This window comes from Capricornis sumatraensis, chromosome 5 (genome assembly GCF_032405125.1).
Source record: "Capricornis sumatraensis isolate serow.1 chromosome 5, serow.2, whole genome shotgun sequence".
Classification (NCBI taxonomy): Eukaryota; Metazoa; Chordata; class Mammalia; order Artiodactyla; family Bovidae; genus Capricornis; species Capricornis sumatraensis.
Genome location: NC_091073.1, coordinates 33,450,258 through 33,522,346, shown reverse-complemented (window position 1 = coordinate 33,522,346; position 72,089 = coordinate 33,450,258).

Below are 72,089 nucleotides of genomic sequence, written 5' to 3'. Positions count from 1 at the left end.
TGTTTTCATGATGGTATATATGTGAGAGTGAGGATAAAGAGGCCAAGATGGGTCCACCTGAGTGTGCTTTGTTTCTTTGTTTTTTTATAAATGGAGGGATAGTTGGGATGGTAGGTTCAATTTTCTATCTCTGAAGATTAAAGGCCTGTGGACACCAGGGAACAGAAAGGCTTCTTGCCACAAGGGAGGACAACCTGGCATCTGCAACAGGGCCAGCCCAGTCCATATGAACAGACGTTACCTCCTCTGGGATTGTTGCCATTTAGTTTTCCCAAACAGCCAGATTTTAGCTACAATGAGCAGAACCCAGAAAATTACAACTCACCTGGAGAAAGTGAAAGTCACTCAGCCATGTCCAACTCTTCACGACTCCATAGACTATACAGTCCATGGAATTCTCCAGGCCAGAATACTGGAGTGGGTAACCATTCCCTTCTCCAGGAGATCTTCCCAAGCCAGGGATCTAAGCCAGGTCTCCCGCATTGCAGGCGGATTTTTTTTACCAGCTGAGCCACCAGGAAAGCCCAAGAATACTGAGACAGGTAGCCTATCCCTTCTCCAGCAGATCTTCTGGACCCAGGAATTGAACTGGGGTCTCTTGCATCATAGATGGAATTTTTACCAGCTGAGCAATCGGGGAAGCCCTACAACTCACCTACAGGGGCCCATAAAATAGAGAAAAGAAAAAAACAAAACAGATCAACCCTCCTCCAGTAAGGTTCCTGATATGGCATACCTTCTGGACATTTCAATATAGAAATCATAAAAAGCGTTTAAGAAAATTCAAGTGCAATCCAAAGAAACTTTGTAGAACTTTGATAACAGAATCAAGTTTAGAGGTTCACCATGTCAACAAACAGAGAAGATATTGACTACCTAATTAGTAGGTTAGAAAAAAAAAAACACTGAAGGAGATATCGCAGAGCAAAATGCAGGGATAAAAATTGTAAGGGAAGAATTAAGTGACAAAAATGAAACTGTAAAAAAAATAGGAATTCCAGAGGAAGAAAAACAGGGGAGATTATGCCAGCACATTAATTAAATGAAGCAGAGAAAAACTTCCCTGAGTTAAAGGAAGCTCAATTAAAAGGACCTTCCAGGTTCTAGTCATGATTTTTAAGAAAAACTCATACCTAACCAAGGTAAAATCCCCAAATTTGGGGCATAAAGAGAATATATTAACACTTCAATATAGAAAGAATAAGTAAGTTACAAAGACAGGCAGATGAGGATGGGATTGGGCTTTTTATCTCCTGTGCGAGGCCACAATACAGCGATGTCAACAGCAGAAAACAATCAAAGTACAAGAGCATCAGCAAGATTGCAACCCTGGCTGCACTTTAGAATCAGCTGGAAAGCTTTAGAAAGAAGCTGGAGGGTCTTGACCCCAGGCTCTATCCCAGATGAATTAAATCAGAATATCTTAGTGTGGAGCAAGGAATTGGTATTTTTTTAGCTCCCCAGATGTTTCTAATAAATACCTAGCATTGCCATCTAATCTATAGACTACTGGGGGGGAAAAGGAATGAAATCTAAAAACCCTATGCCCAGTCAGTTCTATTTCCTTTTTACAGAACTATTTACAGATATACATGTTTTTAGAGAATTTATCACTATTTACCTAATCTCAGGTAAAGACAAACTGTCTACCCAAAGAATAGATAAATGAGTATAGTCAAGATGGAGAAAGACAAAAGAGGACAGAAAGAGTGGTAAGCAAGGAGTCATGCAAAACCTGGTTACATCTGAATGGGTGCTGTTAGACAGAGTCACTGAAAGTCTGCTGGTTTACATACAACAGGAGACCTTTATAAAGGTTCTTGAAATAGAAGAGACAAATTGTGTGGAGAGATTCTAATGACGATGATGCTCAGTCGCTCAATCTTGTCCAACTCTTTGCGGCCCCACTGACTGTAGCCCACTAGTCTCCCCTGTCCATGAAATTTCCCAAACAAGAATACTGGAGTGGGTTGCTATTTCCTTCTCCAGGGGATCTTCCCAACCTAGGGATCAAACCCATATCTATTCCATCTCCTGCATTGGGTGGGTTCTTTACCACTAGCACCACCTGGGATAATAATCATTTGGAATTGAAAAATCTCAGGTTTCTTCAGTAAAATTTAAAAGTTGGGTTAGAATCATGATGAGGAAAGAGAAGTAAAAGAATTCCAAAAGTTTCCCCTATGGATCAAAGCAAAAAACAGGGTGGGAAGGGGAGGAAGGGCAGGAAAAGGAAAAGAATATTCTAAAGTTTTCCTCTTTTATGGGTGAAATATCACATGGGAATAGAGATTTTTTTATGAAGGAAACAGTTGTTATATTGGTTTCATATATACTGGTAGGATATCTTAAAATAAATATCCACAATGCAAAGGTAATCATGAATGGCATGGAAAAATAATATATGACCTGTAACATTGGAAATGAATAGCAATTCATTCAGAAGAGCAAAACCTAAGTAAAAGGGTACCAGCAGTCCCATAATTCCCCTTCCTGCCTCCTCCTGTAGATGATGCCTCTAAGCGTGCACTCTCTTATGTAGTGGGACACATCCCCTGTCTCTTCAGTGATGTATCTCCAGAAATTTCCCTTAAGCTCCCATACTATCACTGTTTCACTGTCTGCTGGATCGTTGACATCAGTATCCAAACATGCTATCATTTTTTTCTTTTATTTAAAAAGCTTCGTTTCACTTCTCCTGTGAGTTGCCCTCCTGTTTATATACTCTGAAATTCTTTCTCTTCTAAACTGTCTTTAACAATCAAATTTTCTGCACCCCACCAGAGCACCAGGATTTTTGGTCAAATTTCTATATCTAAAGCCAACATTCAATTCTCAGTCCACATTTTACGCGGTCTTTCAGCCGCAATTAATACAGGTAATCCCCCTCTTCACTGATAATATTTCCTCACTTGTCTTCTAGAATGCGATATAGTTTCCCTCCTCTCTTACTTTCCTCCTCTTTCCCTACTCTTTAACAGTCTCATTTGCTGGTTTCTTATCTTTTCCTCAACAACTTTATCCTGAATTGCCCCAGGTTCAATTCTTCCTCCTCTTCTCCAGCTGCCTGCACAGTCTTGCTAATCTCATCCCGCTCGTCAGTACTGATTCCCACATTTCTACCTCTGGCCAACTCTAGACTTGATGTCCAATTGCCCACTTAATATCTCCATTTGGATATGTAATGCACATCACGAGTCAGTATGTACAAAACTAGTGATATTCTTGACTGAGCGACTGAATTGAACCGACTGAGGGATATTCTTGTCTCTGTGTGTGAAAGTGAAAGTGAAGTCGCTCAGTCGTGTCTGACTCTTTGCGACCCCATGGACTTTAGTCCATAGACCATAACCATTGGATTTAATGTCAATTCATTCTTTCAGTTGCTCTTTACAAATAACCCATTTGACCTTATTTCTTTTTTTCTCTTCCCCTTGTTCAGTTTTCTTAATGACATTGCCTCCTTATAGATCCTCAAATTTGTCACTCATGTTTTCTTAGGGTCTTCTGCCTGGCCAGTTCCTCTACCGGGACCCCTCTTCCCTCAGATATCTACAAGGCTATCTCCATTCTTTAGTTTTGAGACTTTGCTCAAATACCTTCTTGTAATTGAAACTATGCCAAAGCTTTTGAGTGTGTGGATCACAATAAACTGGAAAATTCTAAAAGAGATGGGAATACCAGACCACCTGACCTGCCTCTTGAGAAACCTATATGCAGGTCAGGAAGCAACAGTTAGAACTGGACATGGAACAGCAGACTAGTTCCCAATTAGAAAAGGAGTACATCAAGGCTGTATATTGTCACCCTGCTTATTTAACTTCTATGCAGAGTACATCATGAAAAACGCTGGGCTGGAAGAAGCACAAGCTGGAATCAAGATTGCTGGGAGAAACATCAATAATCTCAGATATGCAGATGACACCAATATTATGGCAGAAAGTAAAGAGGAACTAAAAAGCCTCTTGACGAAAGTGAAAGAGGAGAGTGAAAAAGTTGGCTTAAAGCTCAACATTCAGAAGACAAAGATCATGGCATCTGGTCCCATCACTTCATGGGAAATAGATGGGGAAACAGTGAAAACACTGTCAGACTTTTTTTTTTTGGGCTCCAAAATCACTGCAGATGGTGATTGCAGCCATGAAATTAAAAGACACTTACTCCTTGGAAGGAAAGTTATGACCAACCTAGATAGCATATTGAAAAGCAGAGATATTACTTTGCCAACAAAGGTCCATCTAGTCAAGACTATGGTTTCTCCAGTAGTCATGTACGTATGTGAGAGTTGGACTGTGAAGAAAGCTGAGTGCCGAAGAAGACTCTTGAGAGTCCCTTGGACTGCAAGGAGATCCAACCAGCCCATTCTAAAGGAGATCAGTCCTGGGTGTTCTTTGGAAGGACTGATGCTGAAGCTGAAACTGTAATACTTTGGCCACTTCATGCGAAGAGTTGACTCACTGGAAAAGACCCTGATGCTGGGAGGCATTGGGGGCAGGAGGAGAAGGGGACAACAAAGGATGAGATAGATGGCTCGATGGCATCACTGACTCGATGGACATGAGTTTGAGTGAACTCTGGGAGTTGGTGATGGACACTGAGGCCTGGTGTGTTGTGACTCATGGGTTGCAAAGAGTCAGACAAGACTGAGTGACTGAACTGAACTGAAATGACCCTGGAGACCCTATTTAAAAATGATTTCTACCCTCATATCACAACCTTCCGAATCTACCTTACCCTAAACTATTTTCACTGTACTTATCACCATGTAAAATACCACTTTTGTTGTTGTTCAGTTGCTAAGACATGCCCAATTCTTCAGGACCTCATGGGCTGTAGCACACCAGGCTTCCCTGTCCTCCACTATCTCCTGGAATTTGCTCAAACTCGTATCCATTGAGTCAGTGATGCCATCTAACCATCTCATCATCTGTCGCCCCTTCTCTTCCTTCCCTCAGTCTTTCCCAGCATCAGGGTCTTTTCCAATGAGTTGGCTCTTCTCATTAGGTGGCCAAAGTATCAGAACTTCAGCTTCAGCATCAGTCCTTCCGATGAATATTTAGGGTTGTCTTCCTTTTGGATTGAGTGGATTGATCTCCTTGTAGTCCAAGGGACTCTCAAGAGTTCTCCAACACCACAGATCAAAAGCATCAATTCTTTGGTGCTCAGCCTTATTTATGGTCCAACTCTCACATCTATACACGACTACTGGAAAAACCATAGCTTTGACTATATGGGCCTTTGTATATAAAATATTATGTAACTTATAATTATTTTGTTGTTACTATGTTCCCCCTTCTATTAGAATTTGCATGTCTTTAGGTCATGGATCTTTATTTGGTTTCACTAATCTATTTATCTTAATAGCTTAGAGCAATGCCTGGTACTAATAAAAGTCAATGAATATTCATTAAATAAGTTAAATATATTTGTATCTAAGTATCATGAAGAAATATGATTCATAGGATATAACCAGAACTCATTTTTATTTTAATCTAAATATTTTCTTAAAATTAATTCAGGAAGTCCATCCTCTGTCCCTGTGTGAAAACTCATACCTGTCTATAAGATCACTTTAAGGCAGACATTTTTAGGAAAGTCTTGATAATGACTATCTAATCCATATTGGGATGTGTTCTTTTGTGATCTATTTAGTCATTTTCTAAGATAAATTCTGCTGGTTCTTTTGGTACCAGGATGCCATTATTTAATGAATGCACCTGAAATCCAGAAAGAGAAACCCATGGACCATCCCACTGACTAGCTCAGACCTAAGGCTTTGTTGGATCAATGTGCACATGCTCAGTTGCTTCAGTCATGCCTGACTCTTCGTGACCCATGGACTGGAGCCCGCCAGGCTCCTCTGTCCATGGAATTTTCCAGGCAAGAGTACTGGAGTGGGTTGCCATGCCCTCCTCCAGGGGAGCTTCCCAACCTGGGGATTGAACCTGTGTCTCTTATGTCTCCTGCACTGGCAGGCGGGGTTCTTTACCCAATGAGCCACCTAGGAAGCCCCAGGCAACCCCTCCAAATTAGCTTGTTGCTCAGAAAGAAAAAATGAAGATGAAAGAACATATTTAATGATTCTGTGACATAATAACCATTGTGCTATGCTTAGTTGCTCAGTCGTGTTCAACTCTTTGTGACACCATGGACTGTAGGCCACCAGGTTCCTTAATCCATGCAGATTCGTCAGGCAAGAATACTGGATTGGGTTGCCATGCCCTCCTCCAGGGAATTGTCCCAACCCAGGAATTGAACCAGGGTCTTCTGCATTGCAGGTGGATTCTTTACCAGCTGAGCTACCCAGGAAGCCAAGAATTAACCATTATTTCTCTCTAAATTCACACCTTGTATTTGTGTCAGGAACAATTCAACAATAAATATTTAATTCTAGAAATGAAAGACTCTTTTGTGGAAAGCAAAACCTGCTTTGTAAGACTGAATGGTCATTGGCCTGTCTGCTGAGATATGAGGTGTCAGCCAGGCAGACAGGGCAGAGGGGTGAATATTCTGTGCCTTTTCCCCATCTTCACCACCCCTCCAGCTCTTCAGAGACCCAGCTTTGCAATTTAACTTCAAAAGATACTCTGAAGTGGAGCTAGGTGGCTGGGGTGAGGGCTTAGGCTGGCCACTGACCTGTTCTCCAGGAGCCGGTACTCCTGGGCAATAGCCGAAGAGAGAGCCAATCCTGGGCTCATGGCAGCTCAAAGGGAGTTCAGTTTGTTATAAACACTTCCCTCAGCAGGAGTGAACTGTAGGACAGAGCCTGCATTTTTGTCTGGCTGCTGCTTGCTTGCTAGCTTCCTTTATTTCCCACTAGCTTGCTGTTCTGCCTGATTTGTCCAGGGTTGCAACACCAAAGGAGATGGTAAAGAGGAGGAGAGAAGAAAGTTCTTACTTGACAGACGCTGTCAAATCACAGCTGTATGCTTTCTCAGCTTATCGATGTGTGAATATGGTTCTTTCTAGGGCACTTTCATGGATTCTTCAGGGGTTCCTCTATGGGTTCCTCAGACCACAACTTATTTTTCAAGGGAGAGGCAGTCTTTCTAGCCTCAAGTTTTATATTGGTTTTCTAGATTCCAGGAAAACTGCCTTTTTAAGCTGTACTCTTGGACAGAAGCTGAAATAGCTCCAAGTCTACTGTCTCCTTGGTAGGTCTCACATGTACCCCCTGCCCTATTTAACACTGGAGGGAATTCCATGTCTTCTCAGAAGCAGGCATATTTGCTGCCCCAGGCTACTTTTAGTTTCCTTTGAGGTGAATCACACACCAGTTCCTGCATTGCCTAACTTCAGAGAACATGTTGTGCTCCCCAAAGGACACTGTTTTAGCCTCTCTTGAAAGACCCAAGGTTATGAAATGGTCTTCTGTTATCTCATCCCATTCTTCTGGGGAAAGAAATTTCTTCAGAAACCTACCAATTTTCACACACCTCATTTTTTAAAAAATAATGTCTTTGAGATGAATGTTTAGGATCATATTACTAGTTCTTATCATTTTGAAATTTCCTCAGATCTGTCCTGAATTTTGAAAGTTTATATCCATTGTATTGTGGTATCCCCCAGGAAATGTTAACATCTTTTAATATATAGCATATTGAAAAGCAGAGACATTACTTTGCCAACAAAGTCCATTTAGTCAAGACTATGGTTTTTCCAGTGGTCATGTATGGATGTGAGAGTTGGACTGTGAAGAAAGCTGAGTGCCAAAGAATTGATGCTTTTGAATTGTGGTGTTGGAGAAGACTCTTGGGAGTCCCTTGGCGTGCAAGGAGATCCAACTAGTCCATCCTAAAGGAGATCAGTCCTGGGTGTTCTTTGGAAGGACTGACGCTGAAGCTGAAACTTGAATACTTTGGCCACCTCATGCGAAGAGCTGACTCATTGGAAAAGACCCTGATGCTGGGAGAGACTGGGGGCAGGAGGAGAAGGGGACATCAGAGGATGAGATGGCTGGATGGCATCACCGACTTGATGGACATGAGTTTGAGTGAACTCTGGGAGTTGGTGATGGACAGGGAGGCCTGGTGTGCTGTGATTCATGGGGTTGCCAAGAGTTGGACATGACTGAGCAACTGAACTGAACTGAACTGAAAAAAAAAAAAAAATATATATATATATATATACACAGAGAGAGACATATATATATATGTATAATTTACTTTTTATATACATGTATTTATAAACAGTTGATGAAATCTGATATATACTTGCTAGGTAGTTTACATGGGTTATTATGAATCAGGTGAGGGTAGGGGAATGATGTAGGGAGAGGAATGAGAAAAGTCAGAGATGGAAGGACATTCAAGAAAATGTTGAATGAATAACATATTTTCCTAAATTCTCCCAGCATCTTATATTACTGTGTTTTAAAAATACTTTTGCATGTATTAGTATGTGTGTATTTTTATGATCAGGTCACCCAAGGCGGCCATTCTCTTGCTCTCTGTACATCCCCCGTCCGGCTCAGTGCCTACTTCACCTACACCCTAATCACCTGACTGACTTTCCCACATACTTGCCTCAGCCCCAGCTAATGATTGTTCTAACCTTTAGATCAGAACATCTCCACCTGATAGCATATTAAAGAGGCGGTGAGGGGTGGGCCCCTCCGCTAGTTTCCCTGGTAACCAAGGAGCCAACCAGATACCAATTCCCCCTATAACTGGTAACCTCCCCCTCCTCCTCTGGGGAGTGAAATCTGCCGCCATTTCCTTGCTTTCCTCTGCGCACATTCGGATGTCACTCCAGAACCTTGCTTCAGACAAGTAAGTTTCCCCCTGCATTACAGCACTGATGTCTCTGTTCCTCACTCCAGTCTCTTTCTTCAGTCTCGTGGCTAGGCGAGCATGGGGCTTACTGGATTGCGGGGTGCAGCCCGGCAGTACTCATGTATTTTTGAGAGAAAGATGTCTTAAGTGAAAATTAGGTTCAGAGTGCGAATTGTGATTCTGTCTAGTTAAAAGAAAAATAAATCTCCAAATGTATAATACACAGTAGTGTTTTGGTAAGAAAATGTGGAGGAAGTCATAGAAGTTGGACAGATACTAACATTGATTTCAGGAAAATGGAATAGGAAATATATCAGAGGGAGATTAACCTTAAAGGAAATCAGTGCAGTACTGCTGAAAGTTCTGGGAGAGTAGTAATGGGAATCACCTCTTACCTATCTTCTCCTTACATGTAGCTAGAAAGGTCATCTGCTAAGTAGGAAGACAAAAAAGGGTGGATCTCTGGATGTGAGAAAGTGGGGTAACCTGAAAGAACAACAGTGAGGTACAAAATTGATTATGAAAGAGGAGAAGACTAAGGTCAAAGCGAACAGAATGAACCTTAAAAAGTTCTCAACTTACTAATGTCTTTTGTTCATTAGTATCCAATAACTTTGGACTAAGAATTTTGAACATAATGAAAAGCAAAACATTGTAGATTACCTCAAAATGGGGGATTTATGGGGGCAGGTACAGGAGGTATAAGGTCATAAAGTATTGAAAGTTTGGCTGATTTAGTTGGTCATCAGGATGCAGGCTGAGTAAGGAAACATGAAGAGCATTAAAGATAATCTAGGAAAATAGGCAAGGAGCATGCATGCATGCTCAGTTGCGTCTGACTCTGCAACCCCATGAGCAGTAGCCCACCAGGCTCCTCTGTCCCTGCAATTTTCCAGCTGAAGAATACTGGAGTAGTGGCCATTTCCTACTCCAGGGGATCTTCCTGGCCCAGGAATGGAACTGGTGTCTCCTGTGTCTCCTGCATTGACAGATTATATCTGCTTTCAATTGAGAATTTAGAAATAGCCAGAGTAAAACCATGCTAAATCTTTGGTCACGTGTCCAGTTTTGCAACTTCGTTATTATGAAATAAGCCCCTTATTTTGAGGCTTTGTTATGTGGGAATCCATACTGGTCAATCAAGGCATTCTGGAAGCTTCCCATATTGATGTTGTTACAGCCGCTAGAAGCCAGGAAGGAAAAATTACATCCAGAACAGGTGTCAGCTCCAATATGGACAGATTGCTGCCCCTTCTGGGGCTAGCATGTTTTGGTAATACTTTATTCCTAGTGTCAACATAAGAATTTGTCACGGACTTCAGGATTCCCTTTATTATTTTAATACACAGTAACTAATCAAAGGAACTTCCATGCCTCATCAATTCCAGGGACGGTCTCACGTTAGAGACCGACTAGTGTGGCACTGAATGTGATCATCATAGAGAAACTTGACAGTTGCCAAATTTTATTCCATAAAAGCTAGTTCATGTTTACTTTTGTGACTACATTACCATGACCTCACCAGAGACATTAAGTGGGGAAAACATAATTGCTTAATTAACTGCAGCTGCTAAAGTTGAGTCACCTGCAATTTCTATGTAAGATAAAAATATACCCCTTTACTACATGATAAAAGCTTATGGAAATTCATTCAATGTTTATTCAATAAAATTTTAGTCAGTGTTCATTGTATGCCAGTAGATACAAGCTTATATGTGGGGACACAACAGGGAATGAGATACGAGCCCTGCTCTCTGGGAGTAGATAATCCCCTTATGAAGGAAGGGAGTTCATATATATGTCTAGGTAATGGTTTGCAGCACGGATGGTTTTGTTTCTTTAGTGGATATAGGGTATGCATAATTTAGGGTGCAGGTGAAGACTACCATTGGGCTTAATGAATAACTCCTTAGGCCGATGGTCTTCCAGACTTTGATTTTTGTATTCAAAATAGCATATGTCTCTCAAAGAGTCTTCAAAAGATAATATGTCATTTCATGTCAGCAGTAAAAGAGGTATAGAAATCGAAAAGAGGATGTGAAAAGTCTGTTGGATGTCAGACTGCCTGGTCTGATCTGATTTTCTTTTTTTTCTTTGTCTTTTTGCTGTACTTTCTGGGAAGATTTCCTGTTTTATCTTCCAACTATTTACCTTCTACTGAACTTTTCATGTTTACAATTTTTTTTAATTCCTAGGAATCAAGTGTTATCTTGCCATATCTCTGTATAAATGAATGATACCAGTATTTTCTTATCCCAGCATTCTGTTTTTTCCAGTTTTTGTCCCCTTTTTGATTGTTTACGTCACCATACTTGACTTTAAAGACATCTTTTCTCTTAAAGGTCAGTCAGGACTTGGCATTGTGAACATGAGTAGGAGACACAAAATTGGAATTCCTGTGTTCCTTGAGTTAATCTCTAAGTTTATGAGTTGATTGTTTCTGAGGAACCTCTGGGACCAACATCTTGGGACAGTGTGATAGTTCAGGGGATAGTTCTGTCTCCAGTGTTTGGAATGGTAGTGTTCACTTAATCCTGCTGTTTCAGAAATATATTCTCCAAGATCCATCTGGGCCTCCCAGTACAGAGACTCTTTTCTCCTTGGGTGAGAGACTAAACCTCTAGGCTTCTGCTGGAGATGGTGATCAATTCCCCTGAGTATGGTATGAGAGAGGGATCCGAGTTCTCAGTGTTTACCATAGTCCCTTAAGTCATTACACACTTTCACACTTAGTGCTGCTATCATTGTGCTGCTTGAAATACAAATTGTGTTGGCTCTTCATTTTTCACTACTGCCAAATTGAATTTTGGCCTTTTTGGATGTACTGAGCCATTTGTTCCTGTGAATTAGGGGGAAGTGTTTCCTCCATAAGGACACAGGTCTCTCTGGCAGAACATAGAATGAAGAGCTGGGTTTTTATATCCTACTGGCCCTCATCTCTTGAGAAATTGGCATGCAGGCCAGGAAGCAACAGTTAGAACTGGACATGGAACAACAGACTTGTTCCCAATTAGAAAAGGAGTACGTCAAGGCTGTATATTGTCACCCTGCTTATTTAACTTCTATGCAGAGTACATCATGAGAAACTCTGGGCTGGAGAAGCACAAGCTGGAGTCAAGATTGCCGGGAGAAATATCAATAACCTCAGATATGCAGATGACAGCACCCTTATTGCAGAAAGCAAAAAGAACTAAAGAGCCTCTTGATGAAAGTGAAAGAGGAGAGTGAAACTGTTGGCTTAAGGTTGACATTCAGAAAACTAAGATCATGGCATCTGGCCCCATCGCTTCATGGCAAATACATGGGGAAACGGTGTCAGACTTTATTTTGGGGGGCTCCAAAATCAGCACAGATGGTGTTTGCAGCCATGAAATTAAAAGACGCTTACTCTTTGGAAGGAAAGCTATGACCAACCTAAACAGCATATTAAAAAGCAGAGACATAACTCTGCCAACAAAGGTCTGTCTAGTCAAGGCTATGGTTTTTCCGGTAGTCATGTATGGATGTGAGAGTTGGACTATAAAGAAAGCTGAGCACCAAAGAATTGATGCTTTTGAACGCGGTATTGGAGAAGACTCTTGAGACCCTTGGACTGCAAGGAGATCCAACCAGTCCATCCTAAAGGAGATGAGTCCTTAGTGTTCAATGGAGGGACTGATGTTGAAGCTGAAACTCCAATCCTTTGCCACCTGAAGTGAAGAACTGACTCATTTGAAAATACTCTGATGCTGGGAAAGATTGAATGCAGGAGGAGAAGGGGACAACAGAGTATGAGATTGGTTGGACGGCATCACTGACTTGATGGACATGAGTTTGAGTAAACTCCAGGAGTTGGTGATAGACAGGGAGGCCTGAGCACGCTGCAGTCCATGGGGTCGCAAAGAGTCGGACACGACTGAGCGACTGAACTGAACTGGCCCTCATTTCGGTGAACTCGGATGGTTAAGAATCTGCTTGCAATGCAGGAGACCCAGGTTCAATCCCTGGGTCAGGAAGATCCCCTGGAGAAGGGAATGGCAACCCACTCCAGTACTCTTGCCTGGAAAATCCTATGGACAGAAGAGGCTGGCAGGCTACAGTCCATAGGATGTCAAAGAGTCAGACAGGACTGAGCAACTAACACTTTCTGGCCCTCATTTCAGCCTCTGTCATACACAGTGGCCATTGTCAGCACAGGCCCATTTGCTGTTCTTACCTCATCCTTGTGACTTTTCATTTTTAACACTTTGCTTTGCAAAAACTTAAATGAGTGTGTGTTTTCTGGAGGAAGATAAATTACATATATCTATTTGATCTATCATCATAACCCAGAAACAGCATTTAGAAAATTTAAGTCAGATAAATATTCTTGCGTCATTGTCTCAATAGATCTGTTCAGAGATGTGTATTCCACCTCTGTGGCTAAATAGAATTGTCTGGTCAGAACTCTTGAGACAGATCATGTAGCTACTGTGATCAGAATATTTCTGCATAAGCAACCCTGAAGGACATACTATTTGCAAAGCAAATTCAAAACCACATACTTTGCTTGAATTGGATAATATTAAAGCTTAGATGTCAGCTAGGATAAGCTTGATATTTAAAACTAATTAAAAAGTTGTGCAAATTGCACATAAATATATTACTCAGCATATCCTGCATGGCTCCGTAATTGGAGAGCTTTTTTCATCTCGCTCAGTGACCTCCCATTCAAGGGTGAAAACAGATTTCTTTCTTTTAAATGATGGAAGCCAGAAGCTATTTACTCTTAAGCTAAGAGTTCCCACACTCCAGCTCTTCTAATGGGCTGGAAATTAGTAGTTACAAGGGACTCTGAACTTTCTTTTTCTTTGCCACAGATGTAGGTAGGAATGCATAACATGAATCATATTTATCAGAATTGAGGAATGTATTTTTAGACAAAAGACTTGTATAAGACACAATTCTCTCAAATTCTCTCTCATCTGTCTCTCCCTCCCTGCTTCTCTTTCTATTTTTTCTTTTTTTTTCAGGTTAGAGAATGCTTCAGTGACCACTTTCTCTGCCCACAACCGATAATGGACCCTGTTCTTACCAGAGAAATATCTTCAGCCAAATAAATTTTGCTAAATATTATTTAGATTAAAAAAAATTTTCTCCTTAAAGCCTTTTGCAGTTTCTTATCACCTGTCCATTAAGGTTGGTATTCAGTAGCTTCACTTTCCAGTGCCTTCACTGGAAAATTCTGAAAGAGATGGGAATACCAGACCACCTGACCTGCCTCATGAGAATTCCTATATGCAGATCAGGAAGCAACAGTTAGAACTGGACATGGAACAACAGACTGATTCCAAACAGGGAAAGGAGTACGTCAAGGCTGTATATTGTCACCCTGCTTATTTAACTTCTATGCAGAGTACATCATGAGAAACTCTGGGCTGAATGAAGCACAAGCTGGAATCAAGATTGCTGGGAGAAATATCAATAACCTCAGATATGCAGATGACACCATGCTTATGGCAGAAAGTGAAGAAGAACTAAAACTCTTGATGAAAGTGAAAGAGGAGAGTGAAAAAGTTGGCTTAAAGCTCAACATTCAGAAAACTAAGATCATGGCATCTGGTCCCATCACTTCATGGGAAATAGATGGGGAAACAGTGTCAGACTTTATTTTGGGGGGCTCCAAAATTGCTGCAGATGGTGATTGCAGCCATGAAATTAAAAGATGTTTACTCCTTGGAAGGAAAGTTATGGCCAACCTAGATAGCATATTGAAAAGCAGAGACATTACTTTGCCAACAAAGGTCCGTCTAGTCAAGGCTATGGTTTTTCCAGTAGTCATGTATGGTGTGAGAGTTGGACTGTGAAGAAAGCTGAGCCCTGAAGAACTGATGCTTTTGAACTGTGGTGTTGGAGAAGACTCTTGAGAGTCCCTTGGACTGCAAGGAGATCCAACCAGTCCATTCTGAAGATCAGCCCTGGGATTTCTTTGGAAGGAATGATGCTAAAGCTGAAACTCCAGTACTTTGGGCACCTCATGCAAAGAGTTGACTCATTGGAAAAGACTTTGATGCTGGGAGGGATTCAGGGCAGGAGGAGAAGGGGACGACCGAGGATGAGATGGCTGGATGGCATCACTGACTCGGTGGACATGAGTTTGCGGGAACTCCGGGAGATGGTGATGAACAGGGAGGCCTGGCGTGCTGCAATTCATGTGGTCACAAAGAGCTGGACATGACTGAGTGACTGAACTGAACTAAACTATAGCTTTACCACTTAGCACATATTTCTACCAAGTTGGATGACTTGGTATTTCTCTAAAAATGTACACTTCCTTGATTTCATAGATTAACACTTACTAACCTCTCCATCTGGATTTTCTTTCTTCTCCTTCCCCATAGGCACCTGTTAAATTTTATCCATTGATTAAGTCCTAGATCAAAAGTCATTTCTTCCACTAAACTGGTCTTTTGACTTTGCAAACTTTTTACAACATTAAATCTGATTTTATGTGAAATATTTTTATATAGTTTTTCTTAGTTTCAGTCACTTTAGGCAAATTCTTGTTTTAAAAAAATTCTCTCCAAACAAATAGTAGCTACTGAGTAATTCTTTCCTACATGAGTGACATACCGAGTCTTTGAGATTTTGTTTTGGCAGTTAAATTTGTACTAGATTCTGTCTGGACACAGAGAAGACATTTGTTTTATAAGAGACATTTTGTTTCTTTTGTAACTTGGTGGTTTAAGTGGACTCATACTTCTTCATGATGAGTATGATATATATTATTGTGAATTGATTGGATTTCCTTTGTGCCCCAGTGTCAGGCAAATTTTTGTAAATATTCCACAAGTTTTTGAATCAATGTGTACTATTTCTCTTTGCTGGAAATAAGAGTTAATATAAGAAATAATTTTTTGGAGAATTATATGCCAGGCATTGTTTGGGGCACTGGGAAGTATAATGTCATACACTCATGGATTTTGTTGTAGTTTAGGGATTGGCAAACCAACCAATAAACATATGATACTATGTTGCATCATGTTAAATGCTAAAAGCAATTATAAAGAAGTGTTATGAAAAGTGGTTAAGTCTTTTCTAAAGAGATTATTGAGTATAAATACAAATACAATGAGAGAGCAGGCTATGCTGTGATGTGGGTGAATATCATTCCAGGCAGAGAGAACGACCATAATGATTGCCCTGCAGATGAGATTAAGCTTGGACTGCATGGCTAAAGTGATTAATAAACAGGGAAATTAGGAGGAGGAGTCAGAGATAAAGGTGCAAGGTCATGTAGCACCTTGTATGCTGCGGAACAGAATCTGAACTATACTTTGAATGAGATGGAAGGCTATCAAATAGTTTGAGCAGGTATGCAGTATGATTAATTCGTAGGGGTGAGGCACTGGGAAATCAGTTGGAAGGGGATTTCAATCCTTAGATGAGTTCCTGGGTTAGGTGTAGGGCCCTGAATGTGGTCAGAAGTTTTCAGATTCAGGAGACATTTAGAAATTACAGATAAGCAGACCTATTCTGATGATTGAAATATGGATATGTTGTAAATAGAGGACTGAAGCGTGACTCAGGGGTTTGGGGCATAAACATCTTAGGAAATTATGCTACTATTTAATGAGCTAGAGAAAACTGGGGAAAGAGCCAGTTGCTGATGAAAATCCTGCTGTCAAATCTTTCTTTCTAATGACTGGTTTTAATTTTTTTAAATTTGTCTTTGATACACTAAGCTTAACAGTGATGGGCATACATATAGATAGCTTTTTATTTACCCTGTTCAAATTATCCTGTCTATTCTATGAAAACTTTTTTTTTCTCCCAATTCTGGAACATTCTTTTGAAAGACAACTATTCTTGCTATTTTCTCTTCTTAAAATTTCTGCTGCATATATAGATTTTTCTCTTTCTATTCTCCATGCTCTTAAACAACTTGAATCTTTAAATCAATTGTTTTATTTTCAACTACTTTATTTTTCAATTTATAAATTTAACAGTACTTAAGCTGCAGTACTAATACCTTGGCCTTATGAAGTGTCTAAAACGAGTTTCAAAACACATATAAAATCTGACTAGAAACTCTCAAGTCATTGCTAGAGGAAAAAAAAAAGAAAAGGATGAACCTAGAAATAGAATTTAAGCATCTTAACTAAAACATGCTTCATTTTTTTACTTCTAATAAATAGTAGCACCTTTTGAAAATACTTTTCATTTCTATGAATTGCTTCAGAAGTATCAAATTCATAAAATATTTTATAGGTATTCTAGTCCTGAAACCCAAGTAGATACTGTTTTTCTTATACATGTCCTTCTTTTCATATTTCAAAGCAAGAGTTTTATAGGGCTAATCTTGGGTGACAGTTTTAGCTACATATATTTTAATTGGTTTAATATTTGACTTAATATCCTGAGATACTATAGTAATCAAATAATACCTTCCAATATCATAATTGCTGTTTACCTTGCAAAATCATAAACAGTGCATTTTCTAGGCACTGACACAGATTGTCTCAACACACCAGTGATTTATTGGAAAATCCTCACTTTTCAGTCGAAGTTCTACAGTTAGATAATTTTCCAAAGCTACCAAGCTGATCAGCAAAGACTGGAATAACCTGATCTATCTGACTCCAAAACCTACGTTACTGCTGCTATAGTACATCTTACAAAAGACGCTTGGTGAGAAGACTTTTATTCCAGTAGGGCTTAGTCTCTGAATTCAGATTATTCTGGTTCTGTAAGTTTTTTCAACCTGAATATAATATAGATGAAATCCCAATTAATATTTCATACAAATGCACAGGGAAGAGTGGGTGCTTACTGCCTTCTACCTGTGTGTTGCCAGGGTAACCTAACTCTACGCTGCCTTTTGTCTTGTGCTGCCTTCATGGAGGAGAAAGTTTCTCTGTCCCTGGAAGCCATTACTGGAGTGTACACTATGTATTGTATAAAATAACAGTAAAGCCACTCTTTAAAAAAATTGCATTTTACTTTGTTTTTTGTTATGTAAATTTGAGGTGTTCAGCATTATGGTTTGATATCTGTATATACTTCAGAGTGATTATCACCATAAGTCTACCATCTGTAACCATATGGATGACCTCTTTCTCCCATTTTGCCCACCTCCCTGAATACCTTCCCCTGTGATAACCACTAGTCTAGTGTCTGTATTTTGAGGTTTTTTAAGGTTCCATATATGAGAAAAATGGTACAGAATTTCTTTCTCAGTCTGACTTATTTCACTTAGCATAATACTGTAAAGGGAATTTACCCTAAAGGGTAAAGCCACCCCTTTAAGGAGCAACACTTGACAGTACTTGATCAATGTTATTCATTTTTCCAATACATTTGTTTCATTGAGTTAATATTTGCCATTCAACATCTCAGAGCTATACACAGAGACTCTGAAAGCTGTACATTCAAGCAAGTTTGGCAAAACAAAAAAATTTTTTCAGCGTTTCTAACTTACCCTGCTCTTAAATTTTGTTTTGTACCTTTTCCTTTCACCCTCGTAAAGGTGTTCAGCTCAGTCACATCCAACTCTTTCCAACACCATGAACTCTGTCCATCACCAACTCCAGGAGCCTACTCAAACTCATGTCCATCGTGTCATATTAGATTAAAATAATTGGATCAGAAATTTCTGTGTGTACCTCTCTCTAATTGTATATTTAATTTGCAATGTCTGAAACCAAAATATTCCTTACAGTTTTATTCGTTTATAACCCTTTAAACAACATTTTAAATTTATTTTCATTAGCTACTACTAGATTATATATTCAGGGGTATAATCTGGACAGAGTTGAACTTAACGGGTTTCTTTCCTAAATATGGAAGTCACATATTTGAAACCTAATAAAAGTATTACTTTATTTAAAGGAGGAGAGAGAGAGAGAGAGCCATTTTTCTATAGTTAAAAGTAGTATAAGTAATTAAGCCAGTACAAAAGAGATTTTTTTTTTCTGTTTGTGGCACTAAAACAATAAAATTTAAAAACTTTATCATGTGTTCCTCTTCTCTCCAGGACTATGGAGATTTTCTTTCCCATTAATATATTTTTTTCCTTCCTTTTAGTGATACCTTTAATCGTCTCTATACTCTAAGCCCTACCTGACACTTCTTTCTAATCCTGCTTTTTTTGCACATGATCTTTGGACTTGGTTAGCATTTTAAGTGCATGGGTTTGTACAAGACAGTCTAGGTTGGCTACTGGCAATAGCTCACAAACTTTGGATATGTAAACACTACTGGTCTTTCTGGACAAAGCTAGTTGAAATATACTACCATGTCCAAGGAACTTCTGTGTTTGTTTTCTCCTTGGTGACCAAGGTCTATACATTTCTCAGTAAGTTTTGAGAATTATTTTATTGAAAATATATTTTATTCTGCAGGCAGTAAGTACTCAAAAAATGCTCAGCCTAGTAACTAAAAAGTCTCAGAAATACCTCACTAGTTTTTCAGGAAAGCAAAACCATATGTCTTGATTTAAATTGCTATGGAAGCAATCAATAGAATTTTGCTCCCCAGAAAGAAATTAGATGTGTTAAAATTTAAGCAATACTGTAACTGACTAACTTGTCCGTCCATTGGAAAAAAAGTTTACATGAATGTGTCTCTATTATTACCCACAAATTTACTTACTTTAATTATGCTGCTTGCAAAGCACAAAGGAATTAGGGTTTGGTTTGTTATATATTTTGTGAGTTTCTAGACTTATTTAAGAAAACAGGTTTATTTGACAAAGTAAGTTTTTTTTTTATATTATTGTATTCAGAACCTTTCTTGATCCAGACTTATTTTGAAGAGTAGGAAATGAGGCATTTTGATTCCATGGTGTCATTTCTAAAAGAGTCTGAGATTTTATAGAAGGGCATATATCCTTTCCCATTATTATTTTAAAGTAAGATAGTCTAAGGATTTTTGAAGACTCCATTCTGTAAAATCAGTGCTTATCTGATGATATTAGTTAGCAAGGAACAGAAGTCATTTAACAATCAGTCCATCTAAGGAAGAAGACAAGGGGGATTTTTGATCAGTATTTTGGTTTCTAAAAGATAATGCTACCAGAGAAATGGTACTTTGTAGAGCAAATTTGAATATTGTGATGATGAATTTAAAAATCTCTTCAGAATCAATTAATAATTTGCTATCCTATTTAATACAAGTTTTCTTAAGAGTTTCATTAGAGCTGGTCATTCTTCAAGAAACGGATAATCTCAAGATATATGGTCAAGTTCTTATTTCTTACACTGCAAAGCAGGAGTTACAACTTGGTTATTCCATCAAGAAAACAGCCTGTGAAGATGACCTGTGTGAGATGACAAGCCTGCTGCTGCAAATGACATTTGTTTTCTCTCTCCAGCTATGCAAACAGCAGATAACAAGTGAATTAAATCATCCCAAATAATTTCCCCAAACTGCATACGAGAAAAAGTAATTACAAATGGAAGAAGAATCAGTCCATTAGTTATTCAGAACTATTGTAATTCTTTTCATTGTTAGGTCTCAACTGTTTGCTGTGTTCTATTAAGAATTAGAAAAATTCGTTAATATGAGACCCTCGTCTTGATTACGATAGCTACTATACTATGTAACATTTTTAGAAGAATCTAGATCCTTGAGTGGAAATCAAGGTTGAAAAAAAGAACCCACAATCTTGTGTTTTAAAAAATGTTAAGTATTCAACTCTATAAGAAGTTATAGTTCAGTCAAGAAAATAATTAAACTTGATAGCAAGATGCAGATAGGACCTAATTTATAACTTCAGTGTGGGTCAGTGACATCTGACAATTTTATCAAAACAGATTGGTGGACCTCATCTCCAGAACTTCAGAAAGCTGGGTTGGGGCCTGAGAATTTGCATTTCTAGAAGGTCCTGAAACCACACTTTAAGAATTGCTATATGAAACAGTGTGATATTATTAGTGTTTTTCTCTTAAGATAATTTATTATGCTGTTGAAAGAGGGATTTACTTTGGCATCTCTATAATAAACACTTCTGAATAGCATCCAAGGGGAAATTCCTTTTATGAGTTTTTTTCCTTTTTGTAGTGAACAGCATTATATTTTTAAAAATCTTAACCTAAGATGCTTCTTTAGTTATAACATATGTTACATATTATAACTAATATAGCAAATTTATGGGGAGATGAGATTTTTGGCAAAATCAGTCATTTGGAATAAATCAAGAGGTGCACAACAAATGATTAATCAGTCTGTGAGGAATGTGGAAAATTGGCAAAACATAATAATAATTCCCATTGTCTGATTTACAAGTCTAACCTGAAGGGAAGGAGCAGTGCTGAGTTCCATTGTAACAAGTGGCAAGACATGCAAGAGATTGGAGCAAAAGTTGAGAGAAGTACTGAGAAAATTGGAATCAGGGAGGTTAAAAATGGTGAGAGAACCAGTGATTGTAAGAAGAAATCTGGTTAAAGAAGGAGATAAGAAAAACATAGCATTGGGCTACAGAATTGAATAAACAGTTCAATACACCTTGCCAGCCCTTGAAAGAAGCACTGAGTCAACACCAAAAGCCCAGAGAAAATGAATGCCGCTATGTCCTGTGGGTCATTTAATGAAAAGGCATGCTAATATTCCCTAAAATATTTGATTATAGTGCACTGATTGTTGACTGCGACAGGTACAGGAAATTTGAAATATTTGGCCTACTGTTCACAATATGGGGAATATGCAGCATACGTGAGATGTTTCCATTCTATTTCAGTCAACATTATTTTAGCATTCCCAGGTGTTGTATTAAAGTGCATGTGTATAAGTAAATGTTGATGTGTATACTAGGCAAATATCTTCTAACCCACAAACATGGAGAAGGTTGATATAATTGCCAAAGTCACGGAGCTAGGAGTAATAACTAAAGTGAAGTTAGAATAATACATTTGTTCTCAACTTGGTGCCAGTCATTTGAAGTATTTCATAGATACTTTATATTTTATGAATCTTCATTATGTATTTTTCAGTTAATTATGGCTAATATATGAAGTAGATAACGTTTTCCTATTTTATATATGAGAACTCTGGGATACATAGGGGCTAAGTAATTGCCCAAGGTCACACAGCTACTCAGTGGCAGAACGATACTAAAAGATCAGTGTCTTCTGCTCAAGGGATTAGAGCAGAAGATCTCAAAACTATTAGATCTCAAAAACTATGCTTTACTGTCTCAAGTAGTAGAACTGAAATTTCAGAATCTGTCTATAGTTTGTTCCCTCTCTGGGATTTTAATTTATGTGGAGATCAATCAAGACACACATCATACAAAAATAATGGTAGATAGAGGTCAGTCTGTGACAATTCAGCTTGGCAGGCAAAAGCTTTCTCAATGTTGTGAAGAATCATGAGGCCATGTCTGGACTAGTAGAAACTAGCACCGTGGTCAACTAGTGACATCTGCCAGAGATGGGAGAGAAAAAGGGTTGGGGTGTCGTGAATTACTATTCCTAAAGTAGAAAAGAAGGAAAGCTGCAAACTATAGATCATGGTGATTAAATGAGTAGCTTTTTTTTTCTAATTGAAAAGTTTTCCCAAATTAAAATTGTTTTGAGTTCCATGGCAGCAAGGCAGGGGTGATGGAGGGTTTATTTTCTTACATGATAGGTAATCTACTTTACTGAATAGAAGAGTGAAGTCTCTCAGTCGTGTCCGACTCTTTGCAACCCATGAACTGTAGCCCACCAGGCCCCTCCGTTCATGGGATTCTCCAGGCAAGAATACTGGAGTGGGTTTGCCATTTCCTTCTCCAGGGGATCTTCCCAACCCAGGGATCGAACCCAGGTCTCCCACATTGTGGGCAGATGCTTTAACTTCTGCACCACCAGGGAACTTCAGATCCAAGTACTAACATCAAAGATTTCAGGGGAGGAAAGGATGCCAGGTTGAAAGAAGAAGGGGAAGGAGGTGGGAGAGGGGTGGCTAAAGGGGTGGCCTTACAGATGTCTCCTGCCACCTACAGATATCCAGGCGTTATGGGACATTTCCCTGGGCCTCCAGAGAAGGGAGGACTGGAACTCGGCCCTACCAGAAATCAGACCAGACCAGAACCAAAATTCGAGTTCTCTGCCAAGAGGAGGTGATCAGTCTCCAATCCTCAGCTCAGGCTGAGGGCCCTTCGACCGGATTCCTGCGTCCAGGACCGGGGGACAAGAAAAACAGGGAAGGATAGGAAGGGTTAAGGAGAGGAAAGAGAGAGGGAAGGGGAGAGAGGTCAATAAAGTCTCTTGTTCCTTACCAGTTGGGGCACTCTGGCCAGTTGTCCGCGTCAGGAGGAGACCAGGGACAAAAGGGTCCCAGTTGCGGCCACTGGGTCTGGTCCATTGGTAGGCAAGCTGGCACCTGAGTACCCCAAGTGGTCAGGATGTCAGTCTCAGTGAAGAAGAGTCCCACCAGAGTCGCTATTTGTTGCCGGAAGGGGGACCCCTTCCAGGGCCCGAAACTGGGCTCTTGTCTAACACTCGGAAATGAATTGTCCAAGGAGACACATGTGCTGACAAAGCAAGAGATTTTATTGGGAAAGGGCACTGAGTGGAGAGCAATAGGGTAAGGGAACCCAAGCCTGTGCAAATTTGTACTTTAGTCAGTAAAATGTTAATTTAAACATGCTTTTGAGACGTGGCCACATGGAAGTAGCTTTCTAATCTTCCAATCTGAGATTCTAGGTCATATTGTTAAATTGAGCAGAGCGTTTATGGCCTGTGCACATAAGCTAGTGTGCATATGTGCTAAGTCACTTCAGTCATGTCCAACTCTTTGTGACCCTACAGACTGTAGCCTGCCAGGCTCCTCTGTCCATGGGATTCTCCAGGCAAGAATACTGGAGTGGGTTGTCATGCCCTCCTCCAGGGGGATCTTCTTGACCCAGACTTTCTAACTTTGATTTGCCTATGCTAATTACTTGCATCACAGGTGGGCATATGTCAGGCCTTTTATTAGGGCCCAGTAATCCTCCTTGGTAATGATCCTTTGACTCCCTTAGCTATGCTTTCAGGGCTGCATCCTTTGAGTTCTTCCTTTTCTGTAAGAAATGGTACATGTTTGTGCTAAACTAGGGTAGCTCACTCTTACTTTACAAGATTGGGTTCTCTGAGACGTGTTTTAATTTTGAACTCTGACCCTTTTGCTTGCACCCACAGTGCTTCTAGTGATGTCATTTTTTGTGGACTTTGTGAGTTTCTTATGAATCTCATTGAGGATAAATCTGTAAGAAAAGTTGTTCTCTGAGAGAATCCTCTCTACCTTAGGTGAGAAACAAGGTATCATGGGACAACATCCTTGAGGTTTTTAGAAGTTGTTCTGAGTCGTTGAGAAGGTCTATAAGGCACCCTTGTTATTCCTGAAGTCTCAACAGGGAGTCTTACAGTCACACATTAGGTAAGAGCTTTATCCTGAAGCCAGGTTTTCCTGGCAGAACTCTTGCTTTGTTCTTGCTCTGAGGCTATTTCTTTGAGTCTTTTGCTGTCTGGAGAGAAAGTTATTTATTTATGAACACAGCAAGTATTGAATACTTTATATTTTTCTCTAAATTATGATAGAAAATTAGATGATTGTGATTGATTTCCCTAAAACTGGATCCAGAGTCAAAGGTGAAGTAACTTATGGTTAAGGCTCATCAGCTGCTGGCACCACTGGGCTATAGGAAAGTAGAAGAAGAAAGAAACCTGGTACCTGCTGTGTCAATGTTACGTAAATAAAAACAGAAGGTTTACTTACTCCGGCTCTTGAAAAATTAAATTTGTGAAAAGTCTTTGCACTTAGTAGAACATCTAGAGTTTAGGAATGTAAAACTGAAGAGATAGCATTAAAATTACATGGAAAAATATTTTTTACTTACTTCCCAGGAACATCGGGACTAAAACGAATGATTATGAAGTGCTTTGAAAACATAACTGCATTGTGTAACATCAGCCTTGGGGCTAACCTCTAGTCGGGTTCACAGCAAATCAATTAGTCCTAGATCATCCTGGCAGCACTGTCAAGTATCATTAGTGCTGGAAGCCACAGACAGCCACCGAGGACCTGCCCATGATTACTTCCTGAAAGTCTTAGTTTTCAGTCCGTGGAGTGGAGATGCCCTGACGGCACATTATAACACAAGTAATTATTCATCAAAACTTGTCTTGCTGCAAGCAATTTATTCCTCTCACCACAGATGTCCCCTGTTCTGACCCAAAGCAGCATGAATGTGGGCTAAAAATAGCAGCTCCACAATGCAGCAGGCAGCCACGGTTAGACTGCATTTAAATGGTCCTTATGCCCTTGGATTCAGAGCACTTTCCTCGCATGGATTAACCCTAGAAGAAATCCTGGAAGGTAAAGATTATCTTATCCCCTCTTGTGCTTTAGTCCTTGTAATTATAAGCATGTTTCTTTTTGCAGATGAACTCTGCTTTGCCTGGCAATTCATCCTTTCTGTTTTACACATTTACCACTTTTTGTTTGCTTCTTTTGATGTAGTTGGAATTGGGAAATGGGAAGATCAGTTCTGTACCTGTCACTCTACTCTCTGATCACACTACATGCTCAAAAAACATATTCATTAACAGCTATTATGTGTAAGTACATGCTAGGCACTGTGGAGGATAAACATACAACCCTTATTCTCCTACACATCAGCTTCAGGAAAATCAAATCATTAAAGTAACAAGCAGAGAAGCATTTAATTCTCATCTAAGATTTGACTAATAAAATTTTTAATCTTCCTGAGCTCCTCACCCTGTTTGGTGTAACTATTTTCTAATGTGTCAGTCGGGCTTCCCTGTGGCTCAACGGTAAAGAATCTGCCTGCCAATGTAGGAGATGCGGGTTTGACCCCTGGGTCAGGAAGTTCCCCTAGAGAAGGAAATGGCAACCCACTCCAGTATTGTCTAGAAAATCCCACTGATACAGGATCCTGGTGACTAAAGCACATGGGGCTACAAAAGAGTAGCACATGACTTCGTGAGTAACCAACAAGAAGGAACGTGAAGGTCTATGAGAGAATCCTCATTTAAGGATGCCGTCAACACCCAAGTGAAATCCTGTGAAAAACATCTTGTACCATCTTCTGCTGACGTATCCTTGTCCTGTTGATACAGAGCACTGACTAAAAATCCCCCACACAATTCCTCTGAAATGCCTGGATTTCCTCATGCTAAAAGGACTGCTGGGCATTGCAGGGTTTCTAAGATGCTTAGAGTAATTAAGCTTAACTCTAATCCTCAAAAAGGAGAATGATGGACAAATGTGGTCTCTAACCCCAAGGAATTCATAATCTTATCATGTGTATTGGATATGGTTATAAATAACAGCATTTCATGTAATTATTTTGATTAGAGGTTTAAGACTAGACACTTAAGTCAGTTTCCTTAATGAGTGTATGTGATGGTAATTGTTCTTTTTTTCCCTAGCTTTATTGTGATGTAATTGACACGTTCAGTTCAGTCACTCAGTCGTGTCTGACCCTTTGTGACCCCATGGACTGCAGCACACCAGACCTCCCTGTCCATCACCAACTCCCGGAGTTTACTCAAACTCATGTCCGTTGAGTCGGTGATGCCATCCAACCGTCTCATCCTCTGTTTTCCTCTTTTCCTCCCACCTTCAATCTTTCCCAGCATCAGAGTATTTTCAAGTGAGTCAGTTCTTCGCTTCAGGTGGCCAAAGTGTTGGAGTTTCAGCTTCAACACCAGTCCTTCCAATGATATTCAGGACTGATTTCCTTTAGGATGGACTTGTAAAATCATGCAAGTTTAAGGCGTACAATGTAATTTGATACATATATTGAGAAATGATTGCCACAGTTAGATTAATTAAGATAGTCTTCACATATTATTCATTTCATTGTTTTTATGGCAGGAACATTTACATCTCATAATTCTATTGCCAAATTTTTGGTGGGTTGATGAAAAATGAAATGCACGCTAAGTTCCAGTCAAGACTTGTAATGGAACATGATCTGTACCTTTGGTCCTTGCTTAGGCCACTCTTCTTAATATTAATCGTTAACACTTTTGAACGTTTACTATGTAGCAGGCACTGTTTTACATATGTTGAGTCATTTTTTAAACACACAACAACCATATTTTTATCATCTCCTTTTGAAAGACACCCTTGGTGAGCGTGGGTAGTCCCTGAAATCAGGAGAAGCTTCTCAATTTCCAGTAATGCTGTGTTTTGAAATGGATGTTAGTGGCACACATGTGTTCACTTTCTTAAATTAGTTTAGCTGACAGAAATGATGTGTATACTTCTCAGCATTCAAGATCACACAGAAAAAACAGCAGAGGCAGAATTCAAACCCAGATGTTCTGATTTGACAACACACATTTTAACTGTAGTAGTAAACAACCACAGTTGGTTTTGCATTTCTAGAACTGCGGTGTATATTCATTGAAATACTAGTGTTTTGGAATGCTGTCTGCAAAAGGAAGCTCTGTGAATATCTAAGTGTGAGAAATACTGCATATTCCTATATGGAATTCATGTCACATTTTAACATGGTAAAAGTTTATATATAAATATGGCATGGAAGAAAAGTTTCATTTTGTATAGCATAACTTTCCTAATCATTTTTGCCTATGAAACACCTTTCATCACATAGTGCTTTATTTGTTTGTTTTATTTATTTTAATTGGAGGCTAATTACTTTACAATATTGTATTGGTTTTGCCATATATCTGTACACATAGTGCTTTAATATACTGCTGAAAAAGACTTTTGAAAAATTCACTTTGAGAATTAATATCTTGAGATAAGGAATTAAAAGCTTGTCTCTGAAAAAGACTCAGTGATAAAATGAGGAAGATTTTTATACTTCAGGAATTTGAGAGATGGTTCATGGGAAGGACTGATGCTGAGGCTGAAACTCCAATACTCTGGCCACCTGATGAGAAGAGCTGACTCATTGGAAAAGACTCTGATGCTGGGAAAGGTCGAAGACAAGGGGAGAAGGGGACAACAGAGGATGAGATGGTTGGATGGTCACCGACTCAATAGACATGAATTTGGGTGAACTCTGGGAGTTGGTGATGGATAGGGAGGCCTGGCATGCTGCCAGTCCATGGGGTTGCAAAGAGTCAGACACGACTGAGCAACTGAACTGAACTGAATTTGAGAGAAGTTTCTGTGTTACGTTTCAGTAAAGCATGATTTAAATATTACCTGACTGGGCTTTTTAATTCTCCCTCTGTTCCTGTCTGTAATTCATCTTGCATTTTTTAGTTTTCTTGGTTAGTTTCAGGTTGATCCTATCTACATGGAGAAGGCAGAACTTTATATATTTACTTTAATGTAAAATGCTTAAGGAAGAAAAACATACATTTAGGAAAGTATACATATCATGTGTGTCAGCTGAATGAATTTCAGAAGGTGAACACGTGTGTGCCATCAGCATCCAGATCGAAACACAGAGCATCGCTGGGAGCCCAGAGCCTCTCTGACTCCTGGTGACTGCCCATTCACGAAGGGTAACTGCTACCCCGTCTTCCCTCTACACAGGTTGGGTTTTTGTTTGTTTACAGCTTTATTGAGGTAAAATCGACATCTATTAAACTGTACATATTTAAATGATTTTTATGAATGCTAGCATATGTATCACACAGAAGACAGTGAATATATCCACCATCCTCCTAGTTTTCCTTCTGACCTTTGTAATTCCCCATCCTCAAGCAACCACTGGTCTGCTTTCTGTCACTTTGGATGAGTTTGCATCTTCTAGAATTTTACAATAATGGAATGATGCATGTGTACCCTATTTATCCCAAGACAAAGGGGCTCTTGCTTATTTCACTCAGCATAACTATTTTCAGATTCTCTCACTTTGTGCATTAGCAGTCCCTTTTTATTGTCCAGTATTTCGTTGAAAGGATATATTGCAATTTGCTGATCTAGTCACCTGTTGGTGGCCATTTAGATTATTCTGGGGCATTACAAATAAGGTTTCTCTGTATGTTTATCTACAAGTCTTTATGCTTAGGTTTTCATATCCTCTCATGAATACCTAAGAGGGATATGGCCGGGTCAAATGGTGAGCATATGTTTACATTTTTCAGAAACTGCCGAACTGTTTTCAAAAGTGAACATACTAGTATGTATTCCCACCAGTAGTATATAGAGTTCCAGTGTTCCATATCCTAACTAACACTTGATATGGGTAATTTGTAGTTTCAGCCATTCTAGTGAGTGTGTCGTGATAGTGTATTGAGGTTTTAATTTGCGTTTTCTTAACAGCCTCCTTTCATGTGCTTATATGCCATCTGTACGTCTTCTTTAGTGAAATGTTCATTCCAATGTTCTTTCCTTTTTTTAATTGGGTTGTTCATTGTCTTATTGTTGATACTGGAAAATTCTCTATTTTGCATACAAGCTCTTAGTTGGAAATCAGCTTTGGTAATGTTTTCTTCCAATCTGTGACTTGCCCTTTCATTCCTGTAACAATATCGTTTGAAGAGCAAATGCTTTCACTTTCTTTTAGTTACTGTTAGGGTCTATGATAAAATTGATAATTCTTTGTTTATTGTAAGTCAGTGTCAGGTTTTTCTGTTTTGTTTTGTTTTGTTTTGTTTTTTTTGTATGAAGTTATCCAATTGCACCACCATCATTTGTTGAAAAGACTTTGCTCCCATTAAATTGCCTTGGTCTCTTTGTCAAAGTCTAATGGGGAAACAGTGGAAACAATGTCAGACTTTATTTTGGAGGGCTCCAAAATCACTGCAGATGGTGACTGCAGCCATGAAATTAAAAGACGCTTACTCCTTGGAAGGAAAGTTATGACCAACCTAGACAGCATATTCAAAAGCAGAGACATTACTTTGCCAACAAAGGTCTGTCTAGTCAAGGCTATGGTTTTTCCAGTGGTCATGTATGGATGTGAGAGTTGGACTGTGAAGAAAGCTGAGCACCAAAGAATTGATGCTTTTGAACTGTGGTGTTGGAGAAGACTCTTGAGAGTCCTGTGGGCTGCAAGGAGATCAGCCCTGGGATTTCTTTGGAAGGAATGATGCTAAAGCTGAAACTCCAATACTTTGGCCACCTCCTGTGAACAGTTGACTCACTGAAAAAGCCTCTGATGCTGGGAGGGATTGGGGGCAGGAGGAGAAGGGGACGACAGAGGATGAGATGGCTGGATGACATCACAGACTCGATGGACATGAGTCTGGGTGAACTCCGGGAGTTGGTGATGGACAGGGAGGCCTGGCGTGCTGCAATTCATGGGGTCGCAAAGAGTCAGACACGACTGAGCGACTGAACTGAATGACAGTATATGGTGTTGATTTATTTCTGGACTTTCTATTCTGTTTCATTATCTATTTATCTATATTTATACTAAAACAACATTATCTTATTTACTTTTCCTTTCCAATAATTTTTGAAATCAGAAATTATACTTTCTTGAGTGTAAAGTTCAACATTCAAGGTCACACAGGAAAACAAGGAGAAGATGATGGTATAATTTTTCAGCATACATTTTACTTGTATGCTTTAAAAAAAAATTGCTTTTCTTATGGCTCAGGTCGTAAAGAATCTACCTGCAATGCAGGAAACCTGGGTTTGATTCCTGGTTTAGGAGAGCCCCTGGAGAAGGGAAAGGCTACCCACTCCAGTATTCTGGCCTGGAGAATTCCATGGACTGTATTGTCTATGGGGTAGCAAAGATTCAGACACAACTGTGCGACTTTCACTTTCACTTTTACAAAATTGCTATGACTGTTTCACGTCCTTTCCATTTTCTTTGATTTTAGTTCCAGCTTGTCAATTTCTTTCCTTTTTTTTTTTTTTTTAAATGCCTTCTGGGATTTTAATTGGGATTGTATTGAATCTGTAGGTCAATTTTGGAGAGAACACATATCATAAAAATATTGAGTCTTTTGATCCAGGTGTTTTTCCATTAATTGAAATCTTTAATTCATTGCAGCAAATTTATGTAGTGTTCTGTGTTTAGGTCTGATACATCTTCCATCAGATATATTCCTACATATTTTATATTTTGATGCTACTGTAAGTGGTACTTTTAAATTCAAGTTCCTATTCATTGCTCGTATAACATAAATTAGTGTTGCCAGTTTGACAGGGCATATTATTTTCTGAAACATTAGAGAACTCATTACTAGTATCTGGGCTGTCATTTGTAATACAATATTTTTAAAATATATGTTGCAAAGGAAAAATATAAAAGCTCATTCTAAGACAATCCATGAATCATTGTTCTATTCACTCATTCATAGTTTACCCATTTATTTTTCCCATTGAAGTTTATGAAGGAAAAGCTTTAAATACTCTTAAATATTTTAAGAAAACTGAAGCTCAGAGGTGAAGAGATTTCCTGTGAAAATAAAGAGAGCTTCAAGAAAAAAACCATGCATTGGCTTTGGACCAGAGCTTGTTATTGATGACAAATAACTCAAGCCACTCTATTGATACCCTGAGTTACAGCATTACATGAGTCTGCTACTTGAATGAAAACCTTTCCAGTTGGAATTGTAAACCTCTTACAATTTTAACATTTTTGTCTATCCTAGAAAGTCCTACTATTAATATTTTTAGCAATATTAAATGCTTTCTCAGATCCCCTTCCCCCAACACACACATGGGACAGGCTGCTGTGGACTAAATTTTGTCCACATTTGGAAATTGAAGTTTTAAGCCCTGACGTAGCTGTTATGATGAAGTACTTTTGGATGTAATTAAGGTTAAATGAGATCCTAAGGATGGGGCCCTAATTCAGTTGAACTGATGGCCTTATAGGAAAATGAAGAGAGAGAGATCTCTTGCTCTCTCTCTGCAAGTACAGACACTGAAGAAAGGCTATGTAGGCACACAGCAGGTGGTTGTCTATAAGCCCAGAAGAGGGCTCTCACTGACATAGATCACGCTGCCATCCTGTTCTTGGACTTCGAGCCTCCAAAGCTGTGAACATAAGTTTCTGTTCTTTAAGCTACCTAGCCTGTGGTATTTTGTCATGGCAGCTCCAGTGGAAGAATGCACAAGCCAAATCTTACCACATTCCCTATAGCTCTCCTTGTTACATGGTTGTTTAATTGGCTGCATGCAGTGACTGTGCTGATTACGCTGGCAGATTTAGAATTCATTTACAGGTAGCCCATTCTGATGATCCTTGTGTTTTCCGATTGATTTACTGCTGGTGTATTGTTACCACAGGACCATCAAACTGCAATTCATTCAGCAGTTTATTAAATGACATCTCTTCCCAGAGTGTGAAAATATGCTACCCCTCTTAGAACAAGAGATTAAAAAAAATTTTATAAGAGTTTAGGTTTCTAGAAAAGGTAGCAAGGTAATACAGGGAGTTCTCAAATGCTTAGTACTATTTCCTCTGTTAAGATCTTAACATTAGTACAATAAATTTGTCACACCTAATAAACTAATATTGATACATTATTATTAACTAAGCCCATACTTCATCCTGATATCTTTAATTTTCACCTAACATTCTATTTGTGTCCCAGGATCCTATCCAAGTAAACAGAATGTGACATTCAGTTGTCATGTTTCCTTAGGTGGTGGTTCTTCGCTGTGACGGTTTCTCAGACTTGCTTTGTTTGTGATGACCTTGACTGTTTTGAGGAGTATGGGAAATGCATTTTGTAGAATGTGCCTTAACTGGGATTGTTTTTCTCATGATGAGATTAAGATCATGGGTTTCGGGGAGGAGAGCATCAGAGGTAAAGTACCATTCTCATTCCATCGTATCCAAGGTAAAGGCTATCAGTCCTTATCACCTGTGTGTTTGTCAGCGTTCTCCAATGTGAAGTTACTCTCTTTTCCTTTCTGTTAGCCTCCACATGGACATCACTAATACAACCTACACTTATGAGTGTGAAGTTATGTTCCATCTCTCTGAAGGGGCAATATGTACATAAATTATTTGGAGTACTTCTATATGTGAGATTGCCTTTTTCCCCTGTTTATTTATTCAGTCGTTTGTATCAGTATGGATTCTTGTCTATTTACTTTCTAAATTGGGTTATAATACAATACTAGTCAACTGTTTCTTTTTTGTTTATTGAGGTATAGTTGATATATATCATATGTTTCAGATATACATCATACTGATTCCTAATTTTTAAAAGTTATATTCCATTTATAGTGTTATAAAATGTTGGCTACAGTCCCTGTGTATACAGTATATCCTTGTAGCTTATTTAGTACCACGAGAAGTATAATAATTCATACTTCTTAACCGCATACCCCTATCCTGCCCCTCCCCCTCTCCCTCTCCTCACTGGTAAGCACTGGTTTCTTTTCTGTGATTCCTGTTTTTCCCCATCTTTGCTTTTTATTTTTTAAATTATAGAAGCATGATAACACATTTACAGGAGACTTGGAAAATACAGAATAAAGTTACATATGCTGCTGCTGCTGCTAAGTCACTTCAGTCATGTCTGACTCTGTGTGACCCCATAGACAGAAGCCCGCCAGGCTTCCCCGTCCCTCGGATTCTCTAGGCAAGAACACTGGAGTGGGTTGCCATTTCCTTCTCCAATGCATGAAAGTGAAGTTGCTCAGTTGTGTCTGACTCTTAGTGACCCCATGGACTGCAGCCTTCCAGGCTCCTCCACCCATGGGATTTTCCAGGCAAGAGTACTGGAGTGGGCTGCCATTTCCTTCTCCAAACGTTACATATAGTTCCACTGTATATTACAGTTACCTTTTAAGTAGATAAATTTTTAGTTGGAGTGTCTATCTCAAAGTCTCAAAAATTAATAGAATGAATACAGAAAAGTAGAGGAAATAGTAGATAGACCTGAAAAGTACCGTTCAGTTCAGTTCAGTCGCTCGGTCGTGTCTGACTCTTTGCAATTCCATAAATTGCAGCACGCCAGGCCTCACTGTCCATCACCATCTCCCGGAGTTCACTCAAACTCATGTGCATCGAGTCAGTGATGCCACTCACTCATCTTATCCTCTGTCGTCCCCTTCTCCTCCTGCCCCCAATCCCTCCCAGCATCAGGGTCTTTTCCAATGAGTCAACTCTTTACATGAGGTGGCCGAAGTATTGGAGTTTCAGTCTCAGCATCAGTCCTTCCAAAGAACATCCAGGACTGATCTCCTTCAGAATGGACTGGTTGGATCTGCTTGCAGTCCAAGGGACTCTCAAGAGTCTTCTCCAACACCACAGTTCAAAAGCATCAATTCTTCGGCACTCAGCTTTCTTCACAGTCCAACTCTCACATCCATACATGACCACAGGAAAAACCATAGCCTTGACTAGACGGATCTTTTTTGGCAAAGTAATGTCTCTGCTTTTGAATATGCTGTCTAGGTTGGTCATAACTTTCCTTCCAAGGAGTAAGTGTCTTTTAATTTCATGGCTGCAATCACCATCTGCAGTGATTTTGGAGCCCCCAAAAATAAAGTTGACACTGTTTTCTACTGTTTCCCCATCTATTTCCCATGAAGTGATGGGACCAGATGCCATGATCTTAGTTTTCTGAATGTTGAGCTTTAAGCCAACTTTTTCACTCTCCACTTTCACTTTCATCAAGAGGCTTTTTCGTTCCTCTTTACTTTCTGCCATAAGGGTGGTGTCAGCTGCGTATCTGAAGTTATTGATATTTCTCCTGGCAATCTTGATTCCAGCTTGTGTTTCTTCCAGTCCAGTGTTTCTCATGATGTACTCTGCATAGAAGTTAAATAAGCAGGGTGACAATATACAGCCTTGACGTACTCCTTTTCCTATTTGGAACCAGTCTGTTGTTCCATGTCCAGTTCTAACTGTTGCTTCCTGGCCTGCATATAGGTTTCTCAAGAGTCAGGTCAGGTGGTCTGGTATTCCCATCTCTTTTAGAATTTTCCACAGTTTATTGTGATCCACACAGTCAAAGGCTTTGGCATAGTCAATAAAGCAGAAATAGATGTTTTTCTGGAACTCTCTCGCTTTTTCGATGATCCAGCGGATGTTGGCAATTTGATCTCTGGTTCCTCTGCCTTTTCTAAAACCAGCTTGAACATCTGGAAGTTCACAGTTCACATATTGCTGAAGCCTGGCTTTGAGAATTTTGAGCATTACTATACTAGCGTGTGAGATGAGTGCAATTGTGCGGTAGTTTGAGCATTCTTTGGCATTGCCTTTCTTTGATCTCTGGTACCTCTATCTTTTCTTAATCCAGCTTGAACATCTGGAAGTTTTGGGTTCATGCATTGTTGAGGCCTAGCTTGAAGTATTTTGAGCATTACCCTGCTAGCGTGTAAAATGCCTACAACTGTGCAATAGTTTGAACATTCTTTGGCATTGCCTTTCTTTGGGATTGGAATGAAATTTGATCTTTTCCAGTCCTGTGGCCACTGTTGACTTTTCCAAATTTTCTGGCATGTTGAGTGCAGCACTTTAACAGCATCATCTTTTAGGATTTCAAATAGCTCAACAGACATCCCAGTACCTCCACCAATTTTGTTTGTAGTAATGTTTCCTTAGGCTCACTTGGCTTTTCTCGTTCCTTTGGCTCTAGGTCAGTGAGCACACCATATGGTTATCTGGGTCATTAAGACCTTTTTTGTACAGTTCTTCTGTGTATTCTTGCCACCTCTTCTTAATATCTTCTGCTTCTGTTAGGTCCATACCATTTCTGTCCTTTATTGTGCCCATCTTTGCATGAAATGTTTCCTCGGCATCTCTAATTTTCTTGAAGAGACCTCTAGTCTTTACTATCCTATTGTTTTCCTCTGTTTCTTTGTGTTATTCACTTAAGATTAATTTCTTATCTCTCCTTGCTGTTCTTTAGAACTCTGCATTCAGATGGGTATATCTGTCCTTTTTGCCTTTGCCCTTCAATTCTCTTCTTTTCTCAGCTATTTATAAGGCCTCCTCAGATAATCATTTTGCTTTTTTTGCATTTCTTTTTCTTGGGGATGGTCTTGATCACCACCTCCTATACAATGTTAGGAACCTCTGTCCATAGTTTTTCAGGCACTCTGTCTATCAGCTCTAATCCTTTGAATCTGTTTTTCACTCTATCAGACTGAATCTGATAGAGTGGCTGCAGAACGGACTGAAGAGATTAGAATTTCCAGTACTAGGTTTAACAAAACGTGGCAAAGAGTAGACATCCTTGTCTTTTTCTTCGTATTTCAGCTTTTCATTATTGAGTATGAAACTGTGGGGACCATCATATAAGGCCTTTATTGATATATGTTCCCTCTATACCCACTTCCTTGACATGTTTATCATAAGTGGATACTGAATTCTTTGAAAAGCTTTTTCTGCATCTATTGAGATGATCATATGATTTTATTCTTTAATTTGTTAATGTGATGTTTCACATTGATTTGTGGATATTGAAAAATCTTTTCATCCTTGGGATAAATGCCACTTGACCATGATGTGTGAGCCTTTAAATATATTGCTGAATTTGATTGGCTACTATTTTGTTGAGGATTTTTGCATCTATCTGCATCAGTGATACTGACCTGTACTTTTTTGTTTTTGTGATATCTTTGGTTTTAGTATCAGGGTGATGCTGGCCTCATAGGATGATTTCAGAAGGCTTCCCTCCTCTGTAACTTTTTGGAATAGTTTTGAGAAGACAGATGTTAACTCTTATGTAAATGTTTGGTAAAATTTATGTGCTATCTGGTCCTGGATTTCTGCTTGCTGAGAATTTTTATTATTTTTATTTTATTTTTATTTTTATTTTTTTTTTTGGGTGAGAATTTTTAAATTACGGATTCTATTTTATTACTGATAATTGAGCTGTTCATATTTACTAATTCTGTCTGGTTCAGTCTTCAGTTCAGTTGAGTTGCTCTGTCGTGTCCGACTCTATGTGACCACATGAACTGCAGCAAGCCAGGCCAGCCTGTTCATCTCCAACTCCCAGAGTTTACCCAAAGTCAAGTCCATTGAATCGGTGATGCCATCCAGCCATCTCATCCTCTGTCGTCCCCTTCTCCTCCTGCCGTCAATCTTTCTCAGCATCAGGGTCTTTTCCAATGAGTCAGTTCTTCCCATCAAGTGGCCAAAGGATTGGAGTTTCAGCTTCAGCATCAGTCCTTCCAATGAATATTCAGGACTGATTTCCTTTAGGATGGACTAGTTGGATCTTCTTGCTGTCCAAGGGACTCTCAACAGTTTTCTGCAACACCACAATTCAAAAGCATCAGTTCTTAGGCACTCACTCAGCTTTCTTTATAGTCCAACTCTCACATCAGTACGTGACTACTGGAAAAACCAAAGCTTTGACTAGATGGACCTTTGTTGGCAAACTAATGTCTCTGCTTTTTAATATGCTGTCTAGGTTGGTCAAAACTTTTCTTCCAAGGAGCAAGCATCTTTTAATTTCATGGCTACAAGCACCACCTGCAGTAATTTTGAAGCCCAAAAAGTAGTCGGTCAATGTTTCTGTTGTTTCCCCATCTATTTGCCATGAAGTGATGGGACCAGATGCCATGATCTTAGTTTTCTGAATGTTGAGTTTTAAGCCAACTTTTTCACTCTCTTCTTTCACTTTCAACAAGAGGCTCTTTAGTTCTTTTTTGCTTTCTGCCATAAGGATGCTATCATCTGCATATCTGAGGTTATTGATATTCTCCTGGCAATCTTGATTCCAGCTTGTGTTTCTTCCAGCCCAGCGTTTCTCATGATGTACTCTGCATATAAGTTAAATAAGCAGGGTGACAATATTTCCTATTTGGAACCAGTCTGTTGTTCCATGTCCAGTTCTAACTGTTACTTCCTGACCTGCATACAGATTTCTCAAGAGGCAGGTCAGGTGGTCTGGTATTCCCATCTCTTTCAGAATTTTCCACAGTTTGTTGTGGTCCACACAGTCAAAGGCTTTGGCATACTCAATAAGGCAGAAGTAGATGTTTTTCTGGACTCTCTTGCTTTCTCTATGATCCAACAGATGTTGGCAATTTGATCTCTGGTTCTTCTACCTTTTCTAAATCCAGCTGAACCATCTGGAAGTTCATGGTTCAGACTGTTGTAGCCTTGGGAAATTGCAAATTTCTAGGAATGTGTTCATTTCTTATAGGCTGTCCTCTTGTTATTGTATAACTAGTAATTTCTTATTATCTGTTGAATTTTTGTGATGTCCGTTTTAACTTCTCCTTTTTCATTTCTGATTTTACTGATTTAGGACCTCTCTTTTTTGACAGTCCTGGTGAAACATGTATGAATTTGGTATCTTTTCAAAGAACGAGCTCTTAATTTCATTATGTTTTTTTCTTTTTTCCTCTTTTTTTCAGTATGTATTTCACTTATTTCTGCTCTCATCGTTATGACTTCTTTCCAACTGCTGCTTTTTTCTTTCTCTAGTTCATTTAGGTACAAGTTTAGTTTGTTTATTTGTGGTTTTTCTTGTTTCAGGAGTTAGGCTTTTGTCACTATAAACTTTCCTCTTAAAACTACTTGTATTGCGTCCTATAGATTTTGTATTGCTGTGTTTTCATTTTCATTTTTCTCCAAATATTTTATTTCCTCTTTGACTTCAATTATCTACTGGTTGTATGATAGCATATTGCTTAGCCTCCTTTTGTTTGTGTTCTTTACAGTTTTGTCTTTATTTCTAGTCTCATCTTTGTGGTTGAAAAAGATGCTTGATGGGATGTAATTCTTGAGATAATTTAGACTTGTTTTGTAACATAATATGATCTGTTCTGGAGAATGTTACATACACAGTTGAAAAAAAAAGTATATTCTGCTGTTTTTAGGTGGAATGTTTTTTATGCATTAAGTTCATTTAGTTTAATGTGTCCTTTAAGGCCAGTGTTTTCTTATTGATTTTCTGCCTGGATATTCTCTCCATGGATATATATAGGGTGTTAAAGTCCCCTAATATTACTGTGCTTTTGTCCATTTCTCCCTTCATTTCTCTTAATATTTGCTTTCTTAATTTAGGTGCTTCTAAGTTGGGTGCATATATATTTATAATTATTGTATCTTCTTGTTAATTGTTCCTTTATCATTATGTAATGCTCTTGTTTATCTGTTGTTACAGTGTTTGTTTCAAAGTCTGTTTTATCTAGTATGAGTATTGCTACCCGAGCTTTCTTTTCCTTACCATTTACATCAAATACATTTTTCCATCCCCTCACTTTTCATCTTTGTGTCTTTAGGTCTGACATGAGTCTCTTATAGGCAGCATATGTATGGGTGGTTTTTTTGTTTGTTTTAATCCATTCAGCCACTCTGTCTTCTGACTGGAGCATTTGGTCCATTTAAATTTAACATAATTATTAATAGATGTATACTTACTAACATTTGGTTGCTTTGAGGTTGTTTTTGTTGTTCTTTATGTTCCTTTCTTCTTTTGATCCCTTTCCTTGTGATTTGATAACTATTGTTAATATTATGCTTGAATTTCTTTCGTGTGTGTGTGTGTGCTCCTATTAAAGATTTTTGATTTGTGGTTACCATAGGTTTATATGTAGACTTTAAGGTAATGATCATAAAGAATCTCAAAGAACCTGGAAGAATGAATGAACGAAGACTGAGAAGTTAGTTATTGTTATATTTTTCAGGCAGGTGGCTGTGTGTTGTGTGTTGCTGCATGAGCTATCTCTAGCTGTGGAGAGCAGGGGCCATTCTCTGGCTGTGGTGCACAGGCTTCTCATTGCTGTGGCTTCTCTTTTTGCAGAACACAGGCTTCAGAGCGCACAGCCTTCAGCGGTTGTCGTGCACAGGCTTAGTTGTTCCACAACATGTGGGATCTTCCTGGACAAGGGATCGAACCCATGTCTCCTGCACTGGCAGGCAGATTCTTTACCACTGAGCCACGAGGAAAGCCTGAGAAGTTAGTTTGTAACACACTGTTAAAGTCTCTATTGGTAGATTGATTCACTTGGTTCTTCTGGATTTTAACTCCTTGCTTCATTTGGAACTTGCTTCTCTGTTGCCTCATTTTACCTAAATCACTGTATTTTATTTCTGTGTATTTGGTAAATTGGCTATATTTCCTGATCTTGCAGAAGTGACCTTATGTTGGAAATGTTCTATGGGGTCCTGCAAGTGCACTGTTGTCAGGTAACCAGAGCTAAATGCTTTAGAAGAGATGCCCACTCTGTGGATTGTGTGGGTCCTTCTGTTGTGGCAGGCTGACTACTGTAAGTGTGCTTTGGGGCTTGGCTCGCTCCTAGCCCAGTTGGTTGGCAGGCCTTCCTTATGTGGAGGCTGCTGATGGGTGGGACTCTGCCCTGGCACAGCTGGCTTTAAGGTTACAGAAGTTCTTGTCCTGGTACTGGCCTGCAGGTGGGTAGGGCTGGGTCATGAGGCAACTGCCTCCAGATCTGTGGTTGGGTCCAAGGGCTAGTGTTAGCCCAGTGGCTGATGGTACCAAGTGAGTGGGTAGTACTAGGGCCCAGGGGATCACAAAGATAATGCCCACCTCCTGGGGGTAAAGCCAGGACTAGTACCATTCCAATAGTGGGCAGGACATGTCTGATAGCTAGCTAGCTGATGAGCCCCCAGAAGTGTTGGGGCTTGGCCTGCTCACTGGTAGGTGGGGCTTAGTCCTAAGCCCTCTGATAGGTGGAGCTTGGTCAGGTGGCTGGGTGCCTAGGGGTTCCTGTGGCAGCTGGCCTGCTGGTGGGTGGGGCCATATCCCTGCCCAGCTGACTGCCTAGCCTGGGGCATCCCAGGACAGAAGCCAACCAGCTAGGGCCTGAGGCTGTGTCCTGACAATAGTGAACTGGAACGAGGATTCTGAAATAGCGCTTCCCAGCACCATGTCCTGCCGCCAGCATCTGTGTCTCCAGGGTGGGGTTCATTTGTCTCTTGCCTCGCTGAGAAGCTCTCCAGGTTCATCAGCTGAGTCTGACCTAGTTATTGTTGCTCAGTCACCAAGTCTGTATGTTATTTTGCGACCCTGTGGACTGAAGCACATCAGGATTCTCTATCCTCTGCTGCTGCTAAGTCGCTTCAGTCGTGTCCAACTCTGCGCGACCCCATAGATGGCAGCCCACCAGGCTCCCCCGTCCCTGGGATTCTCCAGGCAAGAACACTGGAGTGGGTTGCCATTTCCTTCTCCAATGCATGAAAGTGAAAAGTGAAAGTGAAGTCGCTCAGTCGTGTCCGACTCTTAGCGACCCCATGGACTGTAGCCCACCAGGCTCCTCCGTCCATGGGATTTTCCAGGCAAGAGTGCTGGAGTGGGGTGCCATTGCCTTCTCCTCTCTATCCTCTACTACCTCTTGAATTTGAGTTTGCTCATATTGATGTTCATTGAGTTGGTGACGCTATCCAACAAATCTTATCCTCTGTCACCCCGTTCTCTTCTTGCCTTCAGTCTTTCCGAGCATCAGGGTCTTCTCCAGTGAGTTGATTCTTCACATCAGGTGGCCAAAGTATTGGAGCTTCAGCAACAGCCTTTCCAATGAATATTCAGGGTTGATTTATTTTACCTTATGCTTCTCATTATATTAGAAAAAATAGCCTTTGAGAAGACCAAACCTCTTTCTAAAAAACTTAAAAATAATATCTTAAATAGTTCTTTGGGTAAAAACAACTTTTTCCATAGAATCCAACACTCCTCTCACCCTGCCCGTACTTACTGACACTGTGCCAAATTAGATTACAGATACATGAAAATAAATATCCAGATAAGAAATGAAATATTAGGTAATTGTGACATTTTCTCCAAATCTCCAGATGTTTGGTTTTCTGTAAGGAAACTGTTACATCACTGGCATTTCCTCTTTACATCTGGATGTTCAGCTATCACAGACAGTCTTTTGTTCATTTCTGTGAAATACTCATTTCTTGTCATGATTCTTGAAAACAGGGTTGATGTCAAAAAGATGGCAATGAAACAAATTATATATCTTCTATGTATCACTCAAGCCACATATAAAATAGTCTGAAAATAAACATTTAAAGAGATTTACTCCAAGTATATACTTAGTATGCTCTTGTCCTTTGACAGCTGTGTAAGATATGAACATCATTAACTTATGCGTCAATTTATGCTTCATTGGCAATTAAAAGCCATGATGCAACTGTTTAAATATTTTAGCATTTATTCCCTTGGTAGCTCCTATGGACAGTATTCTTTGATTTGAAAAGGAATATACAATACCATGAATTCTAGCTTAGATGTCCAAAGATAAAATGTTCCCCAAGGACCAGGGTAAAAAATAGTGAAGGGTTTAGTGGTCTGGATGAAGGGCAATAGTAACTCTTGGGGGCAGTCTGGAAGTGAGTTAAATTCTCAAAGTCTATACCAAACAAAGATATTTTTAGAAAGACAGTAAGAACCTAAGAGAATATGCCTGAGAACTGAATTTTGTTCAAGTACTCTTCAGTTTTAATGATATAATTTTTGTCTAACTTCTTTCTGTTGTGGATAGGAGACTGAGGTCCAATTTGTAATAGTATGGAGCAGCCTACATGGCATGGCTTATAGTTTCATAGATTGGTTAGTTTTCTGACTGAAAACCACAATCACTGAAAACTAACCAATCTGATCACATGGACCACAGCCTTGTCTAACTCAATGAAACTATGAGCCATGCCGTGTAGGGCCACCCAAGACAGACGGGTCATGATGGAGAGTTCTGACAAAACATGGTCCACTGGAGAAGGGAATGGCAAACCACTTCAGTATGCCTGCCTCGAGAACCCCATGAAAAGTAGGAAAAGGCAAAAAGATAGGACACTGAAAGATGAAATCCCCAGGTTGGTAGGTGCCCAATATGCTACTGGAGATCAGTGGAGAAATAAGTCCAGAAAGAATGAAGAGACGGAGCCAAAGCAAAACCAACACCCAGTTGTGGATGTGACTGGTGATGGAAGCAAGGTCCAATGTTGTAAAGAGCAACATTGCATAGGAACCTGGAATGTTAGGTGCATGAATCAAGGCAAATTGGAAGTGACCAAACAGGAGATAGCAAGAGTTGAACTCAGTCAACATTTTAGAAATCAGTGAACTAAGATGGACTGGAATGGGTAAATTTAACTCAGATGACCATTATATCTACTACTGTGGGGCAAGAATCCCTTAGAAGCAATGGAGTAGCCGTGATAGTCAATAAGAGAATCCAAAATGCAGTATTTGGATGCAGTCTCGAAAAAACAGAATAATCTCTGTTCGTTTCCACGGCAAACCATTCAGTATCACGGTAATCCAAGTCTGTGCCCTGACAAGTAATGCTGAAGAAGCTGAAGTTGAACGGTTCTTTGAAGACATACAAGATCTTCTAGAACTAACACCCGAAAAAGATGTCCTTTTCATTATAGGGGACTGGAATGCAAAGTAGCAAGTCAAGGAACACCTGGAGTAACAGGCAAAATTGGCCTTGGAGGAAAGAATGAAGCAGGGCAAAGGCTAATAGAGTTCCACTGGTCATAGCAAACACCCTCTTCCAAACAACACATGAGAAGACTCTACTCATGGACATCACCAGATGGCCAACACCAAAATCAGACTGATTATATGCTTTACAGCCTAAGATGGAGAAGCTCTATACAGTCAGCAAAAATAAGACCGGGAGCTAACTGTGGCTAAGATCATGATCTCCTTATTGCCAAATTCAGACTTAAATTGAAGAAAGTAGGGAAAACCTCTTGGAGAAGGAAATGACAACCCACTCCAGCACTCTTGTCTGGAAACTCCCATGGACTGAGGAGCCTGGTAGGCTGCAGTCCATGGGGTTCCTAAGGGTTGGATACAACTGAGCGACATCACTTTTCACTTTCATGCATTGGAGAAGGAAATGCAGCCCACTCCACTGTTCTTGCCTGGAAACTCCCATGGACGGAGGAACCTGGTAGGCTGCAGTCCATTGGGTCTTGCAGAGTCGGACATGACTGAAGTGACTTAGCAGCAGCAGCAGGGAAAACCACTAGACCATTCAGGTATGATCTAAATCAAATCCCTAATGATTATACAGTGGAAGTGAGAAATAGATTTAAGGGACTAGATCTGATAGAGTGCCTGAAGATCTATGGTCAGAGGTTTGTGACATTGTACAGGAGACAGGGATCAAGACCATCCCCATGGAAAAGAAATGCAAGAAAGCAAAATGGCTGTCTGAGGAGGCCTTACAAATAGCTGTGAAAAGAAGAGAATAAAAAAGCAAAGGAGAAAAGGAAAGATATATACCCATTTGAATGCAGAGTTCCAAAGAATAGCAAGGAGAGATAAGAATGTCTTCCTCAGTGATCACTGCAAAGAAATAGAGGAAAATAATAGAATGGGAAAGACTCGAGATCTCTTCAATAAAATTAGAGATACCAAGGGAACATGTCATGCAAATATGGGCTTGATAAAGGACAGAAATGGTATGGATCTAACAGAAGCAGAGGATATTAAGAAGAGGTGGCAAGAATACACAGAAGAACTATACAGAGAAGATCTCTACAACCCAGATAATCATGATGGTGTGATCACTCACCTAGAGCCAGACAGCCTGGAATGTGAAGTCAAATGGGTCTTAGGAAGCATCACTATGAACAAAGCTAGTGGAGGTGATGGAATTCCAGTTGAGCTATTTCAAATCCTGAAATATGATGCTGTGAAAGTGCTGCACTCAATATGCCAGCAAATTTGGAAAATTCAGCAGTGGCCACAGGACTGGAAAAGGTAATTTTTTATTCCAATTCCAAAGAAAGGCAATGCCAAATAATGCTCAAACTACCACACAATTGCACTCATCTCACATGCTAGTAAAATAGTCCTCAAAATTCTCCAAGCTAGGCTTCAACAATACATGAACTGTGAACTTCCAGATGTTCAAGCTGGTTTGAGAAAAGGCAGAGGAACCAGAGATCAAATTGCCAAGACCAGTTGAATCATTGAAAAAGCAAGAGAGTTCCAGAAAAATATCTATTTCTTTATTGACTATGCCAAAGCCTTTGACTGTGTGGGTCACAATAAACTGTGGGAAATTCTGAAAGAGAGGGGAATATCAGACCACCTGACTTGCCTCCTGAGAAATCTGTATGCAGGTTGGGAAGCAACAGTTAGAACTGGACATGGAACAACAGACTGCTTCCAAATGGGAAAAGGAGTACGTCAAGGCTGTATATTGTCACCCTGCTTATTTAACTTATATGTAGAATACATCATGCGACATGCCAGGCTGGATGAAGCACAAGCTGGAATCAAGATTTCCAGGAGAGGTACCAATACCTCAGATACACAGATGACACCACCCTTATGGCAGAAAGCAAAAAAGAACTAAAGAGCCTCTTGATGAAAGTGAAAGAGGAGAGTGAAAAAGTTGGCTTAAAGCTCAACATTCAGAAAACTAAGATCATGGCATCTGGTCCCATTACTTCATGGCAAATAGATGGGGAAACAGTGGCAGACTATTTTTGGGGGGCTCCAGAATCAGATGGTGACCTCAGCCATGAAAGACACTTGCTCCTTGGAAGAAAAGCTATGACCAACCTAGACAGCATATTAAAAAGCAGAGACATTACTTTACCAAGAGAAGTCCATCTAGTCAGAGCTTTGGTTTTTCCAGTAGTCACGTATGGATGTGAGAGTTGGATTACAAAGAAAGCTGAGCACTGAAGAATTTATGCTTTTTAGCTGTGGTGTTGGAGATGTCACTTGACAGTTCCTTGGACTGCAAAGAGATCCAACCAGTCTATTCTAAAGGAAATCAGTCCTGAATATTCATTGGAAGGGGCTGCAGCTAAAGCTGAAACTCCAATCCTTTGGCCCCCTGATGTGAAGAACTGACCCATTTGAAAAATTCCTGATGCCAGGAAAGATTGAAGGTGGGAAGAGAAGGGGACGACAGAGGATGAGATGGTTGGATGGCGTCACTGATGCGATGGACATGAGTTTGAGTACACTCCGGGAGTTGGAGGTGGACGGGGAGGCCTGGCATGCTGCAGTCCCTGGGGTCGCAAAGAGTCAGACACGACTGACCAACTGAGCTGACTGAAGACCTGGAAGGGCAAATGAAGAGTTCTGCCTTGGCCATGTTTGCTTGAATGCTTATTAGGTACCCCAGGGAAAACATGGAGTTAACAGAGTTCAGGGAAGAATGAAGCTGAGATTTCTTTGGGAAGCATCAGCGTTGAGGCCTGGATGAGGTCATAGAGGGAGTGAGTACAGGGACAGTACATGTCCCTGGCACATTGCAAAACTGTGAGGTTTAGAAGAGAAGCTTAAGGAAGGAGGTCTGTTTTGTTTTTCACTCTAGCAAAATGCACCAACATTGTGTATTGCTTAATTTTTTTGTCCTCTACCCTCCCTTAACCAGTTATTTCATATGAATTAGAACTTCTTATTGCATACTTTGCTTGTTTTTTGAGTGATTATTTACTTCTGGCCCTGTAATTGTGAAATAGGATTCAGAGAAATAGATTTTAAACCATTATGTTCTCCAGTACACAAAGAATTTACTGGTGGAAGTGGACAGGACAATAGTCTTCCTGTGACCAGCCTGTTTTATTCCCTGAGGCTGAATGAAATCAAGGTAATTACTTTATAATTAATGTGAAATGATATAATCAAAATCTACTTAGGGGGATAATATAAGTAAAGGACCTTTTGTGACATCTTTTCGTGAAATGAAGATTTCCCATGAGAAGACAGAGTGAAGTAGCAGAGTGAAAATAAATGTTAATAGCTGGAACCAGTGGAAATATTTTCTCTTTAGGAAAATACCTGGATAAGTTACACGGAGTGGAATATGAGACCGTGAGGAGGAAGCCCAGGAAATAAGAGATATTTAAGCCCCACTGCTGGAGAAGGCAATGGCACCCCACTCCAGTACTCTTGCCTGGAAAATCCCATGGATGGAGGGGCCTGGTGGGCTGCAGTCCATGGGGTCTCTAAGAGTCGGGCACGACTGAGCGGCTTCACTTTCACTTTTCACTTTCATGCATTGGAGAAGGAAATGGCGACCCACTCCAGTGTTCTTGCCTGGAGAATCCCAGGGACGGGGGAGCCTGGTGGGCTGCCGTCTATGGGGTCACACAGAATCGGACAAAATGACTGAAGTGACTTAGCAGCAGCAGCAAGCCCCGCTGCACAGACCCAGGGGACAGAAGGTTATGAAAAAAAAGTGTTGTGAATTTGCCCAAGAATTTTAGTAGCAGTCATGTCTAATGATTATGGTTAAATTACTTTTGCTGTAGCAATTTAAACAGCTTTTAATTTAAACTCCACGCCTTCATCAAAGTGTGCTATACACGCAATGCCTTCTGTCAGTACTTTTGTATGGTGTGTCTCAGTGAATGTGTTCATGAATTTTTTTTAAAGTACAAGACAAGGTAAAATGTTTGAGGTTTTAACTTCTAGACATATGATACCAAATTCAAAACTTATCATGGAGAACAAGATTCAGTGAGGTTATAAGGGGAGCCAGAAATGGCTATGAGGAGTAAATCTCTCCCTCCACCTTCTTGTATTTGGAAACCAGCAGCATACTGGTGAGGATTTAACTAGGTATAAATTGGAATTGAAGGTTTGGACCAATCCAAAATAATCCTAACAGGCAGAGTATATTATAGTAGTTATTTTGGGTTTTCTAAAATGTGCTGTGTTGACTCAGTTTTGAGGCTCTGGCTAAGAGGCAGGTCAGTTCCCCTTTCTGGGCAGCCAGTTAAGCCCACACCTTAGCCACTTCCTTTATCTGCCTGTTACACTCCAGGTTACTAAGCACACTTCCTAATGCTCCATGGCCAAGTTCCACACAACCTTGGTCACTATGCACCAAGGCCTGCAAAATTATTCATATTAGCCAGTCTACAGGGAGCCCTGGAAACCTAGGCATTCCAGCCTACTTGCTGCCTCTGTAAGCTGCCTCTGAAGCTCCAGTTTGCTGTCTCCTTTCCCTACAGTCCTTTGTTTGGTCCCGTCTTTCTTCTGGAGCTGTATAAACAGTTCTGCCTTTCATCTACCCATGTGTCAGTGTGTTGAATCCTACCATTAAGAATCTTTAAAGCTTAGGAAATTCAAAGGAACATCAGCTTGATATCTGGAGTTTACTTCAACATTTTAAAAAATATATATTATCTATTATATGGAAGACTTCAACTTGGTGAACCTAAAACTGACCATGAAAGAATCATGTCAAGGGATTCATTAGACATTTAGACTGGTGTTCCATCCTCAACCAACTGAACCAGAAATCTCCAGAAGGTCTAAAGTGGGAAACTATTTTTAGTTTTCTGGGTGATTGTAGTTCACATACTTACTTGTGTAGGAATTATAGATGTGGAAGATACTTAGCTTCAATGAGTTAAATTCTGAATTAAAATCCCAGATCTGCTTTCACTATCATGTTACATGTAGCAAGTTATTTAACCTTTTTTGAGGTTCAGAGTTCTTGTCTGTAAAATGAGAATAATAACTTGATGAATTACTGTGATGATTAAATGAGAAGTTGCCTAAAATATCCAGCAGAATGCCCAGAACTTGAAATATAGAGGCTATTAGTAGCATTATTTAGAAAGCACAAACAATAGAAAAACAGTGTGTAACAAGGGCCAGGAAAAGCAGGTATTTGTAAATTTTGCAAATAAAAGATAGACATGATAAAATCCTTCAACACTTAAAGATTAATAAGGTTCAGATATATTCAACAGCTTTTCCCTACGAAAAGGTAGGTATTAATTCAGTATGTCATCCTGTGAGTTTAACTCATGAATATGGTGCCTCTCTGATGTAAATGTTTATCTGTAAGTGTTCATTGTAGATCTGCCAGTATGATTTATTTCTGTTGCTTCATCGGCAGTTTTGACTGTCCTCTGTCTGCTGGAACGCTTTTCTTTGCCTGTCTTAACTAGATGGTTGTTATGTATCCACAGCAACCCTTTTCTCTCACATGCTCTCACAAGTTTCCTCTTCTTTGAAGTATTTTCATCTTTTAAAAAGCACATCACATAATCAAGGTCTGCCAAATCTCAAAGATGAAGTAATTACTAGGCAAGTTTTAGATAAAACTTCTACACTTGGGGCCCATTGGAGCAATTGGTAATGAAGATGTTTCCAAATATGTACATATTGGGATTATCTAGTATCTGTCTGGGCTAGTATGGATGACACTAAGCTTTCTATACTCTCTCATTTGACTATACATGGTCAAAGGATGGATTCTGTTTTCCTTTAGATATTTTTTTTTAATAGTGACACCCAACCTGTCTTGATACCCTATTAAGCACAATACCCTCTTAGCCTTGAAAACATACCAATGCTATAATATGTTGCTTAAAGTTACGTACATTGCTCTTAAACCACAGTTACTGCCAGTACTCCCTTACTCGCCCTTCCCTATTGCAAAAAGTAATGGAAAGAAAAAGGTACACATTTAAGATGTTTTTTAAGACTATTGCTCTTACTTCATTACTCAATGGCTAGATGTTCATGGGCAAGTTATGAGCTCTGAGCCCATTTATTCATTTATGGGATGAGAGATGGTAATACTTGCCACATAGGAATGTTTTGACAATTACATCAAATAATAGATATACATAAAAACTAATTTGGGAACTTCCAGGCATAATACGGAGAAGGCAATGGTACCCCACTCCAGTATTCTTGCCTGGAAAATCGCATGGACGGAGGAGCCTGGTAGGCTGCAGTCCATGGAGTCGCTAAGAGTCGGACACGACTGAGTGACTTCACTTTCACTTTTCACTTTCATGCATTGGAGGAGGAAATGGCAACCCACTCCAGTGTTCTTGTCTGGAGAATCCCAGGGACAGGGGAGCCTGGTGGGCTGCCGTCTATGGGGTCACACAGAGTCGGACACGACTGAAGCGGCAGCAGCAGCAGCAGCAGACATAATACACGTTCATGACTTTTTTAGTTGAAGTGAGTGCAGTTAGTATAGGGCTTCCCAGCTGGCACTAGTGGTAAAGAACCCATCTGCCATTGCAGGAGACGTAAGAAACTCATATTTGATCCCTGGGTGGGGAGGATCCCCTGGAGGAGGACATGGCCACTCACTCCAGTATTCTTGCCCAGAGAATCATGTGTACAGAGGAGCCTGGCGGGCTACAGTCCATAGGGTTGCAAAGAGTTGGACGTGACTGAGGCAACTTAGCACGCATGCATGCACACAGGTAGTATAAGACTCAGGGTACTTGGCTAGAATAGCCTTCCTGATATCGTCTATCGCTTCCATTCAGACACATACTCACCCCGTGTTCTCATCTTCTGCCCCATCCTCACACCACTAGGATCCTTACAGGTCATTGTCAGTTATTCACTCCACAGAAACGGAAATTATCCTAGGATTATACTCTCATATCCTGCTAGTCTGCAGGGAAATCCGATGGAGGGCTGGGTTCTTTGCACACCCAGCCATCAGAGGTGCTGTGAAGTTGGAAAGAGCTATTTTCTGTCACTGTACTTGGATTCCTTTCAGCCCAGTGGGGGCAGTCCAACCTTAAACTGAGAGACCTCCATTCTAATTTCAGCTCCACCGCGGGCAAAGCAATGTTAGTCATGTTATTTAAATTCCCCTGTTCTCAGTTCCAGCAGATTGCAAGTAATCTCATCCTACTGGCCTGCCTCACAGAGACTCTCTGAGAAAATTTTCTCAGGGATATAGAATGCTGTGAAATTGAGAGACAGGTGTGTTTTTGTCTTGTGAGCTCAGCTACTGCAGTTTAAGGCTCAAGACTGTTTGAACCTCAGAACATAATGTCAGTATTTAGAAAACAATTGTCTGTTTCCTCACAAGGACACTATCCTGTGATCCTTTTATTATGCTAATAAAAATGGAAATTAAAAATTTTTAATAGAAATTAAATTTAAATTTTATTTATTTTAATTGGAGGCTAATTACTTTAGTATATTGTATTGGTTTTGCCATACATCAAAAAAAGAAAAAAATAGAAATTAAGTATCCAACATTTGTAAATGTTTTATTTTTCTACTTTTTTCTCAAGAAGGATCTGTTAATATTTTGAAAGTCTCAGCTTCTAAAGAAGCTTATCAGCTCATGGAAATTTTTCTTAAGACAGGTTTAGTTGCTCAAACCTAAGTAAAATGCTGACATGCCTACATTGCTGACACAAATACATTTCTCTTCAGGCAAGTTATCTCATGTGTTTGCCTCTATTACTACGGTCTAAAAACTTGGAGGGAGGAAGTAGAACAGCATCGTTACTTCACCCTCAATTGAAGTGGCAGATGCATTTCTATTCAGTGAAAGAAGCAAAGACAGTCAGTTTAAATGTCCATTCAAACACAAACATTTATGGAACCCTCCTTTAGTGCCAGAAATGCAAAAATGATTAAGATATGGTTTCTGTCCTGTATCAGAAATATATATAAATATAAATCCTTAACAATCAAAATAATATCAGCAAAGTATTTTGTGTCCCTGGAATCTGAACTGATGTCCTTAACGAAGAAGTATCTTTTAAGAAATTAATTGGGTTCCTGTCTTTAGTGTTGTGTGAATAAAAATTAGAAGGAGAAAAGGAAGACTGTGCAAATGGCCCATTTTTGTGAATCTCTGACATATCTCTGATCATAGAAACTAACTAAAGAGGCTTCAGTTTTTGCACCAGAAGCATAAGCAAACATGCTTAACAATTTTGTTAATGTGGTACAGGTTCCTATTTTATGGGCATTAATTCCCATTCAATGTATAAATATCACACATAAACATAGTGAATCAATACATTTCTGAAAAACTGTTTCTCCAAAAACAATAAAGGAATAAGGTCATCAGATATGTAGGATCAAATATGCAAAAAGGAGCTTGTTTTTCAAGAAGATAGTACTGTCTCCTGTTTCATTGTGAAGGATTTCTAAAGTGGATACGATATCAATTAGGGATTTAAATGGTGAATGGAGAACAGTAAACAAGTACTCAGGGTAAAGTATGACACCTTGGTATAATCACTTATTTTGGATTCTTCTCTGTCTTATTTGAGATAGCAATAAAGAATTAAAGTATAAAGAAACTTGCAAGGATAAACAGCAAAGGAAATGATAACATTTTGTGAAATGGAAAACTCAAAACACAGAGCTGAAAGCCGCAGACAGAGGAGTCCAGTAGAGGCAAGAAGATTCATTCTATACAACTGCAGTAAGGCCTTGCAATTAGAGGCTTTAGATAGCTCAGAAATTAGGGACAAAAGATAGGCCCTAGAGCAGAAAGATAGATGGATATGGTGAGATTTATTGAACATATTAAGATGCTCTTGAGGGTAAAAGAGTACATTATTAACTATTAAACCATGATAAGTGACATACATTAGGACTGTCCTGGGCAAAAACACATTAGCTCTACATTGAGGTAACTATTCAAGTCTGGCTGTCTCTTTTAAAATAGACTTATACTCCTTTTCAGGTTAATGTGTAGGTGTTTTTACATACAGTGTTTTTGATACCAACCCTTGTTAGATGAGTATTGTGTATCTTCTGTTTTTTGACTTATCATCTAATTCTTAGGGTATTTTTTAAAGATTAGATTTTTAAAGTTTTTTTAAAGGAACAGAAATTCTCAATTTCAATATTATTAATATATTAATTTCCCTTTTATATTAACACTCTTTGTGCCCTCTAAATCATCCTCTAAATAAGATCGTGGAGATACTAATTTTTATTCTTTCTGAAGCTATAAAGATTAACTTCCATATTTAAGTCTTTAATCTGCCTGGAATTGATTTTGGCATGATGTGAATAAGTGGTCAAACTATAAGTAATTTTTTAATATTCATAGCTCAACATTATTTTTCAAAACACTTGTGTTTTCAATTATTCTCATAAGTAAATTGCCCATGTATGAACAGTAGCTTATACACTTGTTTCTAGCCTTTTAAACTTTATTTTAATAATTTTATTTTTTCCTAAGTCTTTAATCTATATGCAACAATAACATGAATTTATTTTTAAATAGTTTTTTAAAATTATTCAATTAATTTCTTCTCACTTAATTCTTCTATTAAAATACTTAGAGTTACACAAAAATCCCTGTTGGAATTTTGATAGGGGATGAATCTATAAACCAACTTAAGAGAGCTACCATTTTTACAATGTGTTTTTCAACCCATCAATCTATGAATTTTCTGTTTATTTAGATGTACTTTAGTTTCTTTTAATGTTTTATAAATTTTGCCATATAGATCTTACGTATTTTCTTAAAACATTTTTTGATACTATTGTAAATGTTCTATTTTCAAATTTTCGTTTTATAAGTGTTTGTTGCTGGTGGATATTTGTATATTTGTTTTTGTTTATTTTTGAATCCAGCAATTTTGTTAAATTTTTCATTTTAATCACATAACTATAGATTCTTTTGGATTTTCTTGTTCACAATAACATAACCCACATTTAATGGAAGTTTTATTTCATTTCCAGTTCTTACATTTTTCATTGCTTTTTTGATTTACTACTTCCTCTGTGTAGCAGCTCCAGTATAGTACTGCGTAGGAGAGAGTGGTCATTCTTATCTTGGCCCTTTCTTGAAGGGAAGGCCTTCAGTGTTTGAACATCAAGTGTGAGTGTTGCTCTAAATTATATTGTAAATATCCTTTATCAGATAAAGGAAATCTTTCTTTCCCTCTAGTTTCTCAGTGTAGTGAACATGAAAACAAATGTCATCAAAACCTTTTCAACATTTAGAAAGACAACTCTATGATTTTTTTTCCCCTGTAACTTATTTTTGTGGCAAAACACATTCAATTATTTTCTAATACCAATCTAAAAATTTTAATGTTAAATTTACCTTTCTCTAGTATAAACAATATCATCATGACATCTTATCCTTTCTACATTTACTGCATTCCTGGTTTATGAATTTTATCAGCCATAAAAAAAGAATGAAATATTGCCATTTGCAGCAACATTGATGGACCTAGAGGATATTATACTTAGTGAAGTAAGTCAGATAGAAAAAGAAAGATTGTATCACTTATATGTGGAATCTTAAACAGTACAAGTGAATCTATACAGAACAGAAAGAAACTAACAGATGCAGAAAACAAATTTATGGTTACCAAAGAGGGAATGGAAGTGGGGATGGACAAATTAGGAATGTGGGATTAACAGATAGAAACTACTATATATAAAATATATAAGCAACAAGGATCTACTTATAGCACAGGGAACTATATTCAATATCTTATAACAACCTATACTGAAAACTACATATATAAACTGAATCACTTTGCTAACACTTGAAACTAACACAATCTTGTAAATCAACTGTATTTCAAAAAAAGATGATGTTTGCCTCTATTTTTTCTCACTTTTTAAAATATCAAGGTTATGCTCACCTCATAAAATGAATTGGAATGTGCTATTTATTTACTTTTTTATTTTCTAGAAGGATTTAGTAGGACTGGAATTATTTCTTCTGTAAATGTTTACTAGAACTTCTCCATGAAGCCACATCTGTTCCTGGAGATTTCTTTGTGGGAAGATGCTAAACCAATAATACTTTTATGGTAGTGGAAATATTCAGATTTACTATTTCTCATTTTTTTCTAGAAATTTGACAAGTATAAATATTTTTACTAATAACCTCTTTATCTAATATTTACCCTATCCTGATAATGGCTGTTTGTGGTTTTCTTTTTTCCTTGACTTATTCTTACTTCAGATTTGCCAGTTTTATTTGCCTTCTCACAGGACCAAATTCTGACTTTGTTGCTTCTCAATATTTCTTATGTTCTTTTCTTTCCCACTTATTTCATTAATTTCTGCTGTTACTGTGTTTTCCTGCCTTGTAGTTTCTGCTGCCATTTGGGCTTATTCTACTAACATCTTTTAATGAATGCTTAGTTCTTCAATGTCAGTCTTTATTATTTTTTAAAAAACATGCATTTAAGACTATGACTTTTTCTCTTAAGTATTACTTTAATCTGCTTTTAACAATTTTCTTATACTGTATGATATTTGCATTGGTATTCAGGTCGTGATACTCTGTCTTCTAGTTTCCATTACAGTATTTTTCTAAGTCCAATGGATTACTCAGAAGTGTAATTTTAAATAACCAGTTTAATTTTCATATCTTCAAAATATACTTAGCTTAATTCTGTTATGGTAAGAGAATGAGTTCTGTATAATTTAAATACTTATAAAATTTGATACTTAGCTATACATTATTTTTGTTCAGTGCAATGAATGTTTACTTTCTGTGCGCACAATGTAGACCACTTTTCTGCTCTCAATTGCTTCTTGCGGTTGAGAACTTTTATCTGGGATCAATTCCTTTCTACCTATAGCATGTCATTTAGAACTTTTATTAGTAAAGACTGCTGGTGAGTGCTCGGATGTTTTCAATCTAAAATGTCTGAATTTTGCCATATTCGTGAAAGATACTTTAGTTGGGTATAGAATTCAAGGATCAGTGTTATTTTCTTTCAACCTATTGAAGAGTGGTGGTGTTCAGCCACTAAGTGTGTCCAACTGTTTGTGACCCCATGGACTGCAGCATACCAGGCTTCCCTGTCCTCCACTATCTCCCAGGGTTTGCTCAAGTTCATGTCCATTGAGTCAGAGATACTATCTAACCATTGAAGGTGTAATAATTTAACTAATTATGGCTTTCATTATGCTTATAAGAGATCAGATACAGTGTTACTTTGAGGATGTGTTTTGTTTCTAACGTCTTTACTATTTTCCGCTTCCCTTGGTGTTCTCAGTCTCATGTGTAATGTTTGTATCTGTGGTTCTCCTCCACGTCTGTTACCCATTCTTGTCACTTTCCTCCTGCTCTTTTGATTCATCATGTGTCATTCTTCTTTTGTACCTATTCTTTCATAAGTCTCTTTTCTTTTGTGTTAAAACTGCTGCTAAACATCTCCATTACTCTTTTTACTTTGGGTATTGTGTATTTATTCTAGAAAATCTGTGATTGTTCTTGAATTCTCCAAAGTCATTTTTTATAATTTTTTCTTCCCTGCAGATATTTTCAAGTCAACTATGTTCACATTTAGTGATATAAACACTTTCCTTTATATCATTAAATGTGGTAAATGTAGTTTTAAAATATATGCTTATAACTGTAAAATATGACATCATGTGGATCTGATTTTTTTGCTTTTTTTTTTTTTTGCTGATGGATGTATAAGAAGGCTAGGGTATATTAACAAGTAATGGAATAACTGGTCTTATATCAAAGTTCTACATAAGTAGATGACTTATGAGAACTTGACTATGCTTGGTAAACAACCTTGAAACCTCAGTCAGTTAACACAACAAAGTGTATTTCTCATTTATGTAGTCTTCTATTGTTTAAGTGACTTTCTGGGTAGTTGCCTTCCACCTCATAAGGGAACCAATGAGTATTTTTTTTTAATACCTAAGAGAACTTTTCAGATATGATTAGTTAGAGGATCTTGATACATGAAGATTTTTCTAGATTATTTGGATGTCTCAGTATGATCACAGATTCTTACAAGTGAAAGAATGAAGCAGGAGAATCAGATCAGAAGGAGACTTGAAGATGCTATGCCTCTGGTTTTGAAAGGAAAGGGGCCACCAGCCAAAGAATCTAGGAAGCTTCTAGAAGCTGAGGTAGGAAAGTAAAAAATTGTCCCCTAGAGCCCTCAGAAGAAATATAGCCCTGCTGAAACTTGATTTTAGCCTTGGAAAATCATTTTGGACTTGTGAGCTAGAAAAATTATAAATTTGTGTTGTTTTATGCCACTTATTTGTAGTAATTGTTAAAGTAGCATGAGAAAACAGCATTAGTGTATTGACATACCATTAAAGTGTGTCTCTGATAAATAGAATAGAATTAGATTTTGTTAAGCTATGGTTTTAATCCAGTCTAATAATTTTTGTCTTTTAGTTGGATTATGTAGTCCATTTTTACTTATTATCCTTGATATAATTGGTTTTAAATAAGCCACTTTTATATTTGTGCTTTAAGCATCCAATCTATTATTTGTCCACCTTATTTCTCCTTACCTGCCTTCTTCTTATTACTTAAGCATGATTTGTTATTTTATTGTATTTCCTTGATTACCTTTTTACTCATAAATATTGTCTTACCCTTTTACTGGTTATCCTAGATGTTATAATATGCATCTACAATTTACTGCATTGAACCATTTTTTTTTTTTAAGCTTAAGTTTGTTTGTTTTTAATTGAAGAAATTAGCCATAGTATGCATATGTACCCTCCTTCACAAAGCTTCCTCCCGCCTCCCACCCTTCTAGGTTATCGCAGAGCACTGGATTTGAGCTCCCTGTGTCATACAGCAAATCAGTTAGTGCTTTCAGGGCACATTCGCAGATCCTAGAAGTAGGGACACAGAGTATCCCTTTGCCTTTTTTTTTTTTTTTCGCTATTTTTGTCCACATATTTTCTTTCTACATAGCTTATAAATTCCACAAGGTACTATTATTATTACTACTATAATCATTGGTATTTTAAACAGTCAGTTACTCCTATTTACCTATATTTTACCCTTTCTGGCTCTCTTCATTCTTTCTTATGGTTCTCTACTTCTATATAGGAGCATTTTCCTTCAGTGAAAAGACTTTCTTTCAGTGTTTCTCCATGGTATACTCTAGCCTTTCGTTAGTCTGAAACTTCCTCTGTTTTTCCTCTGGAAGGCAAAACAAAAGCAGTAGCTTATTTACTTCAGAAAAATAAAAAAATTAAATGGAATCATTGTCCAGCATGTGACTCACCTGTGAACATCATCTATAGAGTTACAATAATATTAAAACCAAATGTTGAGTTTTTACTAGTTTGCCTATCTGGTGAATACTGATAATGGAAGTGTATTTATTTTCTGTAGTAGAGAGAAAGATATTATAGACAGTCAATAAATAGTACTTTAAACTGGAAAATTAAAGCATGGTATATGGGCATGAATTTCAAAATCATAAGATATCCCAAAAAAGCAGGTAACACATTTGAATATTGCTGCCTCTGCAGGGAAGGATTTCCTTAGAATTTGGGAGGCAGAACTGCTATTTTTCAATATAAACCCATTGGACTATTTAAATTTCTAAATTACACTCATGTGGTATTCGATAAAAATAAAGTAAAAGATAAATTTTCTTAAGACTCACTTTTAGGTAAGATGTAAAACTTCTGAAAAAAGTATATTAAATGGATTTGGAGTAGTACAAAAACTTTCAGAGTAAAATGAGACAATGTTATCAAAAAAGGGAGCTATGGAAGTATTTTAGGCATTTTGGTAGCAAGCTTTGTAGAAAGTAAGATCTTATTCACGGTACATGTTTTAATGGGAGGTCATCCTCTGTACTTACTGTCAGGGCAACATGGTAAAATGGTACGTGTGTAATCTGTTTCAAAAGCGCTGCTAAAGTAGGAATGTCGTAAAAGTGAATAACTAGGAGATCAGATGACTTGAAGGGACACTCACTGTAATATATGAGCCAAATGATGGAAAAGGAGTAGAGGCAGGATAAAGCATCAAGAGCTACTCTAATGGACAAAGAGAGTCAGTTTGGATTTTTAAAGTAGGAGTGAGTTGACAAGGGGCACATAAGTGGAGAAGGCACACTTCTATGTAGAATGCACTTCTACATGTGATGAAGTAGTAGTTTCCATGGATGAGGAGGGGGAAGTGAAGCTGAAGTGAAGTTGTTCAGTCGTGTCCGACTCTTTGCGACCCCTGGACTGTAACCTACCAGGCTCCTCTGTCCATGGGATTTTCCAGGCAAGAATACTGGAGTGGGTTGCCATTTCAGGAGGGGGAAAGGTTTGTCTTTTTCAGGTTTTTGGTATCAGTGCTATATCTGATTAAATATCCAAATGTCATATTTAATGTCAAATGACATTTTTAATTTAAAAAATGTCAAAATAAAACTAAGCCTCTTCATGTGGATAACTTTCTGGGCACAAATCGTGTCATAGTCTCAACTGATCAAACTTTTGGATCCGTTGTTAATTTATATTTATCCATAAGCCCTGTTGAAAATGAAATGACATCACACATGAAAATTCTTAAGGGATAGTTAAGAGCAATACATAAAAAAGATATTAAAATAAGTTTGCAAGTTCATAAGACAGAGGCAGTTTGTTAGCCAGGTTATTAATTATATATGCCCTCTAGATGTTATTGGAGCTTTAAAAGATCTGTTCCTGTATGAAATTGGGGCTAAAATACTTGGTCACATATTTTGAGAAACAATTTCCCTAAGCCTTGGTTTCTCATCTGTAGAAATAATGACCAATGATTTTAGGGTTTTAAGAAGTTTTAAAAGCACTTTTATCTGTAACAAATGTATCACACTAGTGTAAGAGGTTAATAATAGAAGGAACAGGCTATGGAATTTATGGAAAGTCTCTATACTACTCAATTTTTCTGAAAACTGTAAACTATTTTACAAGATACAGTCTTTTTTAGGAAGCACATATATGGCCTTGAAAAGAAATGTTTATCAAAAGAATGATTAAATAAGAACAAATGTAAAATCCCTAATAGAATGCCAGGCACATAGAATAAGCTCAATAAATGCCATTTCCTTTTCTTTTGTCCTTAAGGTTTCAGGAAATTGATCTGCCATCTGCACATTAATCTCCATGCTTATTCATCCTTCCTTCTTATTCTTGTCTATTTTTTACCATTTGATTCACATTAATTCAGCCCAACACACATCTCTTTTGGGTTTCCTCGTTTTGGACAACCTTCAAATAGTGATTTCTCTAACATGGCAGCCAGATTCACTTTCAAGTCTCTATTTGTCAGAGTCTTTTAATGAAACACCCAGAGAAACCCAGTTTTCTATCAAGTCCCTTTAATATTTACCCTCATGTTTCACTAAGGTACTGAAAAACGATGAATTATTAAAAAATACTCTCAATATCCTATTCAACCCAGATTCTTACTCATTTACCTGAGTGTTTGCCATAATGCTAAAAGTTACACAAATAAAATTTTTGTTCAAAATAGAAAGGCAACGTTTTACAGTGTCATGAATGATGATAATATGCATGTCCTAAGCAATGTCCTAAGTAATGATATGCATGTCCTAAGCAATCGTTTGTGCAGGAACAATTGTTGTACCAGAACTTGACAAGAGGGCCCTAAGTAGTTCAAAGATTGGAACTTGCCTTATTCCCAGGCCCCTTATCAGTCTTACTGTCCTCTGCTTGTTAGATGCCTTGCAGCAGCTCTGCCCTCTCCAGTTTGAGTAACTTTTCTTGAATACTTAAGAAGGTCTCCAACACTTTCTTCTTCTGGGTCTGTTTGCAACATTCCTTTCCTTACATAGGATTTACCAAACTGCTTTCTCTTGAACCACTGCATTCACCTCCCTTCCATGTATTGGTTTGATGCTTTAGAATCCTCCACTGGGGCTGGAGTTTACTTATCAGCGATTCCACTCTTGGGAGTGGCTAGGACCTCTCACCAACTCTGTCTCCTCCAACTCCCATGGAAGTTGAAGCTCTTCAAGACTTTTCTTTATTACCTAAGTTTTTTTTTTTTTTTTTTTGTTTTTTAATTCTCATAGTTAATGTAAGGTTGATATTAGCCTTTTAGAAATTTGGTGCCACAAAAAGAATGTGTTGAACAGACATTAAGTCACTTTCCACCCGACTATAATAATTACCTCTTATATAGTTGTTTTCCCCCGGCATTGTTTTAGGAATCAAACTGCCTGAGCTTAGTTAGAGGTTAAGAGGCTTTTTAATCTTAGACAAATGGATATATGTAGTTTTGAATTATAAAGAGTAAAATAAATCACTCTTTCCTAAATTTTCTCACCTTATGAGCTATGGGGAAAATGTTTTTAAAAAGCTTAAAAGAAAAATGTTAAAACTGAATTGCATTATTAAGCAGAATTAAGTCAAATCTAAGTAGAAGCTGTTGACTGCTTTTAAAAGTAATTAGATTTAAGATGATATAACACAAGCTCTTAACCTGCCTCAGGGAAGAAAAAAGATCTAGGTGAGGAAATTACATGACAACTGTCATATACTACTACTACTACGGTGTCCTTTATTCATGAACACTGCCAAGGGAGCACTCAAAGCACTCCTTTACAATTTTAAAATTAGGAAGCTATTCAATTATTTATGTACAATTTTCAAGGATTTGATATATTTTAACATATAACAAGAGTACCTGACATTGTATTCAAAAACCTTTATGTACTTGAATAGTATGTGTGTAATATAAGTGTTTATGCATGGATAATATTTTAATATATACATGAATTAACATATGTACATACTGTGCATTGATATCATAACTCATAAAACATGACTATCAACCTTAATATTTCCCATGTAAGAAAACAGTAATCAAGGAAAAATAAGTGAAATTTCCAGTGTAGCCCTCCTAATAAAATATGGAGCATTAGATTAAACACAACTCTTTGAGGTAGGTACTATCTGAGGATTTTTGCAGGAATTCTTTCCGCTCATCACCCTCACTCCCCTCACCCCAAGTCTCAGAAATTGAGAAATTCCAAATTTTTCTCTTGATATCTTCTTCATTCCCGGCTGTTTGCAACGTTCCTTCCCTTACATAGCATTTACCAAACTACTTTCTCTTGAACCATTGCATTTAAACCTCCCTTCCATGTATTTGATGCTTTAGAATCCTCCACTGTGGTTGGAACTTACTTGTCAATGATTCCACTCTTGGGATTTTTGCATAATTTATTTTTGCATAAATTGTTGGCCACTGGTATTCTCTCCTCTCACATCTGGATGTATATCTCCTGTCGGTTCTGTTTCTCTGGAGAATCCTGATTCACATGATTGTTAAGCCTCAATAGATGTCTGATACAGGTTCACAGTTTAGGGATATGAAGTATGAGTGTTTCTCTAAGGTATCTGTTTCCTTCACTCTCATGAGTGTAATTCATAGGGAGAATGAAATGCACACACTGTCCTCTATTATTTTGAATCTTGCTTTAGAACATAGCTGATCTGTTCTTTGTCATATGTGTATATATATGTGTGTATATAGATCATATATTATATATATGTAAAATATGTATCAGCTTCCAGAGTGTTGGGAAGAGGTCATAGAGAGCTATATTGACAGTCCCTTCTGAATAATAATGATAATTTTATGTTTTTCAAAATCTTTTGTATGCATTATCTTCACTTATTCTCTTTATAGTATAGTGAAATGGGTATAACTATTCCCCTTGAGATACAGAAAGATTGTGTGACCTGGGCAGACTGTGTGTTACAAGAGAACACGAAAAACATTTTTATTTCAATTTAGGAGACTTGAGTTTCTAATCTTGTCATAATTCAGTGTTAGTTCTTAAACAAGTGATTTTCACATGGATCCTCAGTTTACTTACTCTAGGAAGCAAAAAAAGTCTGTGCACAACCTGTGTTATTATGAGAATCAAATGAGAAAACAACTCTCTGGAGAAGGACATAGATTCTAAGATGTTGCTCATGATGAATTTGACAGGCTGCTCAATTTTTAGTCTAGTGTTTTAATGGTTAATTTAGAAACGAAAGCTTCTTGAAACCAAATGCACGTTATTTCTCATGAGCTTCCCTTTACTTCAAACATTTGGTCAGAACTGTATCAAAATGTCAAAATAAGAATAATGGTCTAAGCATCCTGTTATTTCCACCTACCAGAGCCACACAATAGGAAAACAGAGAAGAAAACACTCGAGACAAGCTATGCAGCACCGTTGAAAATGATCAGTGACTTCAGACACCCTCTGTCCAGGAAGGAGCTCTTTTGAATATGAACCACAGTTTCTCAACAAAGGAGAAAGAGATGAGTCCTAGTGTTTTTCAGTGCTTTATCTTTGTCAGATACCCTGCAAATGCATCGTATGCATTTCTTCATTTCATCTTTGCAGAAACCTCTTGAAGTGATATGTAATCCTCATTTTATCATAAAGAACTGAAGCCCAAAAATGTTAAGCAAAGGATTCCTCAAAGTACATATCAGGCAGACAGAATTTAAACTCTGGTTTGTGCCCTAACTCAAAAAACAAAACAAATTACCAGGCTCCCTGATATTTTTCAACATATTCCTTTGTTTGCAAAAGAGTTATTTTTAATAACCATGGTTTTGTTGCCTAACGAACATCCCTGCTATATTTTAAGGCAATCAGCTCCTGGATGATAGAAGGAATGGAAATTTTAGTACAGTTGGTAAGATAACCTCATGATGATTTGTAGCTTCGGCTCTACGATTCCAAAAATAGAGCTCAGTGAAGCAACACAGTCTTTGGCTGACACAGCAGAGAGTAAAAGTCATTCCAGCTCACGGCATCTAGCTGGATCTCCCGTTTGTTTAGAGCGGCTTGTGAAGCTCCATGTTCCCTTAACAAAAGGGAGACGTTATTGCCTCTTTAGCATAGACATTGCCTTTGAGTTAAAACGCCTCTAGACTTCTAAAGCCAAGGAAAGTCTTTGGGAAAGCATTTTCCCCTCTGGAAAAATAAAGTCTCTCCCAAGGCAAATATCCAGTAGAAGTGACATTTTCAACATCTGCACCTCAGTAGGATGATCTCTGTTGACTGCGTTTTCTGTCTGAAAGAGTTTGATATAATGCAGGCAATGGATTTGTTTAGCTGTTTTCTTGAAAAGTGCTTATCTTTTGAGTTTGGGTTCTAAAGAAATAATTGAATAGGCAAGTGAATGCACCAGACTTCAGCAGCGTCAGATTGATTTGCAGAGGAAATAAACTGAAGTCATTAGCTGTTGAGACAGCACAGCTGAAGAGGGCAGGAAGGGTAGCATCTTGTGTCTCTATTTACCTCCCTTTCATGCTTTCTCCTTAAACATGGGCTCAAGTGTTGAATAGAAATAGCAGAAGATATTAATGTTTCATATTCAGTTACTTCACTGGTGTTTTATAGCTGAAAATAGCAATGAATCATGGTGGTTTCAAGGAAGTAAATATCTGTCCAGTGGGAGGAAGATTTGGTTTGAGTTCTACCAACTGAGTGGGTAGTGTTTTCCTTAACATCTGCAAAGGAACTTCCAGTCTCAATTTATTACACACAAATCTGATTAAAAGACTTCCACACAATTTCTAGCCTCAGGAACTTTCAGTCTTCGGTAAAGGACAAAAGATAGGGTAATGCGACTTCTATATAATGATCTATTTTTAAGTTTTCAAATGCTTCAAAAGATGGTCTGTCTCTGGGGAATAGGGATGTGCTACAGACTCTGCAACTGTTGGTGCCACTCTCATCACACAGTCTAACCAAATGGGATTTCAAGAGCAGCTTTCCAAAGTATCATTATAAGGACATTTAGGTCTAACCGGCTGCATCAAGAAGTCAGATTCTCATGGCCTTTGCATTAATTCAAATAAAGTCAGCCCTTCTCTGAGGTTTTGAAATGTTCAGTTTCTTTTTTACTAAAATACTGACTCTTGGAGTGGAAAGTGATTGAGGTAAAGTTATGTCTTATTTACACTAGTGTGCAAAAGGAATATGTAAAATGGAAAATCTCATTTGAAAGTATTTTGTGGTTTGCTAAATAAAAGCAATATATTGGTAAAAACAGCAAGGAAAAGAATACTGTGTCTTAGGAATTAAGAAGTCTATTAAACTATTCAGCTACAAATACCTTTTGTATGTTTTGTTATATGTCAGACTCTGTGCTAGGCTCCAGGCAAGCCCAATAAGTAAATACCCTTTCTGTTGTTAAGGCACTTCTAGTCTAATGGTATTTCCCTTGAGAACTAGAAGAAATGCTGTACAATAGGGTCTCAGCCATTTCTCCTTACCCACAGTCAAAATCTATACTTCAATGATGTCATAAGTCTGGTAATATCAGATACACTCCTTAAGATGACTTTTTAGTGATCTCCTGTGAAAATGGCCTTATCTAAATTATGATTTGGTAGAAGCAATCAAATACATAATCATATATTAAAATTTTAGCAAATACATATAATAAATGTCAAACGATGAGACAGATTGAGTTGGAAATTTCAGTTAGAGAAGAAAGCAGGGAAAAGGCCACTGTCAACTTGATAGGCAGCCAGGCTGGATAGGGTAGACTTGTGCATATCTGATTAAATTAGGATGATATCCTGAAATCTCTGGAATTTGCAGAATAGTTTTCAGTTTTGAAGGAGAAGAAACTTTGTGAATTTGGAGTAGGAATCAAAGCCTTTATATACCGCCCCCCAATTATAATCTGAGTGAAATCTAGTAAATAGATCTTAGCATAGGCAGAAAACTGTTGTATTAAAGGTGTATTAGTAGTATCTGTCTCTTTCCCACTAACAACCTGTTCGTTAGGGCATATAAACAGTAATTTTAGTTATGTTCCCAGAAAACACTGATAATCAGTCATGATACTCTTTCTTCTGAATCTTAGACTCCTGGCAATGTGTACCTGATACCATTTAGGAAGTCAGGGAAAGTCTCACTGTTGTGACATTCAAATTTCAAGCTGAAAACAACTTGCTAGCTGAGAAATGGGTGTGGTGAGAGTATACCCCAGGCATTTCAAATGACTCTGCCCTGTTTCTGAGGTTCTCAGGTGCAAGGATGTTCCCAATGTGAAAGGGTCAGGAAATCTGCTTTGAATTTCAATTTTCATTAATTGGAGTGTAGAGTTTCTTAGCACATGTTTCTCTACTGACATTTTGCTAATATGATTTGTAAAGGAAAGGAAAGAGCTAAATTTCCTAGATATGTAGTAGCAATTAAATGTTAGTTGTGACACCTTCCCAAATTAATTGCTTCATAAAAATTTAAGAAATTTTTCATTTTAAGAAATATATGTCCTAATGAGGATTCTCAGGGCTCTTTCCACAATTGAATTTGGTAGTAGTGTCTGTTTTTACTGGAGTTTTAAAAATTCGCAGTTTAAATAGTGTGTGACCACTATTGTATCCTCAATTAAACTTGCTGAGAACTTTTAAAGAAGTATTTTCACTTGAAAATCTTAAGTTTAAAGCTAGGAAGTTAGAGACAGAAAACATGTCAAGAAACCATTTAATGTATTTTGTACTTAATCACTTACGTTTCCTTCATTAAAATTACCACTTAAGCCCACAATTGTTTTAAGCCATTGGATTGAAAGTCACCAGTTTAATGAACAGTAAAAAATAATTTCATAGTGTGTAAATTTTATGGTATTAAACAACAACTACATTTCCTTAAAAGTAAATTGTTTACTGTAAATTTAAGTATAATGTTTACTGTAAATTAGTAGGCTTATTTTTTAAAAAGGTCAACAGATAATAAGTAAGATGACAAGTTTGATTAAATGGTTAACTGACTATTAGGTGTATTTGCCAAGATTTTAATTTTAATTTAACCTCTTATCTACCTATGTAACATGTGGCAGTTCATTTTCTTTCTGCAAAAATGAGATGGTAGCACTCATCTCAGGGTATTGTTGTAGAGGTTCTATTATTAGCAAAATCCCTAGTCCAAAGGTCACAATAAAAATTCACGTGATTAAATAGTATTTTTTTCATTATTGCCTCCAATTTTGGGAAGCAAATTATCATGTTAATAAGAAACTCACATAGAATCCTCTCCTACCCCACTCTGCAATCTTTTTTTTTTTTTGCATTTGAAAAACTTTTTTTTTTACTGGAGGGTAGCTGCTTTTCAGTGTTGTGTTTCTGCTGTATAGCAAAGTGAATCTGGTGTGTGTGTGCACACGTGTGTATGTATGTATACTGTTTTTTAGTTTCTTTCCCATTTAGGTCACCACAGAGCCCTATGCTATACAGAAGGCTCTATACATAGTAATGCATATATGTCAATCCCAATCTTCCAACTTATCCCATCCCACCCTCCCACTATGGTATCGAAAAGCTCATTCTCTACATCTGTGTCTCTATTTCTGCTTTTCAAATAAGTGCATCTGTACCATTATTCTAGATTCCACATATGAGTGATATACGACATTAGTTTTTCTCTTTCTGACTTAATTCACCCTGTATGAGAGTCTCTATGTCTATGCACATCTCTGCAAATGGTACCATGGCTGAGAAATAGTCCATTATATATATGTACCACATTTCTTTATCCTTTCCTCTGTTGACAGACATTTAGGTTGCTTCCATGTCCTGGCTATTGTAAGTAGCCTTGCAATGAACATTGGGGTGTATGTATCTTTCTGAATTATGTTTTTCCCCAGGAATGGGATTGCTGGGTCATATGGTAGTTCTATTTTTAATTTTGCATACAGTTCAACTTACCCACTCAACACTGCATGAAAAACTATCATATATTAAGAAAATTTCCCTACAGCCTTTCTATTTTTTCCAAGCCATCTTTGCATTTTTCTCACCTCTTTGACAAAGCTAGTTCTCCAGTTTTTCTTTTCTTTTTTCTTATCTTTTCTTCTAATAACCAACAGAGCTCTTCTAATTCTGACTCACAGGGAAAAGAAAAGTGCCCTCTTTGTTCCCTATAGCAATGTTTAGCTCTCCACCATTTCTTTACAGCATCCCCCTGTATGAAATTGACAAGATTTCCTCATCCGAGCTTCATTTATTTTATATTGTGAAAGTCAGAGACCTTCCCTATACTCATTCACGTTTCTGTCTTAATGTTTCCGTTTACTGTCATTCTGCTCTCTGATTTCAGTAGCTGTATGGTAATCAGTTCATACATGCATGCTGAGTCACTAAGTCATGTCTAACTCTTTGTGACCCCGTGGACTATATAGCCCACCAGGCTCCTCTGTCTGTGGGATTTTCCAGGCAAGAATACTGGAGTGGGTTGCCATGCCCTCCTCCAGGGGGATCTTCCCAACCCAGGGGCTGAACCTGCATCTTTTGCATCGGCAGGCAGGTTCTTAAGCACTGCACCACTTGAAAAGCCCCAGTTAATATATATGTGCCTTACAAATTGCCAAATCTTCTTGTAGTTTACTTTGGAACAATATTAGACAATTTTCAGAACCATCCAGCAGCAGAGATGGACTGTCTTTTCGCAGCCATTTCATGTTCTTGAGCATGCAGGTAGATATTTCCCAACTTCCCTTACTGTAATGGCCACATCGCTGAGTTTTGGTCAATGCAGAGTGATTGATGCATCCCATGTAGAGAGCTAGATCTAGAAACCTCCTATGTATTATCCTGCATGCTTTTACCCATTCACCCAACTGAATTCTGATAAACGCACTGAAATTAGAAGCTAAGAAGGAAGGACTATAAAACAAAAGTTGCCTGGAGTCCTGAATCACTACTGGGAGGGAAGGTACTTACTATATACACTAGTCCAGGATTTGGATTTTAATGTGACTGAGCAAGAAGCTTCTATTATGCTTGTGCTATTGTACATTTGGGGGATTGTTGATTACAGTAGCTGGCACTACCTTAATTTACATGTGTAAGTTGTTTATATGCTGAATACATATTATTCAAAATTAAGTAAAAATGGACTGATGTTTAGGGGCATTTTATTCATTTTTTAATTGATTCCTCCTGTGTTGATTTTTGTAGCTTTGTTTTGGAAATCAGTGACTCACTCCTTGGGAAGATGAGGTAGATGGAAAAATTCAAGAGGAAAGAACAGTATATGCAACAAATGGAGAATTGACTGTTCAAAAAAACAATCACAAATTCTACAGTGGAAGAAGCTTACAGGGTATAAAGTTGAAATGTTAGTTTATAGCAAGATCATGAAGAGTCTTTTGTATTAGGCAAAAAATCAGTAATGTGGCCATTAGACAGAGTCAAGGAAAACATCTCAACTGTGTCCCCAAGTACTTTATGCCCACCTCGATTACTACATTGCTCATATTCCACATCATGATTTTACATGTCAAAAGTTGTTTTCTGAGGCTTAGTTCTAGGATGTCAGTGGTTCTAAATGGACCACAGAGTGAATTCAGAATCTTCATTTAAGTTGCTCTGGTTTGTTTCACGCTGCTTCACAGCTATTATACTCGTACTGGGTTTCTTCACTTCTTGGCACTGCTGACACTTTGAGCTGCATGACTGACTGTTTCAGCGGCAGTCCTGTGCACTGTAAGATGGTTAGCAGCATCTCTGGCCTCTATCTGCTGGATGACAGTGGCACCCTCCCCACTGCCCCACTCTTTTGAGTAAATGACCTCCAGACACTGTCAGATATCCCCTGCGAGACAGAATCACCCTCAGTTCAGAACATCTATCCTACATGTCCCCATTATCATATTTGGGATGATTCTTACCATTTTTGTTTTGTAGGGCATCTTTCTTATGGATCTTTTGTTCTTAGGAGGCCCCATTTCCTTCTTTATTTTTTAATCTCTCAACTTCCCTGATGGCTCTGACAGTAAAGCTTCTGCCTGCAACGTGGGAGACCTGGATTCAATCCCTGGGTCAGGAAAATCCCCTGGAGAGGGAAATGGCAACCCACTCTAGTACTCTTGCCTGGAAAATCCCATGGATTGAGGACCCTGGACAGTCCATGGGGTCGCAAAGAGTTGGACACTTCACCTTCATTTTTCTTAGTTGATAATATCCTCCAGCATCTTTCTGAGGTAGAATGCATGGGGGGCTAGTAAAATTACTGCAGATTTGCATGTCTTTAACTTGGATTACGCTGCTTCATTTAATAGTTTGACTAGATATTCAATTATTACTTGAAAATTTTCTGAGAATTTTGAAGGCATTCCTCCACTGTGTTCTAGCTTCCAGCATTTCTATTGAGAAATCTAATGTCATTTTGATTCCTGAGTGTAGGTTCTTTTTACTCCTCTTGGGAATGTTCTAGACTTTTCTCTCTGTCCCCATGGGTTCTGAAGTTTGACAGTGATATGCTTTTGTGTAAGTCTTATGCAACCTTTGTGCTGAACACTTGACTCCTCTCAATGTGGAAATTTATATGCTTCAACTTAGCAAAAAGTTTAAACATCTTCTCTGATAAATTTCTCTTCATCTCATTTTTCTTTCTGGAATTCTAAATGTTCAATATTTTAGGTCCTGGAATTATATTCTAGTCATTTCTATTCTTTTTTTTTTTTTTGTTTCCAGCTTTCTGAGAGATTTCTTCAACTTTATCTCTAACCTTTCTATTGGACTTTCATTTTTTACTGTCCTAATTTTACTTTCCAAGACTTCAGTTTTTTCTGTGCATGGCATTTTAAAAAACTACCTCATGCTCTCATTTTATGAGTACAATAACCCTAACCTATCTGAAGATCTAAAGTGCAAGTTAGGGAAAATATTCTCTCCTTTGCTGGGGTCCTTTTGCTACTTTTGTTTACTTCTGTCTTTATTTTTATATTAGAGCTTTCTTCAAATGTCTGGTTTTACATGAATTTCCTTTCGGGTTTAATAAATAGGTATTAATAATTGATTGAAGCTATGTATGGGTGGGTATGTGTGTCTTATTCCCTGGTAGAATTCACTGTGTGGTACTTAGTTAGGTTTTATTGGAAAATGCACATTTGTCAGTATTGGCTGTTCTATTCTTATATGTTTCTTCAGAGGATATCCATTCATCCTCCTACCTGGGATGTAACAGCCTGTAAATGAGCATTTTTAGGGCCAGCTGGGACAGGTGGCTGGGTTACAGTAATAATTAGTGAATACCCTAATTTCCATGTAGTGTCATCTCTTCAGCAATGTTCTGTGTCCCTGAGTCACCACGTTAGAGCAAGGGCAATGATCTGACTGCAAATGTTTGGGAAGTGATCTGAGGAATCTGATTTCTCCCGTGGGTGTGTGCTACATTGCTTCAGTTGCATCTGACTCTTTGGGATCCCACCAGGCTCCTCTGTCCATGGGAGTCTCCAGGCAAGAACATTGGAGTGGGTCGCTGTGCCCTCCTCCAGGAGATCTAAACCCAGGGACAGAACCCTCATCTCTTGTCTCCTGCTTTGGCAGGCAGGTTCTTTACCACTAGCGCCACCTAAGAAGCCAGTGATTTCTCCCATGGATCACCAATTTTCTTGATTTCCACCCCTCCAAATACCTCCCATTGCCAAGGCACCTGGCTGATGCTTTCAATTCCTCTGTCTTGCTGTGGTTTTATAAAAAGATATCTTATTTCTGTTGCTTTCCTAACTGACAATGCAGTTTTCAGACACTAACGTCTTTACCATGCACAGCAGGCTGGATAGAGACCCCATAAGATGCCCAAAAACTAATAATGCATGAAATGTGGGAATATAACTTTAGGTGGCAAAAGGGGGCATTGTAGATGTGATTAAGTTAAAGATCTTGAAATAAGGGGATTATTCTGAATTATACAAGTGGCCCCTATCTGTAAATCACAGTGTTCTTGTGAGAGAGAAGCTGAGAGACTTGACCCCAGAAGAGGAAACTGGTGACGTGACAATGGACATGGAGAGAGATCTGAAGATACTTTGCTACTAGGTTTGAGGATGGAGAGATGGGCCATGAGCCAGAGTGCAAGGGATGTAGCTCTGGATCAGAAAAGTACAGAGAGCAGAGATTCTACCATGGAGCCTCTCAAGGGGGAGTGGCCCTACCAGCCCCTTGGTTTAGGTTAGTCAAACCATTTTAGATTTCTGATCTTCAGAATTGCAAGAGAAGGATAAGGGGATGACAGAGGATGAGATGGCTGGATGGCATCACCGACCCAATGGACATGAGTATGGGTAAACTGCGGGAGTTGGTGATGGACAGGGAGGCCTGGCGTGCTGCAGTCCATGGGGTTGCAAAGAGTCGGACACGACTGAGCGACTGAACTGAACTGAGAGTGTGTTGTTTTAGATCACCAAGTTTCTTGTAGTTGTTGAAAGCAGTCATAGGAAACAAACATACAAGCCATCCGCCTACTTCCTAATTCTCAAAGCTGTGTTGTAGTCACTTCCTTCCAATTGTCTTCATCCTTGTGCAGTGTGTCCTGGCAGTCTTTCTAGTCCTTTCTGTGAAAGTTTGGGTAAGAGGCATGCTCAATACCTTTTTAATCCTCTATGCAGTTTTCTCTAAGTTTTCATTAGAGGTGTCCAATTAATACCTTGCATTTAGTTGGAAATGATTAAATAATAAATGTATATTTTTGTCTGCCTTGTGTGGGTTTTGAATTTTTGGTGAACTTTGGCTTTTTATGTACCAAGTTTGTTGGCATTCAGCATTTGTAATGAGGGAGGTAAATATAATTAAATAGAAAAACTACCAGAACTAAGACAGGGATACTATAACGTTTAATAACATTAATGTTGTTTTGGAACTATTTTAGGCAAGAAACATAAAATAGTTGGTGTAAATATTAGAAAAAAATTATCAATATACACTGATGTTTTGCCCGTATACCTAGACTATTTAAGATTCCATTCTTGTAGATAATAACAAAATGCTATAATTATAAAGAAAATATCTCTGCAAAATCAGACAGACCATAGACTGACAATGTTGAATGATCAGATATATAGACTATATAATAAATTAAATATGCTCAGTGAAGTTGATGGACTCAAAGTGGGTATTTAAAAAGTAATAAGAGAAAAAGTATCAAAATGAACTAGCTGATCTTAAAAAAAAATCAAGTCTACGAGAAAGGAATATAGGATTGAAATTAGAAACATATATAATATTATTCCTTAGGTATAAGTGAAGAAAAAAATTAGTGAACTGGTATCTGATAACTGTAATCACACA